This window comes from Peromyscus eremicus, chromosome 1 (assembly GCF_949786415.1).
Source record: "Peromyscus eremicus chromosome 1, PerEre_H2_v1, whole genome shotgun sequence".
Lineage (NCBI taxonomy): Eukaryota > Metazoa > Chordata > Mammalia > Rodentia > Cricetidae > Peromyscus > Peromyscus eremicus.
The window spans coordinates 14,598,624-14,670,076 of NC_081416.1; the positions used below are offsets into that span (position 1 = coordinate 14,598,624).

The 71,453-nt window shown below is 46.1% G+C and overlaps 1 protein-coding gene and 1 long non-coding RNA gene across 3 annotated transcripts; both read left to right on the forward strand.

The window, feature by feature from the left end:
- Positions 1-5,652: 5,652 nt before the first annotated feature.
- Positions 5,653-43,005, forward strand: Stn1 (STN1 subunit of CST complex). The gene is made up of 10 exons (XM_059256734.1): positions 5,653-5,919; positions 6,367-6,555; positions 14,368-14,463; positions 19,054-19,122; positions 27,366-27,533; positions 28,349-28,472; positions 30,426-30,597; positions 34,536-34,658; positions 37,873-37,945; positions 42,740-43,005. The coding sequence occupies exons 2-10, from the start codon at positions 6,423-6,425 to the stop codon at positions 42,895-42,897; spliced, it is 1,116 nt and encodes a 371-aa protein (XP_059112717.1). The 5' UTR covers positions 5,653-5,919; positions 6,367-6,422; the 3' UTR covers positions 42,898-43,005.
- A 9,186-nt stretch (positions 43,006-52,191) lies between these two features.
- On the forward strand, positions 52,192-55,260 carry LOC131895639 (uncharacterized). 2 transcript variants are annotated; one of them, XR_009375235.1, is made up of 4 exons: positions 52,192-52,386; positions 53,686-53,970; positions 54,553-54,797; positions 55,129-55,260. It is a non-coding gene; the product is annotated as an uncharacterized LOC131895639 (long non-coding RNA). The 2 variants fall into 2 exon arrangements; XR_009375234.1 differs by lacking the exons at positions 54,553-54,797; positions 55,129-55,260 and having other exon boundaries at positions 53,686-54,221.
- Positions 55,261-71,453: the final 16,193 nt, after the last annotated feature.

Consider the following 71,453-nt stretch of genomic DNA (forward strand, 5'->3'; position numbering starts at 1 on the left):
AAGGGCAGTTTGTGCCCTGATCACAAAACGCAGGTCTCCACCCTGTGCTGCCAAGATACACTTCATTCTGACACACTGTGATCATGTGTTTGTCTCACTAGAGCTTCTATTCCTGCCATATGCCAAGCATATAGTGTCAGAGTCCATGGGAGATCAGCTCCTACCTGCTCCTACCTTTGGAAGGGTTCTTGTGAGGAATGAGGAAATATTAAATAGAAACATAGGCAGAGATGACAAGAAAGACACAGGCTCGCTTCGGGAGGGCCCTGGGTCAATACCCAGCTACCTTAAGATTTATTCCAAAAGGCTTTTTATACAATGCCAAGGGGCGAGGCAAAAGACCTCCCCTTTTCAAGATCGAAGCACAATATACAGCCAAGTGTAGACCCTTCAAAACACCTGGTAACCATGCCTGTGGCCAAATCATTTTGTTATGCAGCCCTGCTGGGTAAAGCAAGCTCAGATTCTCTGATCTTGAGTAAGGCCTTACTAGGGAGCCTCTGTGGGCCCCTACAATATAACAGGTTTTTTTTTTTTTCTATATCCCCTGCACATATAGAAGTTATTTTTGTAACTCATAAGTGATTGGCAGCTCAGGCAGAAGGGGAGGGGCAAAAGACAGCTTGATACAGTCTAGAAAGTGTATATACCAAATGCCTTCAGTGTGTTTTCCCAGTTGAATTCACTGAAGTGCTAGTTTGGTGCTCAGACTTTACCCACACTGCTCCTTTCTCAGATGTTCTCAGTGTGCATTGAGTTTGAGTTCACTTACTGGATTTAACCCCAAATTTATTTAGCCAGACTTCCCAATATCTTGAGAAAAGTCTCCTCAGACCAGCATGCGGAGATGCTACCTGCAGGGTGGTATAACCATGGAGCTCCGCGGGGGATGAATCTAGAGAGGGAAGTCATGGCCAGGCTGGGAAAGACTGGCGTGAAGTGCAAAGAATGCCAAACTTCTGCCCTCCGCATAAAGCCACTGAGAGACTTTAGACAAGGAACTCAGCTTGTCTACTCTGCATTTTATAAAGAGAATCTGTGTTGTAGCCTAGATGATGGGATGGAGGCAGGAAAGGCTGGAGGTCCAGGAGCTAGTTAGGTGGTGACGTCAGCAATCCATGCAATCACTGTGAAAGCCTGGATTAAGGCTATGACAAGAACAGGAGAGAGCTAAGTTAGGGAACATATTTTAAAAGCAGAATTGATAGGTTTGTGACTAATTGTATCTGAGTGATAGAGAGTGAGGTGCCCTTGAAGTCTTCCTGGTTTCTTACTTAGCAAATTGGCAGATTAAGTTGGCATTCACCTTGGTAGGGAGAAGAAAGACAGAGTGGAGGTAGGGAGCAGTCACAGGGCAAGGCTGAGGTTGAGGTAACCCAGGAAAGTCCCCTCATAATTGAAATGTGGGGCTCAGGAAGAGCTCTTGGCTAGATGTAAAGAGCTGAGTCACTGGAATATTGGCTCGGTTGAGTCCTAGGTTTGAATGGGGCTTCTTAGTGTGCACGAGGTGAGATAGGCTGGATGCCGTAAGAGATCGACAGTAGACAAGAGTAATGCAAAAAGACAAGGAAACACAAGAGAAACTGGAAAGGATGCAGTGAGGAAGCCAAATGGTAAGGAGAGAACTCAATATCCAATGCTGGAAAAAACCACGACAATAATGGGGAATGATAAGGAGAGCAGCCTTTGCATTTGAGAGTTTGAATATAATTGCTAACCATAGGAGAGCAGATTCAGTGGAGTGGAGGGCTGGGCTGGGCTGGTTTGAAGCTTAAAGTGAGTCAGATTGTTGAGGGTTGGATTGGACAGCCACCATCAGGAAGTGTACGTAGGGAGTGCCCAGGACTCCTTCAAGGAGCTTAGCTCTGAATGGAGGCTGTGAGCCACAGGGCAGAAATTAAAGGGGTGGAGGTCTCCAGAGAAGCCATTTTCTCAAAGTGGATATAAGCCAGAAAGGGGGGAGCATAGAGAGAGGGAGAGAGGAAGGTAAGGGAGAAGAGAGGGAGAGAAGAAGGGAGTGGGGGAAAGAGAGAGGGAGCACTCAGAGCAGGTGACACAGAGGTGACCACTGAAGTAGGTGCCCAACATCTTATTTGTGCTCCTTCGCCATCAATTGGTGGATGTCCCCGAGATACAAATCTCAAGATTGACTCAGTGCATCAGGTAAAGAACACTTTCTACATATTTCTGTAGTATGCCCACTGTGGCAGGTAGTCCTAATTTTGTTTTGTTTTACATTTATTTATTTAGGAGAGGGTGGGCCATGTTGTCAGGCAAGCACCCTTACCTGCTGAGCTCTCAATGATCCTGGTATTTTAAATTGTTACATCATCCCTCTGATCAAAAGCAACATCATTCCATTGTTTATAGGGAGTAAAATAGAAGTTTATCCAAGCTTTCAGAGCCTAGCTCAAATCTTGGTCTCCCTGCCCTCTCCAGCCAGCCAGGCTGTTGGGTCGATTCCCTACAAACCTGTGTTTCTGTGCATGACCTACCAGCTCATTTGGACCCACTCTCTACCTCCCTCCTATGGAGCAGCTGCCCCACTCCCCCACTCTTTCCTGCTCCTAGAACAAGGAAGTCCTTTGCAGCCCTGCCCCCAGACATCCATGCTTGTCCTGGGAATGTTCTTTTCTTGGTACTTGGTGCCACTGACTCCTTATCTGGCAGGTCTCAGCCCAGATCTCGGTCATCTCATCTGATGAAAATAGATTGTATACATGAGGTGCAAACACAACACTTCTTACATCCTCTTAAGCAGTGATAATTGAACTTATTCATTTTCCTTTGCCCATTGTCCTTTCTCTGTCCTCTCACAAAGCAGTAGCTCCTTGAGGGTTCTTCTCATCCCCTACCCCTTTTCTCCTTCCTTCCCTGTGTCTAGCACAGCGCTTAGACAGAAGCCTTGGAAATACGTTTCATAAATTAAGGAATGAACAGCTCCTCCAGTTTTAAAAACCCGGTTTGAAGGCCACCTCCACAGTGAACACAAATAATAGCTCCTATGTCTTGTGCTTCCTTTCTTCTAGCTGTTACTATACTGCATTATCTCATTTAATGGGCCCCCTCCACTTACCTCCCGGGACTCAGAGTAGTTATAACCCAGGCCCCACACTCCAAAGCCACAGTCAGCCTCTTGCGCTTTTTTCGCTGTTGTTTGGGGTATTTGTGTTTTGTTTTCCCGTGCTGTGGATTGAACGCAGGACCTTGCAGATTCCATTCTATAGCAGCTAGAGGGATGCTCCACCCCTGAGCTATGCCCCAGCCCTCGCTTTGTTATTTATTTCTTGCATCATTTTTTTGCTACAGTGCCAAGCTTAGTATTCCTCCACACACCCCGCACCAAAACCCACAGAGAGAGCTCAAAGGATGCTGAGAAACTGAAGATGCCCTCAGGGTAAGGCGTCTTTATTATGGCAAAGATCAACATAGTATGAAGTTAGTGAAAACATTATATTCAGTAACCGCTGACGAGAAGAAAAAGTGGGTTCATTCAGCCTGGGTGTTTTGTTTTGTTTAGAGAAAATGAGGGAGTAGGTCTGAGGAAAGACCCTGGCTTCAGCAGTCAGAGAAGTGAAATTTTAACTAAGTGTGAAGGGAATGTAGCCCATGTGAAACTAATCTAACTTCGTTAACTGCTGCCTGTGGTATTCAGGCTCCTACCCTCCCACAGAGGCTGGGGGATGGCTCCCTGTGGTGGAGTGTCAGCTAGAACAAACAATTCTTCAGCAGTCTGGATTTTTCTCAGGCATTTTAAGAGAAACTGGGTACTAGAATGTGGCTTTGAGCTGTGGTAAGCCACACAAGTGTTTGTTTAGACCCTGACGGGCCAAGGTTGAGGCCTAGTTGAGAAGCGAGCTCAGTGGAGCCTGATTAGGGTTTGATCAAGAAGAACATCTTGATGGATTACAAACTTCAAAGAGAAAACTATTGGCAAGTAGAGGAAACCCTGTTCTACTCATAAAGCTGAGAATCACAATGGAAGCAGGCTAATTTGAGCTTTGAGGTTTTTGAGACATACTGTTCAAGCTCACTGTTTTCCAGAATTTGCTAGAATCTTAACTTGCAGAAGAGAATGATATGATCTTTCAAAAAAAAAAAGTCTATAAAACTCAAGTTATTTCGTACCAAGATGTCAAAAGAAAGGGTTCCTAGCAATGACTTTTAAAATGTCTGAGTGTTGTGGGGTGCTGTGCTGGGGCCCTGCGAGGTTGATGATTTCAGGAGCATCCAGGCAAGCCTGGAGAGCCTGGGATCTCCAGAGATAGGAGCATGAGATCTTTATGAAGCTCCCCTAAAATCCCTCAATGTGGTTCGGAAGTCCTACTGTGCATCTTGCCTTCAGCTTCATTACCACTCACTCCCACAGTTTGGGGCTCAGATCAAGAGGCCTGCTCCCCTCCAAGGAGTGCTCCCATCACTGTAAAAGGTGACATCAGGGAATCTGCTTCTATTTATACCAGTGGGTGTGGCTCTCCCCGAGTCCCCACCCAACAGCTCTTACCCGGCACTCTATCCCTAAGAGTCATTCCTGAAAACACCTCAGGTCCTGAGTACATCTAAGAGTCCTTTTCTCCTTGGGTTCCACCCTAGAGCAGATGTGTGCAGTCTGGAGAATGTCACCCAACCTGTCTGTCTCTGCCTGACAGGTAAACTGGAAGCATCAGTCCTACCCGCTGGGTCTCCTTGGGGAGAGCCTCTTTATCAGAGAGGGTTTTGACTTAAGTAGATCTTAAACTCCACAGACCCAGCTGTTTAGTGCCACAGACTCTGGGAGATACTGTGTTTTTCTGCTCCTTCTGTGGCTAGGCAGGTAATTGGATGCCCTGGTTCTAATGACACGCAGTTTCCATTCTAGCCCTTGAAGTTCCTTCTCTGATAGTTTAGCAATGATCTCTTTGGCCACCTGCCTCTTTTGCCGCTGGAGTGAGTAGCTTGCCCTCCCCATCCTGTCAGAGTCCCCATGAGTTTGGAAGAACTCTATTTCCTGCGTTGTGGTAACACAGCTTCTTTATTTAGAGCAGAACCACTGTGGACAGGGTTCCATCAAGATGGTCATGGTTTGCAAAAACGCCAGACTCTCAAGAGTTCTTAAATGTACAACATCTCGGGACTGTACCTTAAGGAAGGGAAAAGGAGACAAACCGAGTTCTGGTCTTATAGGAATGGATTCTGTTAGAGACAAGACCTCACACTCACTCTGGTCTCCAGTTTAAATCATAACATCTGCAAGCGAGACCGCAGCATCCCTACGGTGTGTCAGTGAATCATTTACCAGCTGTGAAGAAACAAGTAAAATACTCCACTGCTTAATTTTGTTGTTTGTTGGTTTAATAAGTCAGGACAACCCCCTGCTCTAATAAAAAAAAAAAAAATTAAAGTTTGATCCCGTCCCAATTTCTTGGAACTGTCTGAAGGAATCGGAGTGACAAATGTGACGTGGAAGGCGGGATCTGAGCTGCAGGAATTCCGGGGCTGGTTCCGAATCTCCGGAGATTAGCCTTGTGACAGGCGCCTCGGCTGCGGGAGAGCTTATGCTGGGCTCCGACTAGAAACACTGCGTGGGCGGAGCCTTTGCGCGGTGGTGGGCGTGGTCTGTGCAGAGGACATTGGGGCGTGGCCTCGGCGGGAGGGGCTAGTGGGAGGGGCTAGTGGTAGCTAGGCGCCGGTGGCGGGAAGGAAATACGCAGGCTGGAGTATGCTCCCTCCTACTCGCTACCGGAACTGTGGCAGCAATCTTAACTGCTCCTGCTCCGGGAAGGGCTGCAAACTGCTCAGATTTTGTTTCTTTTTCCTTTCCTCCGCTCTTCCCGGAAGGTGAAAGGTCGAATCGTGGATAGACTCACCTCCAGGGCCCAAAACCCACGGCCACAGGGGCGCCATTGTTCTCCGGACTCATTTGTTAAAGCTCTTTTTGGGGTACGCCTGTGTGGATGGTTATCCCCAAAATGAAGAGTGAGTGCTTAGGCTCTGGGTTGTAGTTCAGGGGTAGAGGGCACTTGCCTAGCGTGCGCGAAGCCCTGCATTCAGTCCCCAGCGCTGCATAAACCAGGCGTGTCTATACATGCCTGTAATCCCAGTACTGGAGGAGGAGGCTGGAAGAGCAATAGTTCAAGATCACCCTCAACTACATAGCTAGATTAAGGCCAGCCTGGACTACCCGAGACACTGTCTGGAAAGAACCTGGTTTTAAACTGGTTCTGAGTTGGTATTTCGTGGGAAGGAGCCTCACACAAGGCCTCTTTTTCCACCTGCAACGCACAGAGCTGGACGGGATCCTGAAGCCCTGTTTTACCCTCCTAAGACTTCTGGATGACCCTCACCCACATTAAACGCCCTGAAAACTTGTTTTTATGTCTCTTATAGAGCCTTGGCTCTGAAGCGAGCTTCTCAGAGTTAGCGGGTGCCGCAACACAGCCTTGATGCAGTGTGAATCCAGTCCAAGGGAAGAGGAGATCCCGTCTCTCTTTTGGGGTTTGGATCCTGTATTTCTAGCCTTTGCAAAACTCTACATCAGGGATATCCTGGAGATGAAGGAGTCCCACCAAATATCAGGTATGTGGCCCGCCACTGAGTGCCCTGTGCTGCCCCCTACCCGCAAAGATACAGAAAGCTGGGGCCTTAAGGCATCAGGAAGAGCCTTGCTGCATCAGGAAACTGTCCGAAAGCTTTTAAAGTTATCAAGCCTCAGCCCTGGAAGGAGTTCATTTCTGTGCAAATTAAAGAATAATCTAAATATTTTAAGTTAAATAAAGTTTGAGGGCTCAACCTTTGCACTGAGCCCCATTCCCTTCAAACCAGATGTAATCCCAACAGTTGGTAGTTGGAAGATCAGGGGTTCAAATCCAACCCGGGTTACATAAGACCTTTTCTCAATTAAAAAATATGCTAAGGGGGCTGGAGAGATGGCTCAGAGGTTAAGAGCACTGGCTGCTCTTCCAGAGGTCCTGAGTTCAATTCCCAGCAACCACATGGTGGCTCACAACCATCTGTAATGAGATCTGATGCCCTCTTCTGGTGTGCAGGCATGCAGGCAGAACACTGTGTACAAATGAATAAAAAAATTAAAAAAAAAATGCTAAGGAATTTCATATTTTAAAATACTTAGATTCTTTTCTTTGGGCCTGCTCTTGAGTGGAAAGATCACTGGACTAAGCCGGCTTAGGCCTTGCTGTAGTACTTACCTTTCTGGGGATGTGACCTACTTCCTGCAAAGCTTGGGTGTCCGCTTCATAAAATGTGGGGGTTGGTTTTGATTTGAGTTAATCAGAGTCAAAATAATGGAAACTCCTGGGAGGAAGGACATCATCTGGCTTGTCCGTGCGCAGCAACAGCATCTGCCTGCAGCAGGTGCCCTGGAGAAACACCGGGAGGAGTGAAGCATTGTGTATGTAACTTTGTGCCTGTGTGTAGTATAAGTACATGTTCACGGGAGTCACCTTGTGCACCTCCAGGTGTCTGCCTAGAGTTTTTACTTTCTAAATTGTATTTTTAACGAATTTTGTTTTAATTTTATGTGTATTGGTGTTTTGTCTGTGAACCATGTGTGTGCAGTGCCCTCAGAGGGCAGAAGAGGGATTCCCTGGAACTGGAGTTAGAGATGGTTATGAGTCACCATATGGGTTCCGGGAATTGAACCTGAGTCCTCTGGAAGAGCAGCCAGTGCTCTTAACCACTAAGCCATCTCTCCAACCCCCACCTTTTGGGGCAGATGTTTGAGACAGGGTCTCTTCTGTGTAGCCCTGGCTGTCCTAGAACTGGCTCTATAAACCAGGCTGGCCTTGAACTCAGAGATCTCGGGAGTGCTGGGATTAAAGGCGCGCGGCACCACTGTGCAGCCACCTTTATTTTACTTTATTTTATTTTATTTGGTTTTTCGAGACAGGGTTTCTCTGTGTAGCTTTGCGCCTTTCCTGGAACTCCCTTTGTAGCCCAGGCTGGCCTCGAACTCACAGAGATCCGCCTGGCTCTGCCTCCCGAGTGCTGGGATTAAAGGCATGCGCCACCACCGCCCAGCTCACCTTTATTTTTTTAAGGCAAGGACTTTTGCTGAACCTGGAACATATCAATTCAGGTAGGCTGGCTGGCCAATAAACTTGAAAGATCTTTTTTCATCTCTGCTTGGTTCCCTACAGAGTTACGGGTATATGCAGACAAGCCAGGTTTTGATGTGGGTGTGGGTGATCAGAATTTAAGCCATTACACGTGTGCAGCAGGCATTTTACTAACCAAACCATCTCCCTAGCCACAGTTCTTAAAATTAGAGTACTGGTTACTAGAGATATAATTATCATACCTAAAAGTTTAACAAATCTGTAGATTTTGAGTGGCTGTGGGTAGTCCTTCAGGAGTTTAATACTGTGCTAGGTGAGAAGTTTGGTTAAAGTCCTTGCTGTTTTGTGAAGCTTTCCAATCAAGGACCTTCTGAATGACAAGATTTGAGTCAAAAAAGAAAGTCAAGATCTCAAATAACCATGGTTTGAACGAGATGAGGTTTTATGCAGTTTGTTTTATGTATGAATATATTTGGATGACCTTCTTCTACAAGCCTTTTGTACAGAATTGTTTCCACCACACCTTTACTTCCTACTTATTGTTGAACTTGGTCTGCGGATTTTTCCCCTACTTGGAAGGCAGCCAGCCTCCTCCAGAGTTTTCCAGAATTATCTGGTGTTCTTTATAGCTCATCTCCTTGGGAAGAAATTAATTCACTCCAAATGCCAGCCTTGCTTAAAAGATGTGTGAGTGAGCAACCACATAGCAGGGGCGGCCCAGGAGTTTAACTCTTGCTGTGGGCAAAGGATATGACGGTGTGTTAAAAGAAATCCAGTGAAAACCAGCCTGATGACCATTATCCTCTCTTGTGAGATTCTTTCAGATGTTCATTTGTAAGAGGAAATCTCATGGATGAAACCGACATCATAATTTTAGAATGGTTTTCCTTCGAGTATGCTATTGTGGCATAATCTTTTTGTACACCGTGAAGATATGTCACTCTGATTGGTTTAATTAAAAACTGAACAGTCAATAGTTAGGCAGGATTTCCTGGCACAGAAGATGCTGGGAAGAAGGGTGGAGTCGGGAGGAGACGCAGAGGAAGCATGACATGTAGGAGATGAGGTAACAAGCCATGAGCCATGTGGCAGCATGTAAATGAATAGAAATGGGTTAATTTAAGTTATAAGAACTAGTTAGAAACAAGCCTAAGCTATTGGCCAAGCTTTCATAATTAACAATAAGTCTCCATGTCGTGATTTGGGAGCTGGCTGGCGGGACAGAGAAAGACTAGCTACACCATACTGTTGGTTTCCAAGAGAGTAAGAAACACCACACTAGGTTTTTGGTTTGAGCTTAGCTTAGTTTACCATAAAGAGAATACTTGTGAGGCAGGTGTGACACACAGCTGTAATCCAGCACTCAGGAGGTGGAGGCATGAAGATCAAGTGTTGTTCGTTGTTAAATACGATGGCTGCCCCTTTAAGCAATTGCTGTCCTAATCAGCAGTTGCACCTCTGCAGCTTCCAGCAGCAGTTTGGCTACAAGGGCCAACGCTGGCAGGAATTCTGTTCCCTCAGGCACCGGCTCTCTTAAGGCTACTAAGGGAAACTTTATCTAGATCTCTATCCCGAGTAGAACTCAGGATTCAAAGGTTGAGGTGAAATTCTGCTTGCTTCGAGAGGCTGAATAGCAAGTAGCTCACCTCCTCTCCTTGCTCACGTCTCCCCAACTAACCAAGCAACCTTCTGCTCCCTCCGCCACCACTTAAGAACCCTAGCTACACGTGGTTCCACCCTACCACTTCCTGTCAGCTAGCTGCTGACTCAGCCTCCTGACCACAGGTGAATTTTATCAAGGAAATGTAACACATCTTTGCATTGTTAACAAAAGCAGTAGTAAAAAAATGTAACACACCTTAAAATAATATTCCACAACAATCAAGAGTTCAGGGCTGTCCATTCTCAATTACATTCAAGGCTAGCCTGGTCTACCTGAGACACTGGCTCTGAAAACTGGACAAGAGGGTGTGATGATGTCTGCCTCTAATCCTAGCATTTGAGAGGCTGCAGAAGCAGGCAGATCAATGTGGGTTCAAGGCCAAAAAATAAAAATAAGTAAACCAAATCTAAAACAAACAAGATGCCTGTGACTCCATAAAATTTAGAAATATTTAAATGGCAAAGAATATCTGAAACAAAATAACAAAGGTTAACAACAGCAACAACAAAAAATGGGAAACAAAAGTGTTCTGTAGTAGTGAATTTGCTTGCCCTTTGCCCTTGGTTCTGGCCAATAGCCTCAGTCTTGGGAATTTCCTGAGTACAGGAGTATCTCTGTTACTGGAGGTGGGGGCCATACCTTTGTTTATGCCAATGAAGCATGGTATTCTGGGCTGCTAGTTTCAGAATAGACCTCTCTGTACCCAAGAGACCAACCTTATGAATTGACCTGTCAGCCTGATCCCCTGAGGTTGAGGTCATTCATTCATATGACCAGTGAGTCAGTCATGCCCACACTGTGAAAACCTATGAAAACCCTGATGTTCAGGCTTGCATGAGCTGCCCTGGTTAGGTAAGTGTACTGTGTCAGAGGGGGATGTGTCGCGGAGTCTTTGAACTCTCCACACCTTCCTCTGTGCTTTATTTGTCTGGCTCTGATGTGTGCCCTTTGCTATCAAGCTGTAATCAAGTATGACACCTTCCTGAGTTTTAGCTAATTATCAAAGATGAAGGAGTCACAGAAACAGCTTTACAACAGACAGGACAGAGGACCCCAGCAAAGCTTGAGGCTAGGAGAGAGTGCCCTACGCTGTTGAAACTAACTGGGTACTATTTGGTTTGCCTTGTAAAATACCATCTCCAGAAATCTGAACTTTGGGTTTGGCTGGTAGAAAAGTGAAGGTTGAGGTATTTAGGTGGGCGGTTTATTTGTTTGCTCATTTGTTTTATGCATTAAAAACTGCTTGTGTGTGGAGGATACCCTCCCTGTAAGACAGGATTTCACCACTATGTAGCCCTGTCTGGCCTGATACTCACCACGTTAACCGGCCTGTCTTTGAACGTTTTTGATTTTGTGTCTTAAGACGGGATCTCTTATAAAAGTACTTTTTTGGGGGGGAGGGGCGGGGGGGGTGTAGATTGAGACAGTGTTTCTCTGTGTAGCCCTAGCTGTCCTGGACTCTATAGAGCAAGTCAGCCTCAGAACTTAGAGATCCATCTGCCTCTGCCTCCCAAATGCTGAGATCAAAGGTGTGTGCCACCACCAACTGGGTTATAAAAGTACTTTTTAAAGACAGAAAACAGGTAATATCTTCCTGGGGTTGTGGATGGTCATGGACAGTGGCTTAAAATCTGAATCAAATTTGCCAATGACCTTGGCACTCTAAGCCTTCACGGCTTGGCTTTCTCTTCTTGGGAGTCTGAACGTACAGGAGCTCCTAGATGTAGTTAGTACAAACACCCCGGATCACCTAGGCCTCTGTGGGCTACATGGAAAAGGCTGGACAAGAGCTTGGGGTAAGCCGGTGCTTCTCTGTTTGATCATTTGCTTTTCTTAGCTTGTTGAACTTTGTTGTTGTTTTTCTTCTCAGTGGACAGCGCAGTCACCCAGTGCCCTTGCGCTGCAGACGAGAGCTCACAGCGGTAGAAGGAAGTGGTTCTCTCTTCCTTTCTCATGTCGTAAGCCATCTTGTAGAAGCCTGGCTTCTTAGTCTGTGGTTCGTGTCTTAATATGCTTTTGAGAAGTTTCTTCTGTGTTTTTAAGCAGTGTATTTCTTCCTCAGCCGGTTTCCTCAGAGTCGTCCCCCTCCCCCCCCCCAATTCAAACCATCTGTTGTTTGTTTCTGTAGTCCTCTTTTGTTCTGTAATGCTTCAAGAGTTCTTCTGCTGAGTCCTCGGACTAGAAGGATTTTTGTGCACCTCAAGTGAGTGCTCTTGAAAGCAAACCATTGTTAGTCCCCAAGGTAGACATTTATGAGGTCCGTGTTTATCCTTTTTCAAGGAGGTATAGTATATTCTCAAATGAAAACCTATTCAGGTTTTTATTGTTGCCAGATATAGTTTGTCACATGAGGATTGGTGACCTGGGGACACTGCCTTGTGCATTAGTCTAGTGTTCTTACTGCCTTTGGGAACATCGACTTCTGTCCAGCTCCTCTCCCCAGCTTAAAGGTCATAATATTTCAGCTGTTGACTGTAGATCCGTGTCATGCCCAGTCAGCCCACATGTTTGTGAATGGAAGCAGCTCTCATTCAGGGGTGACACTGTAAAACTGGGCTCCTTCCTTCACGGGGCCTTGCCATCAGCTTCTGTCCTCCTAGGTTGCGCTAAGGAGAGTCTCCCATCCATCAGCTCAACATGGGCCCCACAACAGAGGGAAGGACCAGCTCTGGCCTGAGTTTGCAAGCTTCTTTCTCCAAGCCACACCCACTCTCCTTGTGTCCCCCTGGCAGATAGGCTCAGGAGCAGCTTGCCCAGTCAGCCCATCCCATTACCCTGTCTTCAAGGGAATCCAGAGAACCGCTCATCAGCAGTGGTCAGTGTGAAAGGTCAAGCCATAGTTTCCTAACAGATTGAAATCCAGAGGTTCTGACCAGCTTTGATGGGAGCAAAGAGTGACCATTGTGAACCCCTCATGGAGCTAAAGGGTAGGGCCCCCCCACCCCCAAAGCTGGAGTGTGGCCAGGCCCTGCACTACAGGGGGAAAAAAGCCCAAGATCAGCCAAAATCCTACCAATCCCTGAGCTTGCCCCAAGATCAGGCCACAGAATAACTCCAATCCCAGGCTATCCTGGAAAGCTCCACCCCCCGACCCTAGCCCCCCCAAAAACCCTATATAAAGCCTGCCTTCTGCTCACTTCTGCTGAGTTCTCTGCTGCTTCTCTTAGGAGCAGAGGCAGCCACCCTCCTGGGTTCTTCCCTGCCAATAAATCTCTTGTGTGAGGTTTGTTATACTCTGTGACTTTGTGGTATTACTTGGCTCCCGACTGCCAGGAAACCTTCCTCCTCTTAGCCGTAACACTCACACAAATGCCTGAAGTAACCAGGGCTTCTTTGTTTACAATCCTTATATTTATTTACAAAGGAAAAGGCTATCTGAAAACATGTATGTGGAGCTAGAGTGATGGCTTTGTGTTTGAGTGCTTGCTGCTCTTGCAGAGAATCCAGAATTGGTCCCCAGCACCCAGTCGGGTAACTGCCCACTGCCTCTAACTTCCGCTCCAAGGAATGGGACACCCTCTTCTGTGGGTACCCTCACCACATCCACATGCGTAAATAATATAATAATAGTAGTAGTAGTAGTATAAATTCTTTAAAAATAATGTATTACCTTCAAAAATAGAATAAAAAAAAAAGAACATATATGTCATTTGCATCTGAAAGTAAAGAATGCAGGAGGTGCTATGGGAGATTGAAGGCAAAGAGACTACACACGTTACAGGTACATGCGGAGGTCCACACAAGGAGCTCTGAAGCAGCCAGGAAGCCCTGGGAATGAAAGCAGCAATTAGGAGCTTGTGACTTCTAAAGCCCCCAGGTCTGTGTTTCTAGGTCTGGAAAAAAAAAAAATGCTGGTGTCCGTGGCAGCTTTTCCTCTCGGGTTTCTTTATCGGCAGAAGCCTCTGTATAGCCTGGGTTCTGCAAACACAGTTTTAAGAGGTGCTTGAGCTGTGGTCAGCTGGCCCCAGTGGGCAGTGTTTGTATCTTCTCCTCACTGGTTCAGAGAAATGATGACTGGTTTCTTAGAAAAGTTCTGGTTAAAAAAAACAAAAACAGAAACAAAAACAAAACATGCAGATGGAGAGAGGGATCAGAGGTTAAGAGCACTTGCTCTTGCGGAGGATTCTGGTTTGATTCCCAGCACCCACGTGATGGCTTACAACCATCCAAACCCCAGTTCCAGGGGATCCAACAGGCATGCATGTGGTGTACATACATGCATGCAGGCGAAACATTCATACATGTAAAGTAAAATAAATAAATCTAAAAAAAAATGTTAAAAGACACAGCTTCCTTTATAGTCACTCAAATTCAGTGCTGTGTCATTGGGTGGCAGCTGTTGTCCGGCCCTGTGGGCTTTGATCACAGAAGCACAGTTCCTATTCACAGTGGAAAGTGAATTAACCAACCCTGGTGGGTGACCCTGCTTTTCTCTGCTGTGCTAGTTCAGGCTCTCAAGAGCCCAGTTTTCTGCTTCTGCTCCTTGGAAAGACCACTTAACTTCTTGGAGCCTGCCACATGCCTAGGACTGACTCTTATGACTGGAATTTGGGCACACAGCATGCTACTGACTTGTGACACCCAATGCCTAAAAGACATTTAATGCAAGAAAATGTAGTTGTGTTACATGAACTGCTTCTCGGTTTTTAGGTATATATCTTTACAACGGGCATCCGATAAGACGAGTGGATATCATGGGAACTGTCATTAGCATGAGAGAAAAGGATGCTTTCTACAGCTATGGAGGTAAGAGCAATCACCTCAGAAACTGAGTTTACATAGACAGCCCCCACTCCGCTGAAAGGTGAAGTTTTAGCGGCCCTCACGTTAGCGAGCAGCTAGGGCCTCACCAAACCGAGCGCTCTGTTAGGAGTCCTGTGTCTGGATGAAGTAAATGAGGCCACAGGTAAAAATGATACTGGTGGTGCTGTGAGGTGCCCGCTGCTGGGGAGGGAGGAGGTGGAAGAACTGAAATGCTGCGGTGTCAGGTCTCCAGTGGTCAGAGAAGACACCCAACACCCGTGACACAGCTGTGCAGGGCCAAGGACAGGATGTGCCTATCCAGACCCCTTTGAAAAGAGGCCCAGTAAATGTAAAAACTGACCTGTTTAGGAGAGTGTAAAAATCATTTTTAAAGATTTATATCCAGAACAGTCAGGGAAGAGGAAAAAAAAAAAAACCCTTTTTGTTACTCAAGATGTAAATATCTGTTATCAGACTTGCCTGTTCTCGTCATGAACTAATACAGAGCCTTTGTCTTTTGGACACCAACGAATTGCTAGAGTGTGCTTTAGTATAGTAGGTCTTGCTTTGGTGGGGGGTGGGGGGACGTTAATTAGGTATCTTTTTCTAAAAGATTTTATTTTTAATTACGTATATGTGTGTGCGCGCGTGGTTGTGTGCTTGTGAGTCAAGGTGCCTCAGGAGGCAAGCAGAGGGTGTCAGATTCCCCGGAGTTGGAGCTATAAGCAGCTGTGAGCCACCAGGTATGGGTGCTAGGAACTGGAACCCAACTCTGTTCCCCTGGAGAGCAGTAAGGGCTCCTAACTCCTGAGCCATCTCTTTAACCCCAATGCAAGCGTCTTAATTTGTTACATTCTCACATTAGCTGAACAACCGAGGTTCTCAGACCTAAGAGGCCGTGATAGATGTTTGGAGGGAGCGGGATTTGAGGTGTAGACCTTTGCTTTGATTGACGTCATCACCTTTTGTGGCGTTTCCTGCAGACTGTTCTCTTGATGTACATGGGGAATAAGTAGTAGGAGTTGAATTTTGTGTCCAAGAACGTTTGATTGACACTGTCACTGTCATCTTATCTCTCCAACATGTGCCTGTTTTCCTGAAGGCGAGTGTCCCTGTGCTTAGAAAAGAGCATGTTTGAGATGACATCTCCCCCTTGGCAAGCTCCCCCTACCCCACGTGTGTGTGTGTGTGTGTGTGTGTGTGTGTGTGTGTGTGTGTGTGTGTGTTTTAAATGTTGCCAGGCATCCCTCTCCTGCCTCTCTGCTTTATTTTACCAAAGATGTTGGTCCTGTTTTTCTCAAGGACGGCTCAGCAAGCGGGTGCTAAGCTCCTATGGTATACCCAGCTGTGGGCAAATGCATTGTCTTTAGTACAATACAGTGCTGCTCTCCAAGTCCCAGAGATGACATAATCATGTCTTTCAGCTACAAAGCACTTTTTACACTCATCATTTCATATTATTCTCCTCGTTTTGTTTAGAAATAGGAAAGACAAGTATTTCCATTTTGTGGCTGAGAAAGCTATGACTCACTTGACTTTCTGAGGTTCTGTTGGGAGAGGCTTATGAGCCCATTTGATGGGTAACTGGCCCCGGTGTGCACCGTTGTCTGCATAGAGATCACATGGCTTTTCTCTCCTGCATCCCCTTCTCTGTGGGCTCCCCTGACCCCAGTCATCCGGAGTTGATGTTTTCAGATCAAATATAAAAGACTGTTGGGGATTTCGGTTCTGGCCTGAGAATTGGGTCTGATTTAGGCTTGTGACATAAAGGGACTTCACTTAGCTCACTTCCCCACCATGGAAACATTTAAGGAGATATGTTTGGCTCTTCCCTAAGAAGCCTTTCCCTCCAAGTTGGTGTCGTGAGAGCATGACATGTCTGTGGGCTGCAGGAAAACAGCAATGTGGAAGTAATTAAGAGCAGAAAGGCTTTCGCACTCAGTTCTTGTCTGGCCAGCTGAAGCAGAGAGTCGCTTTTCTCCCTGCTGTCTGCAGGCCCAGCACGGCTTTCCTCTTGCCCCTCTGACTCACGGCAGGCCTGTCCTGTGATGTTTCTGGCCACACTGACTCATCCTGGTATCGCACTGAGGAAGGATGTGGTGTGGCTTTGCAATGATTCTCCTCTCCTAGGGCACTCAGCAGCAGGCCTCAGGAACCATGCCACATGAGAAGTGACAGGGCCAGAGAAGTCGGTTCGGTGGCAGTGCCCGCAGTACACAGAGTCCTGGCAGCAACTGGAGCTCTGAGGTGGCTCTTCAGAGGCTCAGGTTAGACCGGGATAACCTCACATCCCCTAGGACAAATGTTCACTCATTTGCTGTTAGTCTTGTTTCCAATATAAACAAACACTTTCAGCCAGCTGCAGTGGCTCCTGCTGGTAATCCTGGCACTCATGCAGCTGAGGCAAAGGATTACTGCAAGCTGGAGGCCAGCCAGGGCTGCATAGTGAGTCCAAGCCAGCTACAGAGTAAGCCCATGTCTCTTTCTGTTTTTAAAATTTAACTGACAGTTAATGTTCACATTGAATGTAGGTGTCTTCCCTCACACTTCAAAAGATTCTGCTACTAGCATTTAATGTCTTAAAATCATTTCTATTGAAATATACTATTTAGTTTTTATATATGTAAGATTTATAAGGTATAGGGATTTGTATTTTACTGTAAGGCATGCATATCTTTTAACAGTGAGGACCTAGGTCTTCATTATAACCCATTAATCTCATATACTATGTTGTTACAATTTATTTAACCAGCTACACACTTACAAATGTTGTTTATATTTATGTTCCTCTTTTCAATGTTATAAGCACTACTTTAGTGAGCAATGTTATTCAAGATGTAGATATCTGTGCACTTGTTATGTCTTTCTCTGCCGAATAATTTACTAGCAGTAATTGCCAAGTCAAAGGGAGTGTGCATGTAAAATCTGATGCATGCTTCCAATCTTGCTGTTTAGAAATGAGCTGCTGATTTATACCCTCACTCCTAGCCAATGAGGGTATCAATATTTCATTATTTGTTTTCGTATTGAGGATTGAACCCAGGGCCTCATGCATGCTAGGCAAGTGCTATACAACTGAGCCATATCCTCACCCTGGTTATCAGTGTTTTTAACTGTCAATCTAGCAGTTGAGGAATTACTTAAACTTGATTTTCCATGGCAGTTAGTGGATTTAGCAGACTGGCATTTATTTACGTGCCACTTATACATTTTCCATGCATTGCACATCCCTTTTCTTTGGTGCTGCTTCTCTGTGGTTTTGGTGTTTTTGTCACTAGTTCGTAGTAACTCTTTATATATTAAAGCAGTAACATGTATTGGAAAAGTTGCTGTCTGCTATTGGTTTTAGGTCAGCAAATGTATCAAGCTTTGTTTAATGAGTTACAGTTTTCAGATTCTGCTTTAGAAAGTCTTTTTCCTCCAATTCTAAATCCAGAGCTAAAAGATGCTCACCATATTCCTGTCTCACATCATTCACCTATTTTATGTTAAAAAATGAACTTATTTCACTACAAAGGACAGTTTAATCTTCTGTCTACAGAGATTTAAGCCAACAATAAACATTTCCCCTTATATTCTGTATTGCATGGGTCTTTACAACAGTCTGCTTGTTTTGCTTTGTTTTAATCATGAGGTCCACTACTCTGTGCTTAGCAACGTATGTTTGGAGTTTGTCAGAACTCAGGCAGAGACGATCCTGTCTTCCCTCAGCAAAGATCTCCAAGTTCCTCTCCAGTCACAAGTCCTAGTCTCATGAGAATTGTTTGATTTTTTTTTTCCCTTTTGGCACTATAAATAAAATAAGCCAGACCAGTTCTATTTTTTGTGGCCAGGGTATAGTTCTTTTCTGTTGTAAAACTAAAGCTGGGTTCTGTGACGAGCTGTGATTGACCTGCAGAGGGGAGGACTGCGCAGAAGCCTTTCCACAGAGAAGCCCCTGAGCCAGGTTGTGCGGACCACTTTGCTTGGGCAATGAGCGAGCTAGTGAAAGTGGAGGTGGCGGAAGGCTGAGCCCAGACTGCCAGTGCCTCTGACCACAGAGCACCGGTCCTTTCTTGTTAGAGAGAGAGAGAAGAGAGGCAGGTTATGGATGTGGGCACTCACTGAGGTTCTTTCGCACCTAACTTCCTGAGGATGCACTGTTACCAGACCAGATAAGACTCATCACTACCATTGAGGTAGGGTGAGGGAAATGTTGAAAGTGTCCATTGGCCTCATGTGTTACATGCTTACAGGTAAGCAGTTCATACTGGTGTGTAGTGAAAGGTTGCTTCTGAAGACAGAGGGAGAGTTGTTTTTGTTTTGTTTTGTTTTTTCTTTTTATTAACTAAATGTTTTCATTTATTTTACATCCCAACAGCACTTTCCCCTCCCTCCTCTCATTCCTCACCCCTCCCCAACCCTCCCCCTCCACTCTCCGGCCCCTCCCCCACTTCCCACTCCTGCCTCCCCTCAGCCCCCCCATCCACTCAGAGGGAGAGTTTTTGAAGGGAGTTGCCCCACTAGGCTGTTGAAACTGCCCTCTTTCGGTCTGACTGAGTGTTGGTCAGCATGCCCAAGTCTCCCACCTACCCACTGATGCTTCTCTTTCAGTGGATGATGCCACTGGGGTTATCAACTGCACCTGCTGGAAAAAGGGGAGCAATACTGCGTCTTCGCCAGGTAATTCTATTTGCCACATTCCTTTAATTTCCTGATAAACAAAGGATTTTGCTCAAGGTGGCTCATCAAACAACTGTCAGAGTGTTTTCACACTAAGCTGATGCTGGGTTGCTTTGGTGGCCCTGACACACTGTCCTCAGAGCTTTGGCTGGTGGTTGCTTTGGTGGCCCTGACACACTGCACCCAAAGCTCTGCTGCTCTAGAACCTGATGTCATAGTAGGGAAGGGCTTCTCTCCTGCCTTTTTGCTCATAACTTTCTCCTAAGCATAGAGAATGAGAAAGGATTCCTGGAAATTTCTACAGGAATTTTACCTCGATGATTATTTTGCAAGTCAAGATATTGTAGCCTAATGGACCATCAGGTCAGAATCCTTGACCAAAGATTTTGAAGATTGTTCCTCCCACAAGGTTTCCACTAATGTTTCTGCTGCCATGATGCAGATTTTCTAAAAACTATCATGTTCAAACAAGCAAGAATCTAAAGCTTGTGAGGGTAGGATTCCTTTGGAAGTTAGCCATTAAGTAACATAAATCTTAAAATTGTACTTTGAACACACTGACTAACTGAAGCATTTGGAATTACATGAATATATTTCAATGGTGCTTTGTGTGTGTGTGTGTGTGTGTGTGTGTGTGTGTGTGTGTGTGTGTGCATGCGCGTGCATGCGCGCATGCGTGCTTGTGATTATTTTGGTCTGTGTGTATTTGTGTTGCTAGGGATAAAATCTAGGGCCTTAAACATGCTGGGCAAGTGTTCTACCTTGGATTTACAGCCCCCAGCCCTCTTGGATAATTTTTTAAGGTTTGTTTAATTTATTTTATGTGTATGAGTGTTTTACCTGTATGTATATCTGTATAGCACACACATGCAGTGCCTACAGAGGTCAGAAGAGTTTGTTGGGTCCTCTGGAACTAAAGTTACAAAGGATTGTAAGCTACCATGTTGGTGCTTGGAACCCAACTAGGGTCCTCTGCAAGAGCAGAAAGTGCTCTTAACCACTGAGACATGTGTCCAGCCCCTTAAGTAACTCTTAAAGTTCTCTTGCAGAGAACTCATGTTCTATTCCCAGCACCCATGGTGACACTCAGCCACCACATAACTCCAGTTCCAGGGTATCCAAAGCCCTCATCTGATTTCCCCAGGCACCAGGTATGTGTGTGGTACATACAAATGCACTCAGGCAAAACATTAGTACACACAACCCATATTTTAAAAAAAAAAATTGTTTTCAAGACAAGGTTTCTCTATGTAGCCCTAGCTGTCCTGGAACTCCCTATGTAGACCATGCTGCCTTGAACCTGGAGATCCTCCTGCCTTTGCCTCTTAAGTGCTGAGATTAAAGGTGTGCACAACCACCGCCCGGCATAAAACTAATTTTTAAAAAATTAAATTCAGTTCATAGTAACTGAAAGGGTGTTATGCAATGTTAACGATCATTTTAGGCTCTGAGAAGTCACAGATTCTGGGACTCTCTTTTGTTCTGTTTGTAACATACAGGAAATCACGGCATCCATGTGGGCTTGTCAGGTTTCTCGCTCCAGTATCTAACCTCTGGTTCTGTTGGTGTGTGATGTATGTTGCAGGAATGTCTCGTGCTTATGAGATTTCCTCTTTGTTTTTGCCGTCATGTGTCAGACTCCCAGCTTGCCTCTGGCTGTACTGACCAATGGCATGCTCATTTGTTTAGTTTCCCAATGTACTTAGATTTAGAAATTAGCTAGTTTTGTGTAACTTGAGCATTCCTACTCCTAATTGAGAACATCTCTAAGGCCATGGCTCTGCTTTGCTTGGAGGCATTAGAGGTAGACTTAAGGCAAGAAATAAACCTGTACGACAACCAGATATTGGGATTCTTGTACAGTTGATTACTAATCTTAGTCTGTGGTTATGTAACGACTTTTCCAATTGCTGTGACAAAATACCTTACAAAAGGAACTTGGGTGTGGGGCATGGGTCCCCTATGTAGCCCAGGCTGGCCTAAACTCACTGTATAGACTGGCCTTGAACTCATAGAGATCTACTTGCCTCTGCCTTCTGATTGCTAGGATTAAATGCAAGTGCCACCATGCATAGTCAAAAGGAACTTAAGGGCTGTTGTGTTTCAGTTCACAATTTGGCAGGGATGGCATGGAGGCAGGTGAGTGATGTGCCTGGTCACACTACATCCACGGGAAGCAGAGGAAGATAGATGCTGCTGTCCACTCACTTTCTCCTCTTTGTTCATCTTCAGTTGGGGATCCCAGCCTGGGGGATGATAGAGCTCACATTCAGGATAGATTCCTTCTTTGGTTACACCTTTCTGGAGACATCCTTGTAGATACACCCAGAGTGTGTTTCTATGGGGATTCTAAAGCCAGTCCAGTCGACAATTGTTGTAGAATATTATTTCAAGGTGTGTTATTTTTGTTTATGCTCTGGAATATTTGTTTAATGATGCAAAGATGTGTTTTATTAAATAAAATTCAGGGACTGGAGAGATGGCTCAGTGGTTAAGAGCACTAGCTGCTCTTCCAGAGGTCCTGAGTTCAATTCCCAGCACCCATATGGCAGCTCACAACTGTCTAACTCCTGTTCCAGGGGATCTGACACCTTCACACCAATGCACATAAAATAAAAGTTAAATAGATTATTTTAAAAAAAATTCACCTGCAGTCAGGAGCCTGAGTCAGCAACTAGCCGACAGGGAGTGATAGGAAGGAGCCAGGTGAGAAAGGGTTTGTAAGGAGGGGCGAGGAGAAGCACGGGGGCTTTTTGGAGGATGAGAGCAAGGAGAGGAGGTGAGCTACTTGTTATTCAGCCTCTCTGAAGAGTAGAATTCCACCTCAACCTTTGAATCTTGAGTTCTTTAGCAGGAGAGAGGTTGAGTTAAGGTCCCTTCATAGCTTTGCGAGAGTTGGAGCCGGAGTGAACAGATTCCCTCCAGCTACAGCCCTTGCAGTCTAACCACTGCTGATAGCGGTGGAGTTGCAGTTGCTGATTCAGACAGCTGTGGCTTAAAAGGCAGCCACCATTTAAAATAAGACAACAATTGGCGCCCAGTGTGGGGTGCCAGAATGTTTTGGAGGTTTTTGCTCTTTTCTTGGGGGACCCACCACCCAGCTCTCAAATCACTCATGGAGGCTTATTCTTACTTTTGAATGCCCGGCCTTAGCTTGGCTTCCTCCTTGCCAGCTTTCCTTAACTTAAATTATCCCCACCTACCTTTTGCCTCTGGACTTTTCTTGTTCTCTTAAAGTCTTATTCTTACTCCATGGCTTTCTGGTTGTGTAGCCGGGTAGCTGGCCCCTGATCGCCTCCTCCTCCTCTGGCTGCTAGATCTTAGCTCTCTCCTCCCAGTTTTCTCCTATATATATTCTCTGCTCGCCAGCTCCACCTATCAAGGCTATTGGCTGTTCAGTTCTTTATTAAACCATGAGGTGTTTTACACAGGCACAGTAACACAGCTTCACAGAGTTAAACAAATGCAACATAAACAAAACCTTAAAATATTCTGCTACAAACAATGAAGATTAACCATTACAGTGCTGTTACACAGAATGCTCAGGCAGGTAATTTATTACAATTTGTTTCTCAGTCCTGGAGGTTGGAAATCCAAGATTAAGCATGGAAGGGTCTCATGCCTGGTAGAGGCCAGTCTCTGCCTCAAAGATGGCTCCTTGAATGTTGCCCCCTCTGGAATGTTCCCCCGCCATGGCAAAATAGCAAAAAGAAAGAAGTCCCTTGCAGAGCTCTCAGTACCATTGACTCGTCCACACTGTCCTTGTCCTCTAAATACCTCCGGTTCAGTCCCACCTCCTAATACTTTTGTATTGTTGTTATGGTCTGAATGAATGTCTCTCAAAGGTCCCTGTAAATGCTTAGTCCCCAGGGTTGGCAGAAATGGAAAATATTGTAGACATTACAAGAGATAGGAACTAATGCGAGGTCCTAGGTCATTAGGGACATGCCATCGAAGGGGATTATGGTACCCTACCTTAGTCTCTTCTTGCTTCCTGGCTCAGTATGTGACTTTCACTCTGACACACACTCTGCTATGACATGCTACTCTCATCACACACTGTAGAGATGGCCTGACCTTGGACTGGAACACCTAGAACTATGAGCCAAAAACCATCTCTTTATTCCATAAGTAGTCTAAATCAGTGTTTCATTACCGTGATGGAATGCTGCTAGTACAGTTTGGGATATAGTTTCCAACACATGAGACTTGAAGGGTAGAAAATCATTCAAACCACAGAAGCATTATAAGTCATTTGCAGATTTATAGCTTTACTCACAATCTTTAATCAGAAGGTGCAGTTTGTCTAGCCATACCTGAATTAAATGGAGGGTGAGCAATCTTTTTCTATTAAGGGACAGAGGGTAAATATTTTCTGTTTTGTAGACATGATCTGCCTCACCTCCTCGACACTGCCATTTTAGCACAAAGTGGCCATGGATGATACATGGGACAATCAGGCATGGCTCTGTCCCAATGAAACTCTAAACAGGCTATAGATTGATTTGGTCTGTGGTTTAGCTACTGTTTTTGTTTTCTAAATTAACTTTTTTTGGGGACAGGGTCTCACTATATAGCTCTGGCTGACCTCAAACTCACACTGGACCCTCTGGCTCCCCAGTGCTGGGATCAAAGGCGTGTGCCACCACATCCAGATTAATTCACTCTTTTTAAAGAAGTGGCATGATCAGGAACACTATGTAATTCCTGTACTTAGTAACAGTGATGTTTTAGATCAGCAGAATGGCTGTTCCTGAACACACCAAGAGGAAGATGTTTAAAGTTGGAGAGCTGTTGAACCACTGAGCAATTACAGGGTGTCTTCATTTAGAAGCAAGTATAAAGAGAATGGTAAACGTATCAGGAGGAAGCCTAGAAAGGTTCTCGTCATGTTACACATGAAGAGGTATTTTTAAATTGCTCCCAATTCACTCATTCTCTCCTTTTAATGTAATTGCCCCAAGTTTAAAAGCTTTCCATTGGAAGGTGGCCAAAAAAGACAATTTTTTAAAAACAAAATTTAATTTGAGTCAAAATTATGTTCCAGTCAGTTAAATAAAGAATATAATGTGAGCTTCTGTGAATGTTACATTGAATGTACCATTTGTACTTAGCTTATGAGCAAAGTTAAGAAATCTTGGTCCTCACTATTAGAATGTTATCTTCAGGATGGAATAGATTACTAAAATGAAGTTCTGTAGGCTCCAGCCATCTCATTACATTCATTAAATTACACGCTAGAGTCTTCTTTCATCAATTTGGCTCACTCTTTAAATGAAAACTGGGTCTCTCTTCTCAGATCTGCTGTTGGCCTGATAATGTCAGTGGTGCTGCCAGAGCTTTTTATTATCCCTGTGATGTCTGCATAGTGGCAGTGAAGTTTATAAATACCTTTAAATGTCAGATTGAGGAGAAGAGGGCCTGGAGATAGGAACATGGGGAGCAGCCTTTAAAGAGGCGATTCTTGGGTATCTTCAATGGAAACCCAGTGAGCTAAGCAGCCATAATGCTTGGCATCTAGTTTCCGAGGTGTCGGCTGCCGCATGCGCAGTTCTTGGTGCTCTCTGTGTTATGGGCCTTGGTCCAGCACGTGTGCTCTGGTGCTGCTTGCTACATGTTACAAAACCATGACTGTCGAAACTGTGGTTGGTCAGAAAGCAGAAAATTCGATCAAAAGACCAAAGAGAGATCACTCCTCTATGGAAGGGCAAACTAGAGCACAGGAAATAAATCAGCATTTAACAAATATCTTTTCAGGTAGAGAATAATATCTGGGAAGAGTTGGCCGTGATTCCTATCCTGCAGCTCACATAAAGGAACCTGAAGAAGACATGTTGTGTAGCTATCCCAGTGAATATGCGATGTTCTAGCAAGTCCCCAGCTGCTGGATCACTGAAAACAGTCAGGAGTGACAAGACAGTGGATTCAAAAATCAGGATTCTTTTTAATACTCTTATGCAACAGAATGGAATGAAATAAATGTTAAAATACAGCAGTGGGCAGTGTATGTGATGAGAATGATGCACACGGTTTGCTTCAAGTTTATGAAACCAGTGGAGCAGCTTCATCTGCAACAAGACATACACAGAGTCTGTCGTCTTGTATAAACACAGCTCAGTGTCTGGGACAAACCAGTAACCCCAACGTTTGGGAGGTAAAGGCAGGAGGATCAGGAGTTCAAACTCACCCTTGCTGCGTATCAAGTTCCAGACTAGACTAGGCTACATTAGATCCCAGTAAACAAAACATCAAATATCATACATGGTTTCTTTTGCTGTTTGTTTTAATTTACTTAGTGATTTTGTTTCTAGACAGGGTCTCTTGTAACCTACCTAGTCTTGAATTCACAGCATAGCTGAGACTGGCCTTGAACTCCTGATCCTCCACCTCCCTAGTGCTGGAGTCACACCAGACTCCACCACACCCAGTTCCTTTTGCCAAAGAAAACTTGACAGATTGGGCTTTGTTTCGTTTTTTTCCAGGTTGCTATGACAGGTTAGTGAGGGAGCTGTGAGCACACATGCTTTGCTAATGCCGTGTGTGAATGCAGAGTGAGGTTTTTCTGTCAAACATTGTAACAAGTGACAGGTTGTAAACTCAGTGAAAGTCCCCAAAGAAAAAAATTGTCTAGAGCACTCGGTCATTGATTGTCACAAATAGCACATGGTTGTCACTTCCTCTGTCCATGGTATGCAAAGTTGAGTCATGCATGACAGCCATGTGTATGCATGTGAGCATGCATGCATGTATGTGTGTGTGTGCGTGTGTGTGCAATAGACTGCCCTTACCTTTGTCTCCTTGATTCATTCAGTTGAGGGGAGAGGGACTTGAGAGTGGAGAAGCAGCATGCACAAGGAGGTGTCACAAGAGCTAAGGGCCCAGCTGACCTGCAAGTCAGGCTTCTGTGACTGCAGGTCTCCATGCTGAACCTGCCCTAGGCAGGGAATAAAAATCAGAATGGAAAGTCTTCAAAAGGGAAGAAGTATGCAGCTGTGTAACTGCCATATTAACATGACAGGATATTATATTGTATGGAAGACTGAGTTATTCTCAGCACACTGAAGCCTAAAGCAGGGGTAGAGGGTTCAGGGCTATCTGGGGTTACATAGCAAGACCACATTTCAAAAACCAAAGCAATAACAAAATGCTGAGTTGTGTAGCTTCGGATATATTGGAATTACAATAGGCAGACTAGAGCATTAGGTCTTTAATTAGCCATTCTGATTATGGAAAATGGCCATATCCTCTGAGGCAGGCAGCAGAGAGCATAGTATAACCACAGAGTCTCCACAGTCAGGCACTGCAGAACAGCCTGCAACCTTGTTAACCAACTGTTTTATTTTGGACAAGTTGTTTGACTTCTCTGTGACACAAGTTTCTCATCTCTGAAATGGAGCTAGCAGAAGGGGACAGTTGTGAGGCTTTGATGTGCTGGTACACTAGTAAGTCCATAGAAGAACACCTGTACACCACACGGTCAGGGTGTACTGGTACACTAGAAAGTCCGTAGAAGAACACCTGTACACCACACGGTCAGGGTGTACTGGTACACTAGAAAGTCCGTAGAATACCTGTACACCACACGGTCAGGGTGTACTGGTATATTATAAAGTCAGTAGACAAACACCTGTACACCCACATGGTCAGGGTGTGCTGGTATATTATAAAGTCGGTAGACGAACACCTGTACACCACATGGTCAGGGTTCTTCTTACTTAACTTGGTTCTTATTTGATATGATTTAGAAGTAAGTTAGTGGCAGAGATTATTTAGGGTTGAATGTACATTAGCTTCTCATTGCCGTGAGGTAAAGGTTAAAGATGGAAGGAGAGAGCCCACACAATGAGGGAGAACACCGGTAGATGGGACAAGGTCTCTGCACCAGTACTAGTACTGCAAAACAATATAAAGTCTACGAACAATAGGGCTGTGCAGGGCTATGGCCCCCAACTGCTCCTGAGCACGTGGTGCTCAGGGCTGCACAGAGCCCTCTGCACTGGTGGTGCGGGGTGGAAGACAGAGTGCAGCCCCCCTGGAACCTGCCCACTTGGCCTCACTCCAGAGTCCTCTCCCTGTGTTCTGCTCTCGGATACTTAGAGCTTATGCTTCTGGGTAGAGGATTTGAAAAGATATGAAGATGTCATGAGAGAGAGCACTTCATCAGGAGAACAATGTGCTGGTTACTGTGTCCCCAGCATGGAGGGACACTTGCTTACACCTCTCTTTTCTCCTGGCCCCGACAGACCCAGCTGCTCCAAGCACTGCAAGAGAGCTGAGCGTGACCTCACAGCTTAAGAAATTGCAGGAGACCATTGAGCAGAAAACCAAGATAGAAATTGGGGATGTTATCCGCGTCAGAGGCTACGTGCACGTGTTCAGAGAAGAGCGAGAAATCCGTGCCTCCATGTATTGTAAGCCCGGGGAGTTTCTGCCAGACGAGCTGCTCTTCTGGGTGTGTGCTCTGTAAATGCTTGTTTAGCTCCAAGTCAGACTTGCAGAAGTTCACATACGATTTCATTCTAATGGGGAACTTATGCCTAGCATGCTGTTTTTAGGAAAACAGCACTTTAAAATTGTATTTTGAAGAATGTTAATTAGAAGTAGATTGGGAAAGAATGAATTATTGACTCTATATAGTTGGTGAGTTTATTTGGACAGCACCACCGTTTCTGAAGTACTTTGAAATTCTAAATGTCAGTCCATTAGGGCAGAGTGTTCCAGTTCTTCAAAAGGATGGAAACGTCTTGAGCACCATTAAGCCCATTAACTTTAATGAAAATAGCTAATTAGAAATAGTCCCGGATCACCCTTTTGCACTGTGCTGGCTGGTCTTCAGTGGAAAATCTCAAAAGCAGCCAGGCATGGGGGACGCACATCTTCAATTCCAGCACCCAGGAGACAGAGGCAAGCAGATCCCCATGCATTTGAGGCCAGCCTGGTCTACATAATGAATTACAGGTTAGCCAGGGCTACATAGGGAGGCCCTGTCTTAAATAAATATATAGATTTCAAGGGCTGGCCCTGTAGGACATCAGCATAGCACAGAAATTGATGATAACAGCCCTGCCCCACCCCAGATGTGCCTGTCCCACATGAGGATTGCCTTCTCTCTCAAGGGATGGCTAGGAGCTGTTCTGTGACTCTGGACTACTGTCCTGTCAGTGATTTGGATGTGGAAAGAAGTGCTCTCAGTGTCTTCTGTGGCATCTTTTTCCTGGGGTGTTAGATAAGGTGGACGATCCAGTGTGGAACATTCAAATTGCAAGGATGCTTGAGCTGCCTGCGCTCTACAAGAGAGTATATGACCAGCCGTTCCGCAACCCAGCCCTGAAGGACGAAGAGGCGCCGAGGTAAGTTCCCCATCACTGCTTCAGAACACAAGGGCAGCACCGAGTCGAGCCGTAGGAGCCAGATGCTGGGTGACAGGACAAATCCACAAATACTCGCCTGAGTACTGTGGGGCTCCAGTCCTCTCTGCCTCAGTTTCCTCTCCTGCAAAGTGAAGGTGACTGTAGCATAGACGTTCTAGGGTTGTGAAGGAAACACAAGTATAATTAGAGTTTCTAAAGGAGGGGAGCACAGATGAGTACTTGCATGGTGGCTGAAACTTTTTCAAATTAGAGGAAATACTCTAACTCACAGATCCAGGAAACATAGCAAACCCTGAGGTGAGAACCATGGATAAAACTGCACCAAGGCCTTTCACAGTCAAAATACTGCGCCACGGGTTACCACGACCCTGATCCTGCAGCTCCCACCATAAAACAACAACAAAAACAACTGGGTTGTTCTCAACCAGGACAGATTTTATTCCTATATAGTGGAATAAACAAACAGAGCTGAGGAGGAATATGAATATACAGGCATTGGCTAAAATATGAAACGAGATAAAGAAGATCACTTACCAGTGCCTTCCTGGTGGCTTCTAGCTGGGAGGGCAGAATGAGGAGGTGCCTTAGTCAGGGTTACTATTGCTGTGTTCCAACACCATGACCAAAGTAACTTGGGGAGGAAAGGGTTTATTTGGCTTACACTTCCACATCACTGTTCATCATTGGAGGAAGTCAGGACAGGAACTCAAACAGGGCAGGAACCTGAAGGCAGGAGCTGATACAGAGGCCATGGAGGAGAGCTGCTTACAGGCTTGCTTCTCATGGCTTAGTCAGTCTCCTTCCTTGTAGAACGCAGAACCACCAGCCCAGGAGTGGCCACACCCACAAGGACTGAGCCCTCCCCCATCAATCACTAAGAACATGCTCTACAGGCTTGTCTGCAGCCCAGTCTTACAGAGGCCTTTTCTCTGCTGAGGTGTTCCCTCTTCTCAAGTGACTACAGCTTGTGTCGAGCTGACAGAAAACAAGCCAGCACAGGAAGGATACTTTTCATTGGGTTGGGGGCAGAGAAGCTAGAATGGGTAAAGGTGCATGTTACCCAGGTGTGAGGACCTGAACTCAGATCGCAGCCCTATATTAAAATCTGGGCAGGCTGGTGCACAAACCTGTAACCCCAGCAGTGTAGGGGTGGAGACAGGAGGGTCACAGGGACTTGCTGTTCATTTCTTTACCTCTAAATTCAATGAGAGATCTGGTCTCATGGGAATAAGGGAGAGAGCAATAAAGCAGGGCACCTGGTGTTTTCTTCTGGCCTCTGCGTGCACACAGTGCACACACACACACACACACACACACACACACACACACACACACATCCATCACAGGCACACACATAGCCATCACATGCACTTTTTTTTGCCATGCTAGAGAATGAACCAGGACCAAACTCATGCTAGGCAAGTGCTCTACTGCTGAGCTATAGCCCTTTAACTTTTTCAACATGTAAATACATTACGTATACAATCAGTCATATTTTCAAACAGTACGAACAGTAGATGTTTATAACACAGAAAGTGGAAATTGTCTCCAAGCACTACTGTCCAAAGGTTAGCAGTGTTCCTGGGTTGCCATGGTTCCCTTTAGATGCCTTTATTCTGTGCATACACAGCATGAATATCACTTAGCTATTTAGTGGGATTTCTTCTCCCCCTCACAGTAATAGTCACCCCTCCATGCTGTTCTTGACCTGTTTTTATAATCTATCATGAATGGCTGTCAATATGTGCAGCTCCACCATAGCCACACGATGGCCCTTTTGTAAAGAAACAAACAAACAAAACCCCCAAACAACAACAGCAAAAAACAAGCACCAGTGTAGCACGGTGTCTCCTAGCTAGCTCTTGGTTTTATGCACCAAGAGGAGCAGAGGTGATGGTTTCTGCAAGGCGTTTGAAAACGTTGCCCCTGCAGCAATATGGACACTTTGGATCTCGCCGGCCTCACGTCTTTGTTGAGTGAGAAAATCAAAGAATTCCTCCAGGATAAGAAAGTGCAGACCTTCTACCAGCAGGAACTGGAAATGGTGGAGTCTTTGCAGTCCCTGGCCAGGCAGCCTGTGCTTCACAGCGCCTGCTCGGACCAGGTAAGTGTGGCGTGCTCTTGGGGGACTCAGCCTGCACCTGAAGGGTCAGGGCATGAGTGACTGGCGGGAAGACTCGAGGGGTGGAATCCAAAAGCAGAGGTCCCGGTTCTAGCATGTGCCATTTCTATTCTGGAAAGGTCACTGACCACTAGGAATTTGAAATGCGGCTGGGTCTGCCCTTGTCCGCCCTTTCCTTAATCACATTGCACTTAATGTCTGAGGAGAAAATAGCATGCTAAGGTCACGGCACCTCGCTGTCAGTACGCGCTGAGATGGGCATTTAATCTCGGAGCAGGTAAAGGAGAGTAAGGAGGTAAGAGGAGAGAATTATCCTCCCTCCAAGATGATGATTGGCCAGCAAGGTGATGCCTGAACCAGGGCTTTAACGACTTGGTCTTTTCCTTGAAAAGGTTACTCTGCCGTGTTGTAGGAATTCAGATAAAGGCCAAGCTGCATTCAGTCACGTTCATAACTAAAAAGTTCAAGAACTTTCCAGTTGCTCTTGGTGACGCCTCTGCCCAGTCTTGCGTTCCTCATGTCCCCAGGCTGGTTTGTTATTGTTCGGTGTTTCTGTCATATGCAATCAGGACTCACTAGAAATTGTGGGTTTAGGCTTTCCTTGCCTTTCTGTTCTTGGGTTTTTGCTGTTGTGTGTGACTCATGTATTTCCTTTGAACTGTGTAATCTCAGCTCACAGATCATCTCCTGGCCTCCTCATCCTCTCTGACTGCTGCTTGCCCGTCACTGTCTTCAGAGATCTGTATCTGAATGTCACTTGCGCTTCGGTGTTCTGACCCCATTGTGTGCAGTGCCATGGGCACACTCCCTCCGTCAGTTATATCCATGTCTGATGTCACTGCCACTTGTCCCTTGCTGTCCTCACCCTGTTACATCCTGGTCTGTGATGTCACTGCCACTTGTCCCTTGCTGTCCTCACCCTGTTACATCCTGGTCTGTGATGTCACTAGCATATCTATTCATCTACCAGAATGTAAGGCCTGTGAGAGCAAAGGCCGTCTGTCTTATTCTTTGCTCTCTACACAACCTCCAACAGGACTGGAGAAAGCAGACTCTAGTTAATGAATGACGGTTTTGTAAAATCCAGATGGTCCCAGAAAGTGACAAGTGTGTTTCCCTCCCATCCTCTCCCCCACCCTGTTCCTGGTCTCTGGGTCAAGCACCATCCTAGTCTCCTGAGCATGTACCTGGCTATATGCTGAGCCTATATTGGCAGTGGTGGTTACAGCCCTTCTTTTTGTCCACATGGGAACACACTGTGGTCTTCTTCGGGAGACCTAGGTCTTCAGTGAGCAGTGCGTCTTTCCATTTATCTTTCCGTTCTTCCCTGGTAGAGTCTGCCCCCATCTAAACGCTCTCAGTACCTGTACCCAAGGATGAGTTTACACATACTCAGTCTCCATTCTGCAGCTGTCCTGACATTTTCCAGTCCTCTCCAGTCACCAGCCAGGCTGCTCTGAGTGTCCTATCTCATTCTGCATGCTGCTGGGGGAACAAGTACCATCTCACCACCCCAGCTCCTGCCTGACCCTTGCTTCTTGGATTTGTTCACACGCCTAATTACCTCTTCTGGCAACAGGCTGTGTGCCCAGTGACCCAGGATTTCACAGAGATATGAGGGATAGGGTTTCAGAAAACACTCAGGTGGAGAAGGTCATGGCTGAGAGATTTGTTCTTTGCCAAGGTTGCCTCTGAACAGCCTTGTCTCTCCAGCTGTTCACTTACCATTGGCCCTATTTCCATTTTATCATTTAGAAGATCCTCAGAGCCAAAGACCCCCTAGGACTTCTGATGGCTCTCAGTGTGTGGCCAGTAACTCCCTCCTTCCCTGTCTTCTCTCCCCTTTTCCTTTTAAAACATCTTTTCAGTTACATGATGTGTGTGTATGTGTGCACGCACACTAACTCACGCACACACTTGTGCACATGCCACAATGAGTGTATAGAGGCCTGAGGACAACCTGCAAGACTCCATTCCATCCTTCTGCCATTCAGGGCCCAAGGATCAAGCTCATGTTGTTAGACTTGGCAGCAAATACCTTCATGTTGTTATTTGTTTTTTGCTCTTTTTCAGGGGTGGGAGCTGCCACCCAACTCCCAAATAAATCACACACAGAGGCTTATTATTATTACTTATGAATGCCCAGCCTTAGCTTGGCTTAGTTTCTAGCCAGCTTTACTTAAATCATCCCATCTACCTTTTGCCTCTGGACTTTTCCTTTTCTATTCCTGTATACCTTTCTCTGTTTCTTACTTCGTGGCCTGCTGTGTAGCTGGGTGGCTGGCCCCTGGAGTCCTCCTCCTTCTCTGGCTCCTCACTAGCTCCCTTCACTCTACTTTTCTCCTTCTATTTATTCTCTGCCTGCCAGCCCCTCCTATCCTTTCTCCTGCCTTTCAGGCCATTAAAGGCCATTCAGCTCTTTATTAGACCATCAGGTGTGTTAGACAGGCAAAGTAACACAGCTTCACAGAATTAAACAAATGCAACATAAACAAAAGTAACACACCTTAAAACAATATTCTACTACACCTTCACTTGGAGGCAAGCACCTTTCCCCGCTCAGCATCTCACAGGCCCTCCTTTTCTTTTGAGACATGATCTTGTTCGGTAGTCCAGGCTGTCCTGGAACTTGCTATATAACTTAGGCTAACCTCAAATTCATGTTCCTTCTGCATCAGCCTCTTATGTTTTAGGACTTTATGTATGTGCTACCATGCCCGCTACGAGGAAACATTAGTAAGTAGTGAAGCCCACCTTCATGTGGAGCCACGATGGCTACAATGAACTAGGAAGACTTAAGGACTCACCCAGTCAGAATGGGCAATGGGGGAGTTGTGGAGTGGTATCTTTTAGAAGAAGCTTAGAGCAGAAAATTGTGCCTGCCCAGTGCTGTGTATTTAAAAAGAAAGGAATCCGGTGCTGCATTTGTTTTTCTTTGAAAACGATTTCTTCCATCAATTATGAATCAGTCGGTTGAATTGCACTGCTTGGGAGGTCAGTGTCACTCAATTGAATTCCATTTAATAGCACCCTGGGAGACTGCAGATGCTCACAACGATACAGAAACCCGAGAGCCTTGGGCAGTCTCCGTTATCACTCACGAAAGCTCAATTCCCTTTCTCTTTCTTTCTTCGGATTTTTTTTTTTAAACATCACCCTTCTTAGCAAATCCAGAAACCTGATAAGCAGATCTTGCAAAACCATTGTTTCTCTGACAGCTGGATGAATGCTGAGTTTGTTTGGGAGTGCAGACTATATATATTTCAGGAAGCCACCCGGTTCCTGCAGGGCCTAAGCCCCAAGTTACTGCTTCTCTCTGTGAGCAATTTTGGTTTCCTGAATTGCACATGTCTGTCATTGTTCCTTTGAAAATGACAAGCAAAACACAGATCTCAGTCCAGGAAGCTGCTGGCTTTCCAGAAGAGACCCCTGGAGGCCCTGCTCCAAGGACCGAGGTCTTTAAACCACCAGCCTGGGAAGCACGTCCTGAAGTCACGTGAGGCAAGTGTCTCTGGAAAGATGTTTCCGTGTTGTTTGTAGTTGCTGAGAGCTGACTGAGTCTGCTTTATCCTCCCTGTCACAGCTGAGCCGCCTTTGCTCCCCTAGGCTTGCATGCCCTCCTCCCGCTGTCCCAGCCTTTCAGAGGAGGCAGCTGATGCGCATGTGAGATTGTCCAGCAGTGTGAAGGCAAAGCTGTGAACAGACACATCAAAACTGAGGCACAGAACAGTTAGCAAGTGTGACCCTCCAGAGAGACTTCCGGCAGGGCCTAAATACCGGCCTGCTCAGCGGACACAGGCCTAGAGTGCGCTTACTCAGCACACGCAAAGCCTGTTGGGTGAATTCATAAACCAGTCAGTCTGGGGAGTTAGTCGTAGGTGATGGAAGATGAAACTTACTTCTGTTTCCTCCCTGTGCAGGTGGAATCCAAGAGCAGCACCACTTCCAACACAGTTCACAGTGTGTTTAAGAATGCTATACAGCTGCTGCGGGAAAAGGGACTCCTGTTCCAGAAAGATGGTGGCTGTGATAAGTTGTACTACGTAAGAGATCTGAAGCTTAAGTTCCTCCTTGTAGCTTCCATTACATACACATTTCTACTTAGGAACGCCTACCTACTTGTTTCTAAAATAATCATCAGGAGGCGTGGAAGTCAGAAGTGCATGTTAGCTTTTACCTCTTCGAAATCTAACTCTTACCACTGGTTTTGTGAAACAGTCTTGATCTGTAGCCCAGGTTGGCCTTGAACTCATAGCCTTCTGCCTCCATCTCCAGTGCTGGGATTGTAGGCATGTGCCACTACACCCGACCCACGCAGACTCTTGAAACCTAGTATCCCTCTAAATATTTATTTGTACACTGACAGATGAATAATTTAGAAATAGGTTCCTATGGCTTTTTTGTTTTATTTTTTGAAAAAGCAATCATCTTCTAACTCAGAAATCCTTCTCCTCAGCACCACTGGGCAGACAAGAGTCAGGGCTCTCCCGCACACTGTAGAGTACCCACCAGCATCCCTGCCCTTACCCACTGAGCACCAAGCATCTCCCATGTTAGGACAACCAAAACCGGCCTTAGGCATTACGAGATGTCCCACTGCTGCAGTAACACTCGGCAGCTCTTTTGGAACCGTGGTCCACCCCATCACCCTGGCACGCCAGTACCTGTGAATCTGCCCCGCTCTCCCGATACCCTTGGTTCTGTGCTATGAGTATTCACCAGGACCTTCTAGCCGTTCTTTTGTGACCAACACTAGGGTGTTGTGTGACTTTTGTTATCACAAATAGTGTTGCCTGGCCTAGCTACGGCTGTCTTTGTGAATTCATGTCAGAATTCCCAAGACTGACTCAGGAAGGAGAGCGTTTTCGGGTGGCACCTCCAGTCAGCCTCCCTGAAGGCCTTGCCCCCCCACAGAGAACGGGCATGGCTGCTCGTTTGCCTCGTTCTTTTCAAGTTAAAAGTTTGCCTCTTGCTGCCTACCTTTGATATCGGAGGCACTAAGCTAGGTCTCCTGGAACCACCCATGTCCACTGCAGTGGTGGCTGAAGGGGACCGTGAACCTCCTGGGGGCAGGCTGGAGGGCCTCACTGCTGTCAGACTCACTAGGGGTTTCCTCAGCAGGGCATTTCCTCTTCCTTTGTTTCAGTGGGAGGGTTTTCCACGGTGTTGAGTAACTTGTGGGGGAGGCAGTCTGGTCTAACAGGAGTGCTGTCCACCCAAGGATGGGAGGACAGAGTAGGACATGGCGGCCGTTGTCAAGCCAAGCAGGGAAGCTCAGCTGGAGTCCTCTTGGACACTTGTGCCTCCTTGCTCTCTGGGGTGGCCTCTCTGAGGGTCTGTAGAGAGCAGCCCTCCCTATGAAGCAGCAGGAGCCAGGGCAGCTGCCCAGGCGAGGTGTGGCAGGGCTGGGCACTTCCTCCTGTGAATCACCATGAGCTGGAAGGGTAGTCAGACAAGAATAGATCCCATGTCCCCTTCTGTGACTGACCCTCCCCTTCCACTCACGCCTGATTTGTGGGTTTCCTTTTCTCCTGAGGCCCTGCTGGACATAGTTATCACAGCAGTACCCACACTTCTGTCTGCTCGCACATTTTCTTTTCACACTAACCTCCTAAGTTAAAAGTCACCCAGTGGCCTGCTCTGTAAGTCAGGTCTCACAGGCGTCCGTGGGCTTCTCTACCGCCCAGGTCTTGAGCTGTCCCAGCTGGACTCTTCCTCCCCCCTTTTATATGCTCTGTTTCCTTCCTTCCTCGCCACTCCCCTCCTTCCTTCTTCCCTCCCTCCCCCGCCTTTCCTTTGTCTTCCCTCCTCCTCTCTTCCTCTTTCCTTCCTTCCCTTTTGCCCTCCCCCCCCCCATCTCTTCTGTTACTGTATTTCCTGCTGGACCTGAGTGTGAAACCTGCTGCTCATTCAGAAAGAACCGTGGTTGTGTCTGCCTACAAGGACAGAGGGCGTTTTCGATAAACCAGATGCTCTGTCTTGCTAGCTTTCTCATGCCCACTTCTTTCATTCTTCCTTGTGTTTAGAAGAAGAGAAACTAAAGAAATACAAGACAGGCGTGGGGGCAGAGAGGGAGGAGTGCTGGGATGATGGGGATGGAGAGGGAGGAGTGCTGGGATGATGGGGATGGAGAGGAAGGAGTGCTGGGATGATGGGGATGGAGAGGGAGGAGTGCTGGGATGATAGGGATGGAGAGGGAGGAGTGCTGGGATGATGGAGACAGGAGTGCTGGGATGATGGGGACGGAGAGGAAGGAGTGCTGGGCTGATGGGGATAGAGAGGGAGGAGTGCTGGGATGATGGGGACGGAGAGGGAGGAGTGCTGGGATGATGGGGACGGAGAGGGAGGAGTGCTGGGATGATGGGGATGGAGAGGGAGGAGTGCTGGGATGATGGGGATGGAGAGGGAGGAGTGCTGGGATGATGGAGATGGAGAGGAAGGAGTGCTGGGATGATAGGGATGGAGAGGGAGGAGTGCTGGGATGATGGGGACAGAGAGGGAGGAGTGCTGGGATGATGAGGATGGAGAGGGAGGAGTGCTGGGATGATGGGGACAGAGGAGTGCCGGGATGATGGGGATGGAGAGGGAGGAGTGCTGGGATGATGGGGATGGAGAGGGAGGAGTGCTGGGATGATGAGGACAGAGGAGTGCTGGGATGATGGGGATGGAGAGGGAGGAGTGCTGGGATGATGAGGACAGAGGAGTGCCAGGATGATGGGGATGGAGAGGGAGGAGTGCTGGGATGATGGGGATGGAGAGGGAGGAGTGCTGGGATGATGAGGACAGAGGAGTGCCGGGATGATGGGGATGGAGAGGGAGGAGTGCTGGGATGATGGGGATGGAGAGGGAGGAGTGCTGGGATGATGAGGACAGAGGAGTGCTGGGATGATGGGGATGGAGAGGGAGGAGTGCTGGGATGAAGGCCAGAGGCTTTGAGCACTTGTGCTCCTTCAAAAGCACCACAGCAATAAGGGAAATGTTGTGAGTGGGTTACAAGTGTGTGCGAAGAAAACTGCCCCTTCAAGGCACAGAATTCTAGTTCTTCTCTGCCTTCTGGCCCCGATGAACCAGCTCCTGAGGGACAGAGCTGAGTTGCCCAAGCCCAACATCAGGACCACAACCGGGGGGGGGGGGGGGGGGGGGCAGGCGGGGGCAGTAATTTTCATGGAATCTGCAGAACTGTTCCCCATGTTCATTTGAATTCTGATTGACACACTGCTGTGTTCCCAAACCATGTTTTCTTGCTGGACTCTCCAGGTGACCAACAAGGACAAAGACCTGCACCAAAAGATCTACCAGATTGTTAAGGAAGAGTGCCAGAAACCAAATCGTAAGTGGCATGAGTACAGATGGTGATGAGCTGGTGCATCCAGCATCCAGGGTTCCCTCCCCAGAACTAGACGGAATCAGGATGTTCAGGAAGAAGACAGCCAGGGCTTCTGTCCTCTCTGAGCCTCAGTTTCCTCTCCTTTAACACACACTTTCTCCTCGAATAGTCACTTGGGCTTTGGTTGGATGGAGAAGTCAACACCTTTAAACACTCGTGGGGTTTCTGATCCTGTAGGGAACAAGCTGGAGGCTGACAGCTAAGCTCCCCCTGGATTTCTGACACACTGAAGCGAGCCGCCATGCTCAGCTTTGAGATGGGCTCCTGGGCCCCATGTCTTCAGTTGCATTGTTTGTTACCCATGCCTTTGAACATTAACTTGACATTTCCCCTCATTTCAAACATCAAGGCCTTTTAGAGTGGGGCAGACTGGTTCTAGACATTATGGCTTATGAATAATGAAATTCAGTCGACTTGGAAACTGGAAACTGGTTATAAATGAAATGGCTTGGAAAGTAGTCTGGTTTTGTGGGGTTAGGTCAGCCTCTAGTGGCCAGACATGGGTACAGATTTCACACTCATTACAAATATCAGCCTCTAGTGGCCAGACACCGACACTGTAGCTAGTGTGACAACATGGCTAAGAATTTCATGCTCATTACAAAGAAAACATGGGTCTTACCTTTGAGTCTGTATGGACTTGTCAGTCTTCAAGGTGACTTTTCAGAGCCTACCTTGTAAATATGCCAGTAACAAATCCTTATGTCAGCATGATCCTGAAACGGGAAGGGTTGTTAGCCCCAGGCCCCCATCCTATTTCCTTTCTCTCTGGAGAAGACATCACTCCCTTCAGACCCGGACAGACAGGCTGAGTCACAGGTAGAGTGGGGCCACGTCACCCACCCTGTTGTTTAGGACCCAGTGAGATCAGAACCCAATGTGTGTAATAACCAGTCTTTTAATAAAACAACCAGAGCTGGAGAGATGTCTCAGCATGTAAGAGCACTAGCTGCTCTTCCGAAGGTCCCAGGTTCAATTCCCAGCACCCACATGGCAGCTCACAACTGTCTGTAACTCCAGTTCCAGGGGATCTGACACCCTCACACAGACATATATGCAGGCAAAATACCAATGCACTTAAAATGTAAGTAAATATTTAAAACAACAACAACAAAAAAAAAAACTCAAAGCAATCTCTTATTTTAGTAAATGAATGTTGTTTGGTTTATTCAGAATAATAATAAAAGCACCCAAAGCAGGCATGGTAGTGTGGACCAGTAACCCCAGTACTGAGAAGGCTGAGGCAGAAAGGTGAGTGCTCAAGGGCAGCCAGGAATAACAGAGTGAGATATACACTCTTTCTCTCCCTCCCCGTCTCCCTCTTCCTCCCTCCCCGTTCTGGGGTGTATGTGCACGTGTGTGTGTGCATGGAATCCAAAGAAGACTCTCGGTGTCCTGCTCTATCTCTTTCTCCCTAAATCTGGAGGTGGGCTGGCAACCAACACACTCCAGCTATCTCCTGTCCCCACTCCCGCTCCACACACACACACACACACACACACACACACACACACACACACACGCGCGCGCACACACACACACGCGCGCGCACGCACACACACGCACACACACACATATACACACACACACAGTGCTGGGATTACAATCTCCGTCCCCACCCCCTTTAGTTGAGAGAGGAAGCATGTCCACTGTCTAAGGAGTAGTGCTTTGTACAGTTCCCAGCCAGAAGGGGTGAGGAGGTGCTGTGGTCCCAAGAATCATCCCTCTACTCTGAATCCCAGGTCCCTCAGCTTAGGTTGAAATTGAGACGAAAAGCTTATAGCTTGGTACCTGTAAAGTAAATGAAAGGGATTCACACTTCCTTTCTTGGGCAGACCTACAGCCTGGTGATAATGCCAGTCACTGGGCTGTTAATCTCCAATTCCCTGATTTCTGAGTGGAAAAACAAGCTTTACATCTTTCTCATTGGATAGACAATCCTGCACGCTTAACATTCCTGGTTTTCCTGGAGATCTGTGGGCTCAAGGACCTTCATGCTGTGCTCCCAACACATGAGGGCCTCTAAGAGGCCAATCACCTAGCTCAAATAACATCCCAGTGATTGGCATTATCTGTTGGGGCAGGCTACCTCAAGTTCCTACAACCAAGACTGCAGTGCCTAGTAGTCTAAATGACCCTTATAGTCAGGGGCTCTCCTCACAACCAGGAGTGGAGACACCTAAGAGTCCAAATGACCCTTACACTATCTGTATAGCCAGGAACATAATTCTAGGTTACAAAGTCCTGGTGCAAGACCTCACAGAAACTTAGTGTTGGCTGTGACTACTTGTCTTCCTGTTGTCATGACTGGTGGCACTAAAGAGGATTGTCCCTAAATAATAATGTATGCAGATCCTAAAAAGTCAGACAGTGTGAAACTGCACAGAGAAGTCAGATACCATACCCTCTCCACACCAGGCCAGCATCCACCCAGGGATCTCCGTGCCCTTGCACCCAGCCAGCATCCACCCAGGGATCTCCGTGCCCTTGCACCCAGCCAGCATCCACCCAGGGATCTCCGTGCCCTTGCACCCAGCCAGCATCTGTACAGGGATGTTCCAGGCACTGGCAAACACAGAGTCCGTCTTTTTTTAGAAACTCAAGGTTAGCCTGTAATCTGTATTGTCTTGCATTTTCCACCCAGCATTGACTTCTAGAGCTCATTGGCGATTCTACTGTACATAGAAAAGGGCCTCAAACTTGTAAACAGCTGCATGGTTTCCACGGTTGTCCAGAGAGGTTGGCTGGCCATTTGTTTAGTCATTCCTGCTGGGCCTTCAGTTCATCTCTTACCTTTTATATAAAATAAGCATTGGGCTGGAGCCCCTTGTTCATTTATGGCGTCTGAACAAAGGCTGAGAGCACAGCAGGGAAAGTGTCTACACTAAGCCTGTTTTAGGTCCCCTTGAGAGGGGTTTGTCTGAAAGTGGGCAGCATGTGGCATCAGAAAGAGCCTAGCTACGGAACAGGTGACCGTGGTGTCTACCTGAAGGATCATTATGAGAATAAGGTCACAAGTTGTTGAGTCCTAATTTAGGCTGCAAAGAGCTGAGAAAAGTGAGGTTCTCTTTGCCCGTGGGACAGTGACTGATAGCCCTTACCTCTAGCCTAGGGTCCTGAAGGGTCATCTTCGCTCTCTACCCCTTAGCTGAATATTGAAACGGGGACTAGCAATTTCAGGCGGAATCTTTGTGTGGATTTTTCTCTATTATAGGTGGCTTAGAGGTTAAAAACCCTGGATTTCAGCTTTAAGCATGGTATAACAGTGGTAAATTATCCTAAAAAGAGTTCTACGTTGAAAATGTCTTTTTACTCAGAAAATGTTCTCACGAGTAGAAAAACTAAGCACAAAACATGCACATAAGCTTCTTATCATTAGATTCAAACCAAGGACACCCATGTATCCAGACAGTGGAACTGCTGGGGCTTCTAAAATGACAGCATTTGGGGAGTAATGAGTGGGCACAGCCACTAGAGGTCGCAATCTAATTTTTGTTAGCTCAGGACCTTAGCCCATGGGAGGATCACAAAAAGATTGTCCCTGTCCCACAACCAACAAACAGTAAGAGAACTGGTTTTGTGGGGTGCTCTGACTTGCTCAAAGCTGCAAAGCACATGAGGGTCAAACTATGCTTCACTGAGTGCCATCCTGGGACCTCAAGCCCTTTTGTTACCACATGAATGCCCATCAGCTGGTTCATGCCAGAGCTGGAGCTCCAAGGGGAGGACTTGCTCGCTCGCTCTCTCTCTCTCTCTCTCTCTCTCTCTCTCTCTCTCTCTCTCTCTCTCTCTCTCTCTCTCTTTCTCTCTCTTTTTAAGATTTATTTATTATATATACAATGTTCTGTCTGCATGTATGCCTGCACACCAGAAGAGGGCACCAGATCTCATTATAGATGGTTGTGAGCCACCATGTGGGTGCTGGGAATTGAACTCAGGACCTCTGGACGAGCAGCCAGTGCCCTTAACCTCTGAGCCATCTCTCCAGCTTTTCTTTTAGAGATGAGGTTCCACTTTAACTCAGGATAATGTTTATGTCACAAGATGTCTGCACTAAGTAAAGTGACAAAACATAATGTAGTACATTCTCATTTTTTTTTTTGTTGTTCTAGTCTATTTTAGTCTGCTTGGTAGAAAAAAAAAAGAATGCTAACCTATGAAAATAGAATTAATGATCCCTGAGGGCCCCAACTCTCAGGAGGAAACCCAAGGAAGGGGGTTGTCAGCCCTCAGCTTTCATCATTGGGTACCCAATGGCCTTAGTTTGGGGTCAAAAGGCAAAGGTCACTAAACTACAATTGTTACAGATATGACCCAGTGGGAGCCAGGAGAGGAAACATGGACAGGCTAAACGTAGGAATCCCTTGGCTGTGGGACCCCATCAAGTCAGGACCTCTAAGAAAGACCAGCTCTGCTGTGAGTCTCCAGAGGACGCTTCCTGTGAAGCCAGGGGTGCGGTGCCATGTACCAGAGGAAAGGGTTTGTCAGGACATACAGTTACTGGTTGGAGTCCTTGAATATGGAGGATCAGAGCATTGAGAAGTAGGCTCTGTCAGTATGGAGGCATGCATGTAGAGCCTGGACCTGGTTCTGGCTGTGTGATCCACGTAGACCAGTACACCTCAGACCTTGATTCAAGAAGAATCATCCTGGATCTTGCCATGATGCCAGTGCTGGCTCAGGAGGCCTGGAAAGGGATGGAGGAGGGCCTGACATCACGGTTGTGTTTGCCCATAGATGTGGAGAAGGGATGCCACTTGATGCATATCCTGAGCTGCGTGCGCCTGCACCTCCGCTGGGACCTGAACAAGGCTGTGCTGCAGCAGGTGCTGGAGTTCCTGGAGGACCAGAGTGACATCGTGAGCACTGGAGCTCACTACTATACTGCCTTCTGAGCAGAACTGCGGACCAAAGCTAGGCGGCTTTACCCCGGGTTCTACTCACAGGCATTGTACAAAGACTTACGTGTATATATTTAACCTCATAATAAATTCTATTATAGTCACTGGGAAAATAGGATTTGGCTTCCTTCTACTTGCTATGTCCCTGGGATAAATGGCTTTGATATCAGCCATGACATACACAAACTGTCCTTGTCACCTCCTGGCTGGACTTAGTGTCACTCAGAACAGAATGGGAGTAAACAGCATTGCTGGCTTAATCACTGTGTCTGAACTTAGGGACCCTATCTTGATAGAGGGACATCCTAGGGTAGAGGCTCCTGCACATCTGGAATTGGAGAGGCAATGGCCAGACAACATTGCTTGAAAACTTTTTCAGACTCCATGCTACCAGATACATTCCCACTGGCTCCCCTGTGTGTTAAAAGCTGACATAGGGACATAGTCTCCTGGAGTGATTGACATTTGCCTCTGGTTCCTGAGGCTCCAGCACTAGCAGTGAGGCCGAAGACCTGGGATGCTGAGGTTTTCAGATCTACCTTGGACAAAAAAAGGATCCGAGACTTGGCTGGCATTTTGATTCTTTCCCTTATGACTTGAAAGTTGTCTCAGAACATTTTCCTGCACTCCAGGAGGTGCACAGCTGAATGTGTGGTCCCTTGGTGCCCCTGAAGATGGCAGAGGCTGCCAGCGGGCTGTCTAGCTGGTGCTATTATTTCCCAGGTTGCTGCTGAGTGTGCAGAACTTGCCATCCAGACGAAGACTTGGTATGTGCCCAGACAGGTGGCGGAGTCGTACTTTTGCTCAGAATGACAAGGTAGAGAAAACATCTGAGTTATGTAGTAGGCTTGTTCTAACAGCAAATGGTAGATCCAGCCAGCAGAAATAAAGTATGGAGAGAGATTTGGAGTTAATTACAGTCATTTTGCAGAGGGTACATCTGCCCGAGTCTGCTGTGCTGGCTTTTGACGTCACAGAGTCGGGATGGCTCAGCTGGAAATCCCTCGGGCCCAGGAGCTGCTCTACCCTCTGTGGATGAGTGGTTCTACATTCACAAGCCAGAGTTCAAACTGGAGATCCCTTCCTGTCCCGTCCTCCTCCGACCTCTGGTGACTCCTTACTCACAGGGATGACACAGCCAGCTGTCTTCCCTGTGCTTGGAAGGGTCTCGGCTAAATAGGATCTGCATGGAGTTCTTCCTGCAGGTCAGCAGCTGGTCCATGTTGAATACATCCTGATTCATGGCGCTTCTCAGGAGGGAGCCTAGAATTAGAAGTAAAATGAGCATGTGCTGGATCAAGCAACCCCATTAGAATGCCTCTCCAGGGAAAAACCATGCAAGTATGAAAGAAAGCATAAACACACAAGATGCCCATTACTGCCTAATCTACAACAATTTATATTTGGAGAAGTTAAATATGAACACATGATGAAATACTACATAGCCACTAAAATGATGGCGCAGATGGCTACTGTTGCCATGGGCAGTATTCCCAGATGTGGCAGGAGGAAAATCAAGTTACAGGGCTGTGTGGTATAAAGCCATTGATAGAAAGCTCCCTGTGTGTCTTCACATAACCAGTAAATGTGTTTAGTGCAGGTCTACACAGACACAGCTCAGTTCCTCCTCCTGGAACAGTGATTCTCATCCTGTGGGTCTCACACCTCTGGCAAACCTCTGTCTCCAAAAATATTTACATTACGATTCCTAACAAACAGCAAAATTGCAGTTATGTTCCTAACAAACAGCAAAATTGCAGTTATGAAGTAGCAATGAAATAATTTCATGGTTGGGGTCACCACAGTATGAGGAGCTGCATTAGAGGGTCACAGCCTTAGGAAGGTTGAGAACCACTGCTCTAGAAGCCCTTGCTGCATTTACCTTCCAGACACCAAATCCTGGGCTGCACCTCACTTTCTCTTAGTCATCTGTCTCCCCAAGTGCCCAAGACAGAGTCTCAGCCGCAGACCTCATTTCTAGCTGTCGTCTTCTCCAGGGATCCTAACCTCATGGGCCATGCCATTGGCATACTGCCAGACTTCCCAGTTGGCATGAGGTTGGGACTGTCTGCCATCCTCACACCCCTATATGTAACCTCATACTGGCATCTGTTTAGGTGTCTTGGGGACATCACCAACTTGTGTTCAGGGCCAGTCTCGGGATCACCCAGCCTGCCTTGCTCCTCAGAGCCCCCTGATGTAGAAGCCAGCGCCATTCCCAGATGCTCAGGCCAAGTCCATCAACATCTTTCATAGCCCACACCCGAGCTGTACAGCCACAAATTTGACTCCTTCAAAATGTTTCTAGAACATACTTCTCCCTCTCCCACCTTCCTGGAGTATTGCTGTCACCTCCTCACTGCCCTCTGTCACCTGCTTCATCACATTCTCAGCATGGCATCCACAGGACCCTATGCTGCTCACTCCCCATGGCTTTGGGTCATCTTTAGGCAGGAGCCGGAGGCATCCCAGTGGACACCAAGGCTCTGCTACGCCACACCTCACTGCACTGTGCTCGGCCTTTTTTACTCTTGCTGGGCACCATGCACCAGGTGTATCGTTGCCTGGTGACAGGCCCCTGCTCTTGTCCTTCAGGTCTTTGTCTGACTCACCTTCTTAGTGAGGCCTGCCCCAGCCCTCTTGGCTGATTGTAACCAGTTTCTGCTCCCCGGCTTTGTTCTGCCCACAGTGCTGGTTACTGCCTAACACACTCCAGATGTCTGCCTGCTTTCCCTGTTTATCATCTGTCTCCCCAGGAGAATGCTCTAGGAGACTAGAATTCTCTCGTTTCCTGTGTGCCCAGTACCCAGAGCAGTGCCCGGCGCATCTTTCAAAAATCCCACTTCTGTTTGTGGCTGGCTGTTTTCCAGCTCCTCATGGCAACCTCTCCTGAGGGTTTTCCCCAGTGTTTGGACATTTCTTCAGGCTGGGAGCACTCGGAATTAACACCCCCCAGAGACAAACGCGGCCAGGGCACCTGGGGCATAGGGACTCAGTTTCCTCGTCCTTCTGAGGAGATGTGGCAGTGGCATGTGCTGTCAGAGTCTCTTTACACGATCCAGTGTCATCCACCCCTCCTAGCCGCCAACTTGATATCTACCAGCATTCCTTCCTTGTCTCCGCTCCTCATCCCTGGTCTCTGCGTCCCCCACGTAAAAGGTTTTGCTTTCTTGAAGTCTTTGCCTCAGGGTCAGTTTCTAGACAACACCACCTGAATATCATGCTCCCTGATTCATTTGAGAACTGTTGTGTAGATAACTACATACGTCAAACATTACTAGAAATGCTCCCCAAAGCTAACATCTGTTCCCTCTGAAAAGTGAGATGTCAAATGCTTTCAAATTAATGTCTTTACAAATATTAGCTCTTAATTTATTATTAAAAAATAATAAAGTGGGCCAATGAGATGGTTCAGCAGGTAAAGGGACATGGCTAGTGACCTGAGCTCAGTCCCCAGAGCTTTGTAAAAGTGGAAGGACAGTTGTCCTTTGTCCTCTGTGTGTGCAATATGGAATGCACATCTCTGAGCGCACACACACACTAATAATACATTTAACATAAGAAGCTGGACAAGCCGGGCGGTGGTGGTGCACGCCTTTAATCCCAGCACTCAGGAGGCAGAGCCAGGTGGATCTCTCTGAGTTCGAGGCCAGCCTGGGCTACCAAGTGATTTCCAGGAAAGGCGCAAAGCTACACAGAGAAACCCTGTCTCGAAAAACCAAAAAAAAAAAAAAAAAAAAAAAAAAAAGAAGCTGGACAAATGGCTCAGTGTTTAAGAGCATATATTGCTTTCACAGAGTTCCATTTCTAGCAACTACGTAAGGTAGTTCACAACTACCTGCCACACCAGTTCCAGGGGACCCAACACCCCTATCCTCCTCTGCACCATGTGCACATGCCCACACAGACAGACAGACACATACACACACACAATTAAAATAATGTTATTTCTCATCCCCACCCACCAGAAACGTAAGTAAAGAAGACTGAGTCCTTTCCCCCACAGCAGTGTGAGGACACTGCAGAGCTGAGGCAAGGTCTTGGAAAGCCCTCGGGGGGCGGGGGGGCTTAATGCAGTTGAACTACAGCTTATGTACATACAAAGACCAACCAGAGGGTCCCCAGAGAAGGAGGGGCACGGGGTAAAGTCCTCCAGCTCTGGTGCATGCTTGTTTGGAGAAGTGTGGGCATACACGTAGCCCGTGGAGGCAGGAAGACAAGTGGTGCTACTGTCTGGTCGTGGGTTTGTTTGAAGAGCCATGATTATCCCCATCTGGTAAACTACCAGTGCTCCTCAGTCCTCTAAGACACTTCTTTGTAATTATTTTCCTCTCTGATGGTGTGCCAGGACACTGGCCAAAAAAGCCAAGTGGGATAAAGTCCATTCAACTGTGAGGGACTCAAGACTCAGTGCCAATGATTGGAACCAAGCGAACTTCTAATTTTCCATTGGCAAAGCTTCTCTACTTTCTTATTAATGTGGTTTTTCTTCCCCAAGTGGCTTCTACAAGGCTACCCAAAAACATCTCTTTGTTCCCTTCCTAAGTTTATGGGAAGCCTATGGGAAACTCCAGCAGCAGGCACTGGGAAAAGGGTGTGCATGGCCATCCTGAAGGGGTGGTGTCCCAGGACAAAGAGCTTTGTGGCTGAGTCTTGGATGCCTGCTGTTCCCCTGGCAGAGGGCTAAATGTGAGCCTATACTCGATCAGTGGGGTTTTGTGTAGTGCTGAATTTTAATTCAGCTTATTTCTATTGAAATTTGACAACCTGTCTACTGCCTGCTAACCTCGACTGTATTTATTAAGACAAAACAGGTAAATCCTGGAATAACACCAGGTTTTATACTCAGGAGAATTCCAAATCAAACCCCAAAGTTCTGTTATGTCAAAGTAAAATGCTATGTTTCCATTTGGGATCAGAAAGAGGAAACTTGAAGACCACATGATGGCTTTGGTTTGTGTCCCCCCCACATCTATTTATTGTATATGTATATACCTGGGCACACATGTATCAGAGGACAACTTATGTGAGCTGGTTCTCTCCTTCTACCTTGTGGGTTCCAGGGATTGAATTCAAGTCATCAGGCTTGATGTAGAGTGCCTTTACCTACTGAGCCATCTCATAGGCAGGCAAAGTAATACAGCTTTACATAGTTAAACAAATGCAACATAAAAGAATGCAACACGTCTTTGCATCATTAAACAAATATTCCTCAGCATAAACAAATGTAACACATCTTAAACTAATATTCCATAACATTTCTCCCTTTTGTCTAAATAACAAAGGTTTTAACTTTAACATAGTAAAACTATATACAATGAAAACAGTTATCAAGTAAGAATTACATTTACAATATTCAGTCCATTTGTATTTAGCAAATTCAGAGAAAATACTTTATTATCTTAGTGATTCCAAAGTTTTATACCTAATTTGCTTTCCATCATAACTAAGGAAAACTATAACTCTAACTATTTAGTCTTTAACTCCATCGAAGACCCCAGAAGGAGTCTAACAACAGAGACATGTGGCTGCCTAGATAGTCACCCAAAGTTCCTCTGCAATGTTGGGGCATCCATCTTTGGCCTACAGGCCTAGAACATCTGGCAAACTTTCCAGTGAAGCACAAAATTTGAAGGACTGTCCCACCTTGTCTTGGCAAAGTCCAACAGTCTTTTTCCTTTGTGTCCTGAGTGTGCAGTCTATACAGCATACTGTCAGCAGTCCAGGCAAGAGAAGTTTCTTGCCAGAATGGCTAGCCTTGCCACATTGAAAGCAAACTCCATATGGAGTTTCTTCGATGACCATCATCCTTTTATGAAGTAAATGGGTGCTGCCGGAAGCAAATGTGTCTCATTGTCATGAAAAAACTCAGGTTGTTAAACATCTTAAATGACCTTCTGTATGTCTTTGAAGTGTTTGAAAATCATCTATCTGCGTAAAATATATCTATTTAACCTTGAAAACATACCTAATGTGATGACAAGTTTGATTATTATAAATTAACTACTAACCTCATTTCTTACTTATACATTACATTTTTAAATGAGCTGCATAAGCACAATACCCCAAACAAGAGTGGAAACATATATACAGTATAACAAAAATAACTTTAAATTTGTATCAATATACCAAAATCCATGCCAATGCAAAATATCTGAGATTAATAGTTATCTTTTTATCCTATATTCCCCTAAATGATAACAAACATCCATGACCCACCAAATAACTAAAAACCATCCACACACCCCCTCTTGGGAATGTGGGCATTGTTTTCTCCAGACTGCTTCCTGTTGTCTGTGGACAAAGGCAACTTTAGGGGTCCCTGAGAAAATGTATATAATGGCCAAGTCCTGGGAAGACCAGCTGTAACCTTGGTTGATATATATCACCTGTCAAGATTCAAGAGGTCTTCCCCAATCAAACCTGATCCATATTAATCCTGAAGGAATCCACAGCCTCTCATTTCCTGTGGAAACAAGAGCAAAACTTCTTTCCTAATGTAACATACTTTTTGACTTATTTTTTAAAGTTAAGATAGCCCTAAAGTATCTAGGTTGGTTCAATTTTGCAGTCCAGTTCACGATCCCATGTCTGTTAGCAATTGTTGTTTGCTTATTAGCAATCAAAAACTCAGAATCAACACAATACTATATAAGATTCAGACTCCCTGTATATTTTCCCATTAGGTGCCTTTCTTTTTATATTACTTTTACTCTCTATTTAAAGACTTTATTATTTTTAAATTATTTATTTCTATGACTGTCTACACCCTTTTCTTAAGCCTATGCACATTTTAAAACACAGTGGAACCTGTTTAGAAGGGTTTTTTTTCTGTCTGGACCTTTTTTCTATGTATCTCTAACCCTTTTTGACTGCATGAGCCCTTGAACTGCTAAGCTGCAGGGATAGGACCTCTGCTGCAGCTTTGGAGGCTGCGTCCACCCACTTCTGGGGTCCGTGAAAGCCAAGCTAAAGCTTGTAGCCTGGTCGGAGGTAGGTGACAAAGAACTGCATTCAGCCCCAGGTCTGGAGTGCCAGTGCCATGCACTGTAGCAGGCATTTTACTTAGTTTTTTATTTCTACTTAGCGTGAAAAAGACTATTTTAAATGTTCTGCTGTACAGCAGAACTTCTAAAAGGAGCCATGTCCGTTTTTTGTTTGTTTTGTTTTGTTTGTTTATTTTTAAGCTTTCTCGGGACCTATGGAAATTCAAGCTTCAGGTTGGAATGCCAAAATGTAGTGGTTTTTTTTTTTTTTTCATTCTTTGGGGCCCACCACCCAGCTCCCAAATAAATACACAGTCTTATTCTTACTCTTGGCTTGTTTCTAGCCAGCTTTTCTAACTTAAATTATTCTGTTTCTCTTTAACTACATTTTGTCTCTGGACTTTTTACCTTTCTTTATTCTATATATCTTTCTTTCCTTCTTACTCTGTGGCTGGCTGTGTGGCTGGGTGGCTGGCCACTGGAGTCCTCTCCTTCTCCTTGCTCCTCCCTCTTCACTTCTTTTTGAGCCTAGATTCCTCCTGTTTATTCTCTCTGCCTGCCAGCCCTGCCTGTTTCTCTCTCCTGCCTAGCTATTGGCCATTCAGCTCTTTATCACACCAATTAAGTGTTTTAGACAGGCAAAGTAACACAGCTTTATAGAGTTAAATAAATGCAACATAAAAGAATGCAACACATTTTTGCATCATTAAACAAATATTCCACAGGATAAACAAATATTCCGCAGCATAAACAAATGTAACACATCTTAAACTAATATTCCACAACATACATACATGTAAGTAATAAAATTTCTTGATGCTAAAAGAGCTGAAGATGCCGGATGTTGGTGCTGATCACACCTTTAATCCCAGCACTCGGAAGGCAGAGAGGCAGGTGGATCTCTGTGAGTTTGGGGCCAGCCTGGTATACAGAGTGAGTTCCAGGACAGCCAGGGGAAAACAAAAACAAAACAAAGAAACAAACAAAAGAGCTGAAGATATATCCATGCAAAAATTAGTACATGTATGTCTATAGAAAATATCTTAGTTAGGGTTTTTATTGCTGTAATAAAACACCATGACCAAAAACAAATTTGGGGAGGAAAGGGTTTTTTTGGCTCACTCTTCCATTATGAAGGCAGACAGGGCAGGGGTGCTGCTTACTGGCTGGCTTCTCATGGCTTGCTCAGCCTGCTTTCTTATAGAGCCCAGGACCACCAGCTCAGGGATGGCCCACCCACAATGGGTGGGCCCTTGCACATCGATCACTAAGAAAATGTCCTATAGACATGCTTATGGCTGATCTGATGGAGACAATTTCTTGATTGAGGTTCCGTTCTCTTATCTGACTCTAGCTTGTGTCAAGTTTACGTAAAAACTAGCAGCACAGTGTATTTCTAATAACCCAAAGGGGAAACAACCTGATGTCCATCAACTTGTGAACAGAGCAGTGTAGCTAGAGTTTTCCTTCCTGGCCCACAGTCAGGACAAATCTCTCTCACCTGCCAGTCGCACAGCTGCTCAGACCCGACCAAGTAAACACAGAGACTTATATTGGTTACAAACTGTATGGCTGTGGCAGGCTTCTTGCTAACTGTTCTTACAGCTTAAATTAATCCATTTCCATAAATCTATACCTTGCCACATGGCTCGTGGCTTACCGGGATCTTCACATGTGGCTTGTCATGGTGGCGGCTGGCAGTGTCTCTCTGACTCAGCCTTCCACTTCCCAGCTTTATTCTCCTCCTTGTCCCGCCTACACTTCCTGCCTAGCCAATGGCCAATCAGTGTTTTATTTATTGACTAATTAGCAACACATTTGCCATACAGAACATCCCACAGCAGAGCAGTCTTCCTTGAAGACTTCAGGCTAACTGCAAAAGAAGCTAGGCAGAAAAGACAAGACTGCATAGGGCAGTGGTTCTCAACCTGTGGGTCTCGACCCCTTTGGGGTCACATGTATAATATTCTGCATATCAGACATTTACATTACAATTCATAGCAATAGCAAAATTACAATAATGAAGTAACAATGAAATAATTTTATGGTTAGGGGTCACCACAACATGAAAAACTGTATTAAAGGGTCACAGCGTTAGGAAGGTTGAGAACCACTGACATAGAGGATAAATCCTTTTATATGGAAAAGCCATAAAAAAAAAAGCAGGTCTTAGTGATACAAAGTAGACAAATGGTTGCCAGGCGTAAGGAAAGGAGGTTGTGTGTTACAGAGTTCCTTTGGGGATGTTGGAAGTTTCTGGAATCATGTAGTTGTGATGTTTGTATAATTCTGAATATGCTCAGAACCACCTAACTGTGGTCTAGGTTAGGTCTCCCCATGTCCTCATGGCTAGGTTTCCTGGGCAGGCATCCTGAGAGAGCATGAGTCAGCTGGAAGCTTCATGGCCATTTTATATACAGCCCAGAATGCAGTCTCACTTTCCCACATTGTAATTGCTGAGGCTGTCACAGGTTCCACCCCCACTTCAAGAGAAGGGGTGAGTGTAAACACCATCTCCTGGTGGTGACAAGGTTCTAGGACACACAGGATTAGGACTGTTACTCTGACTATTTTGGAAAGGCGTCTGTAGCAAACATCTTTTTACTTATAAATGCAGACAACCTCATTCTGTAAAAAGATGGGGGAAAGTGGAAGGTGTTGAGACAGGATCTCGCTTTGTAGCCCAGACTTACCTATAGACCACAGTGGCCTTGCAGTTACAGCAGTCCTCCTGTCTCAGTCTCATAGATGCTGTGATAAAAGTATGAGGCACCACATTCAGCTAAAAGGTGGTTTTGTCTTGAAAAGTAACAGAGAAAAAATGTGCAACTTCCTAAGCGTTGCATATTTAAAATTTATACACATATTAGGGGCTGGGGAAACGGCTCAGCCAATGAAGCACTCGCCATGAAGTGTGGGGACTGGGGTTTGGGGTCCCTAGAACCTGTGGAGAAGCCAGGCAGACATGGGGCTATAATCCCAGCACCTGCGGCAGATTCTACAGGGCGAACCAATTAGCCAGATTAGCGAGAACTGGTGAGCCCTTGTCTCAGTAAGTGAAGGGAAGAGTAATTTAGGAAGACACTGATGTCAATTTTGTGCCTCCGTGTGTACCACGCTTACATCACAAATGAGTCGGTACATAATGGAAAACAGTCATGTTGATATTTTGTGTATCCTTCCACAATTAAAAAGAATTTTATTTGGGACGTGGTGGGAAGAGGAGGTTGGTGGGAGGGTCTCACTTATGTACCCTAGTCTGGCCTTGAAGTCACAAGCCTCCTGCCTCATCCCCAAATAGTGGGACGACAGTGTAACTGTGTCTGGCTATATGTCAGCATTTTATATGCACCTTGCATTTTAATCTTGTAAAGATTGATTCAATATTATTTTATGTGTATGAGTGTTTTACCTGCATGTATGTATGTCTGTGCACCGTGTGTGCTAGAGGTTAGAAGACAGTATTGGATCCTCTGCAACTGGAGTTACCAGGCGGGTGGGGGGAGTGGAACCAGGGTCCTCTGCAAGAAGAAGTGCTCCTAACTGCTGAGTCATTTCTTCAGTACCCCCTTACACACACACACATCCCTTGCTTTTTTATTTACTATTAGCCTTGGGGGTCTTCTCTCTTTTATGTGGGAATTAGCCATGTTCTCCTAAATGGTGACGTAGTTTCCATTGTATGGCTGTTCCAAAATGCATTTACTCACTCTCCTGTTGAGCACCATTTCATTGGTTTCTGGTTTGTAACCGTCGAAACCAAGTCTTCAGGGAACATCTTCATATGTTTTTCCAGGAGAAAGTGCATGAGCATCTGAAATTGGAACTGGTCCCAGTCTGGTGGCAGGTGCTGGTCATCCCAGAACACAGGAGGCTGAGGCTGACTGTGAGTTCAAGGCCACTCTAAGCCCTGTAGAGAGAGTAAAAACATACACTAAAAATAACTAAGTGAACAGACATTGATAAATTACCAGCTGAAAAGACTGATCCACCATTAACTGCCACCAGTGACGGATGAGTCGGCCGCTCAAAGCTCACGGACACTGATGACCCTGCGGTTTTCATCCCTGTCCTCTGACAGGTACGAGTACTTGCTGGGTTTCTGTTTGCATTTGTTTCTTGAATATGAGCAGAATTGAGCATCTAGATGCTCATCATGGATACCTTAGACAAGATTCTGTTCTGGACAGCGGCCATTTCTTCCAACAGGAGCTGAGAATGGTCAGTCCCCATTTTCGCAACAGCAACAGCTTCAGAACTAGCCCAGAGCCTGGTTAGCAAGGGTGGGGTTGATGCACAACTGTAATAAACATCCAGCTTTCAAAGTTTCAACTTGCTACTTCAAGTATTTGGTCATGTGCCCACCCCAGCATTAATACATTGAAATAGTGTGGGGTGTGTGTGTGTGTGTGTGTGTGTGTTTATTCACATGTGCGAATACCAGTATACTGCATGCCGTAGCATTCATGTGGAGTCATAAGACAACCTTAGGCGTCAAACCTTACCCTTCACCTCATCGGAGACAGATCCCTGTCACTGTTGTATACCCAGGTTAGCTGGCCTTCAAGTTCCCAGGGAGTCTTCTGTCTTCCCCATCTCCCCACAGGTGCACTGGGATTGCAGAAGTGCATGATCATGCCCATCTTATGTGAATTAAATGCAGGTTCTCACACTTCTGTGGCGAGTACTGAGCCATTTCCCTAGCCTGACTGATCCTTCTTTAAAGATGGGCTCTCACTATGTAACCCAAGCTGGCGATGAATTCCCAATCCTCCTGCATCAGCCTCCCAAGTGAGAGATGACAGCTGTACACCACCGTGTCTGGCCTCAGTGGTCTCTTTAACACCAGTCACGGCATTTCCACCCCAGACCTCTCACAGACAAGACACCCTTCAGACACTGTCACCGGTGAGATGCGTGTGGAAAACCAAGGATGTCGGCGGGAAATCTCTAGTGAAGCGGGGAGGTAGCTTTAGTTATAATAAAAGCAGGCTTAACGGAGCTGCCCGCTGCATCGTGTAGCCCAGTCATCCCATCAGTCTGGGGTTTTCTTTTTCTTGATTTGCCTGGATTGGCGCAGCTAATTGGAGCATTGGGCAACGCCCATTTCAATGGTCTCTGTTTAAAACTGTACCCTTGGGGCTGAGGGTCTTTGTTTCCCATTCTGAGGAGAAGCCATGAGGGAAGGGAAGGGGAGAACAGAGCACCCTTCCATTGTGTTTTTAGCTCCGCTTTCCAGAATAATGGCAGTGTTGCATGAGCCCTGACAACTGCCATCTGAGATTTGTGGACAATGAACTTACCGTCAGATGCGTGGCACGTACCTATGTTGAGTTGTTAGCAATGCTGTTGTCCCCCATGCTCCTTTGTAAGTAGCAAGCAAGCTTTACCTCGGGCAAATTCTGTGTGGAGCTGCACTGGGGAGTTGCTTGTGTAGACAGCCAGGGGGATGTTTACTGGAAGCCTGGACCCTGGGGAGGGTAGAGTAGACCCCAGGTAATGCAGGCTGGAAAGTCCTTTCTGATAGTCCTGTGGCAGAGGTCGGGATGGCAGAGGTCGGGATGGCAGAGGTCGGGGTGGCAGAGGTCGGGATGGCAGAGGTCGGGATGGCAGAGGCCGGGGTGGCAGAGGTCGGGGTGGCAGAGGCCGGGGTGGCAGAGGTCGGGGTGGCAGAGGCCGGGGTGGCAGAGGTCGGGGTGGCAGAGGCCGGGGTGGCTGGCTTCTGTGCGAGGCCCTGTGGTGTCTCTGAGAAGGATGGGGCCTCAGCCTGAGTCATAGCTTCCGCTAAGATTCCAGGTCTAAGTTTGCATTTGAGGGACCCACAAGCCCCCTGTCCTGAAGGTTGGAACCCCGGGCTATCAGCATCGGCTTTGGTCCCAGGAGGAGGGTAGCCCTGTCCTATTCTCCAGCCAGGGAATTCTGGATTCCCATGGATCTGCAGGGAAGGGTGAACTTGCCTCACTCACCCTCCCACTACCAATGCAGTTTTCCTGCCAGCCTAAAGGATAAAGACTCACCCAAGATGACTTGAAATTAAAGAAAAGGAAAAAGACAAGTCTCACTCGCTTGCGTTTTGAAAGTAAGATTCATAGTGCACCAGTTAGAAGAACTTCCAGGTGAATCTCAGAATTTGGTCATTCCTACCCACTTGTGTTTCAGAGTGCTGTTTTGAGTGAGAAGGAAAGCGATGATGTCACGGCGTGGTTCTGGAGACACTGCTCGTTATTCTCCCAAGGACGAGAAACACCCGTCCTGCAGCACTGTGGAAACACCATTGGAAACCACTCTTCAGGGAAGGTGGGAGAGGGGCCATCAAGACGGCTCAGCAGGTGAGGGCAGTGGCCGCCAAATCTGATGACTTGGGTTCAATCTCCAGAACCTTCGTGGTGGAGGGAGAGACCTAATGCCTGCAAGTTGTCTTCTGACCTCAGCACAAGTGTTGTGGGGTGTGTGTGTGTGTGTGTGTGTGTGTGTGTGTGTGTGTGTGTATGCAGTTTCTCCACAGGGCCCACCTTGTCATGATCTGCCTTGTCCCACAGCCCTTGTATGTTCTGACCAGCAAGGAAAGTGACCCATGACTATGAGCCTGTTTGTGCCTGGCTATGCAGGAACAAGAGGATGCAGGTGAATGAGCAATACAGTCCAACTCAGAAGATTCCAAAAGCCTCTGAGCTGTGAGTCTTCTCTCAACATGAAGAAGCATGACGGCTTACACATTGCAGTGGCAGCTAGCCCGGCCCAGCCCAGCCCGGCCCAGCCCAGCCCAAAAGCTTCAGTAGTGTCAGCAAGCTTTGCCTGTGCCTGTGGTGTCTGCTTGCGTCTGGGCTTGCCTGCCCTTGGTGAAGGGCAAAAAATGGAAAATACTCTCCTGGAGATGACAGCTGGCTTGGGAATGCTAGTCTCAGCACTCCACTGGGGGTTGGGCCACCAGCATTGGCAGACTTGGAATTTTCCATCAAGTGGGTCATAAGGCACATGATTTATAACTTTAGGTGCAAAAGGGTTTCGTTTGACCTCAGGCTTTTAAAATTTTTATAGCAACATTTAAAAATTGGTTACCATCTGTATATAAAGAAAAAGTGTGTGTGTGTGTGTGTGTGTGTGTGTGTGTGTGTGTGTGTGTGTGTCCTGCAGCAGAGCCCAGAAACACTGCAGGAGCAAGCCCAGGGTCAGGTAGACCAGAGAGCCCATGCCTACTGCAGTGGTCCAGGGGAGCCGGCATCATGGCAGGGGGAGAGATCAGACATTAATACAGCGGAACCTGAGGTAGGTAGGTGAGGAGAAGTTAACTTCTAGGTCCTGCCAGGCAGACCAGCAAATGCCTCGGGGTTGTCAGACTAATGGGGTGGGGGCTCAGGAGAGCTCTGCAGGTCTGGATTGGTGACAGAAGAAAGTTCCGAAGACGACATGTGAAAACCAAGAGGCGTTTCTATGTAGAAAATGGACTCCGGGGACTGGAGAGATGCGCCACCATTAAAAGCACTTCCTGCCACCAACACAAGAAACACAACTGTTACCTCAAAGGGGCTAGTTTATTTTGAAGTCAAATATGAGTGACCATGGCCTGGGAATACAGATTCAGATTACCTCAAATTCTACGTTCCAATGTTGAAGGAATCTCAAGAAGTTTTTACGGTAACAGAACAAAGAAAGTCGTAAGTCAAGACACTTTCAAATACCTTAGTGGGTCCATTGGGCGGTCAGGTTATAGCAATATGGAGAGAACTCAGTCTGGGCCTTAGATGCTGGCTGTGAGCACTCCAACTCCTTAGTTGGTGGAACCAGGGTTTGCTAGTACATTCCAAAGGGTTCTTATCTATTAGTCACAGCAGCTTGAGTTTGACTTTGTCTGTTAGTCATGGGATATTAGGTCTGACACAGAGGTGGACAAAGAATGGCTGTTTAAGGGGCTAAGGATGGCTCAAAAATTTGTGATTATGTTACATCCCAAGCTCTTCACATTTCTGAAGTTCTAACCGGTCAGTTGGCCTTTGCAGACACAGCTTCTTTCCAGCAAGTCTCATTTACACTGCTCTTCCCCAGCACCTAAGTGTGATTCCCAGCACCTGTGTTGGGTGGCTCACAACCACCTGTAGCTTCTCCTAGGCACAGACCTTTAACCCCAGCACCTGGAGGCAGAGGCCGGCAGATTTTGGTGAGTTCCGGGCCAGTCTGGTCTGCTACATAAAGAGTTCCAAGACAGCGACGGCTATGAGACTTCTGTCTCAAAAACCAAGATGACAAAACCTACATAAAACTGCTTCTTAAACTGTGATCACAGTTTGTCTAAAAGTGCATGGGAAGGGACACATGAGGACACACACACACACACACACACACACACACACGCACACGCACACGCACGCAGGCACACACACACACACACACACACACTCAGTGACACTAGTAAAAAGTTTCTGAACAAACAGTAACCAAAAACTAACTTAAAATCAAACATAATGAAATGTTAGAAAATCGATTGTGGTGAATCTGAGGCATTTGTGGCAGCGTTTGACTGTGTTGCATCATGGGATTTCACTGCACCCTTGATTTTGAATATAATACGTCACATTGCTCATTAGCACAGACACTGAAGCGCCTCAGCTCAGCATAATGGCTTAATTATAGAAAACAAAGAAAAACAAAGGCTAGAGAGATGGCTCAGTGGTTAAGAGCACCGATTGCTCTTCCAAAGGTCCTGAGTTCAGTTCCCAGCAACCACATGGTGGCTCACACCCAGCTGTAATGAGATCTGGCGCCCTCTTCTGGCCTGCAGGGACACATGCAGGCAGAATACTGTATACACAATAAATAAGTCTTAAAAAAAAAAAAACAAAGACTTCATATTTTGCTATCATTCTTCAGCATGTAAGTATCAAATAGATAGATTTTTTAATTATATTGTGTCCAAATGCTTGATTTTTTTACACTTATTTATTTGTTTCTCTCTGCCTCTGTGTGTGTGTGTGTGTGTGTGTGTGTGTGTGTGTGTGTACACCAAAGTGTATATGTGGAGGTCAGAAGGCACTTGCAGGAGCTGACTCTCTCCTCTCACTATGTGAGTTCTGGGGTTCAAACTTGGGTTGTCAGGCTTGATGGCAAAGGTCTTTACTCATTGACCAATCTCAACAGTCCAAGAATGTTTGATTATAATAATTGCTGTTTGACTGGCTAACTTGTGTTTCATAAAAAAGCCATTAAATATTTCAGTTTGGGATTAGGACAGAATTCCCAACAATTCCTGAAACGGCTCTAAATATATCACATATCGCTCCCATCTTGTACTACGCGTTGGTGCAAAGCAGCCTTCTGAGCACTGGTGCCACCTTTTCGAGTTTGTGGGGGGGTGGGGGTGGGGTAGGGGGCCTGAGTAGATATCTGTGCACCACGTGCATTCAGGAGCCCGAGGAGGCAGAACAGGGCATCGGATCTCCTAGAACTGGAGTTATAATTGTGAGCCACTATGTGGGTGCTGGGAACCGAACCCATGTCCTTTGCAGGAGCAGCCAGTGTTCTTAAATGCTGAGCCATCACTCTAGCTCCAGCACTGATAATCATAAAACCAAAAAATATCTGTCAATTCTGAAAAATGTTGGAGATGCTCTAGGTCCTGCCATATCAAACATTCAACCAAGATTTCTTTTGATATGTAAAAATATTATTGGATTAGTATAGAAGTGACTTTTATCTTTAATAAATGGTAAAATTATATGAATATCAAAAGTTGCTTTAAAATATGTCTTCTTTCTTTTTTGAACTAGGGACTTACATAGCCCAGGCTAGTCTCAAACTCACAATATAGTTGAGGCTAGACTTGAACTCCTGATCTTCCTGCCTCTACTTCCCAAGTACTAGAATTACAGTTTGGTGCCACCACATCTGACTTAAAATCAATTTCTTTTTTATTTATTATAAGTAAATGTTTCTTTTGTGTATCTATAGGCCCAGGGATAGGATTTTCTCAGTGTTAGTTTAAAAAAACAAAGGCTGAGGTTGTAGCTCAGGTGGTACAGTGCTTGTCTAGCATGCACAAAGTCCAGGATTCAGTGCCTGACACTGCATGAATTTGGCAGCGTGGATCACACCTGTAATTATGACCCTCAAGAGGTGGGGGCAGTAGGATCACAAGTTCAAGGTCATCCTTGACTACATAAGTTTAAGGGCAGTCTAGGATGTATAGGACTTTGTCTCAAAAATATTTATTTTTTAAATTTTAAAGACAAAGAAAGACCAACTGTAAAGTAATTGAAATCCTGTGCCCTTAGGGAGTGTATTTTCTGGGATCTGTGTTCATCCTTTCTTTACAGCTTTGTAAGTCATGATTAAAATCCTTTGGGGTTTTGAAAGCACCAGGGGGCGCTGCTCCCAGATGGTTACCTGAAGCGTCTCATCCCACATGGCAATTCTGTCAACAAACTGGCTGCCTGGCAACACGGGGCCAAAGGGACAGGCAGGGGTCTAGACCCAGGGGCCAGAGGGAAGCAGGACAGGACAGGAACTGCCCAACTGCTGCCTGCCTCTTTCTTCCAAGGTTTGCCCAGCGCTTGCAGGTCTTTCCAAAGCCTGAAGTAGGCGGTTCCTTGCAGGTTGGAAGGTAATTTCAAATGTCTCAGCAGGTTTGATTTTGGTTGTTGTTTTGGTTGGTTTTTTGAGACATGATTTCTCTGTGTAACCCTGGCTGTTCTGGAACTCTGTAGACCAGGCTGGCCTCTAACTCAGATTCGCCTGCCTCTGCCTCCCAAGTGCTGGGATCAAAGGCGTGCGCCACCACCGCCTGGCTATGTCTCAACACTTTTAAAGCAACTTTGACGTTTGATCACCTTGGCTGCTTGAATCAGAGTTGCAAATACTTTCTTCTTGAGGCTTGCAGGTCAGGTATCAATGTGATCACATTCAGTGTTGCCTCAGACTTAATCCATCATTTAAGAAAGATATTCTATGTAAAATCAATTAGTAGGAACTACTTAGTAATAGCTAATGGTTATTGAACAGCTGTGCACCATTCCCACAGCAAACTCAAATCTTCACTTAAACCCAAACAGGTTAACACTATGATCACTCCTATTTGCCGGACCAGAAAACTAGAGACCAATCTGCCTAAGGGCTTGCAATCCGGGCTTCTGTTCAGCGAGTTTAACTACAAGAATTTACTACTTTCAGGGTCAGAAAGAGAAGCCATTCACCATCCTAAACCATAGATCCATCACAGCATCTTCAAACTAGGGACGACAATGAAACTTCCCTAGACTGCAGCTGAGTTGCACCGGGAAAGCCACATGGGATGCTGGGCTGAACCGGGAAGGTGACCTCAGGACACACCCCTGCCACAGAGGGAGCAGCTGTTTACTGAAGTCAGAGGACTGGGACATGGCAGTCATGTGCCTCCCTAACTGGCGTCACAGTCAGGAGGGAGCCAGGAGCTTGGCTCAGTGGCCTCCCAGGGCACAGTGTGTTGGGTTCATGTCTTCACCGGTATTTCTAATTTTAATATACAATGTTTAAGCTGGGTGTGGTGTCACACGCCTTTAATCCCAGCAGAGGAGGCAGAGGCAGGCAGATCTCTGTGAGTTCAAGACCAGCCTGGTCTACAGAGTGAGTTCAAGGACAGCCAAGGCTATTTATTACACAGAGAAACCTTGTCTTGAGAAAACAAACAAACAAAAATGAAAAAAAAATTGCAATGTTTAATTGTGACGTATTTTCAAACATACAGAAAGTAACAAAGGGACCGCCTCAATACCATGAAAGTGGATCAGCTGTTGACACCCCCACCCCACCCCTGCTCCAGCTTACCCTTTTGTTTCATTTGTTTTTATTTACTTATTTTAATTGTACATACTGGGGACATGCACACGTGCCACAGTGTGTGTAAGGACGTCAGAGAACAACTTGCAGGAGTCAGTTCTCCCCTGCAGCTTTTTTGAGGCAAGGTCTCTCTTGTGTGTGATGCTGCGCTTACTCCAGGCTAGCCAGCCTGTGAGCTTCTGGACAGTTCGGTCTCTGTCTCCTTTCTTGCTGTAGGAGTCATGAGATTACAGAGTTAGGCTACAACGACCAGTGTTTTTATGTAGGTTCCAGGCATAGATCAAACACAGGTTTGATCATCATTTGATCTTGAGCCTTTACTCACTCATCCATCCACCCAGCCCATTATGGCTTGGTTTTGTTTTTTGTTTTTTTTGTTTTTTTGTTTTTTTCTGAGACAGAGTTTCTCTGTGTAGCTTTGGAGCCTGTCCTGGAACTCACTCTGTAGATCAGGCTGGCCTCAAACTCACAGAGACCCACCTGCCTCTGCCTCCCGAGTGCTGGGATTAAAGGTGTGTGCCACCGCCGCCGCCGCCGCCACCTGGCATTTTACAACGTTTTAAAAATAAGCAGATAAACTGGGCAGTGGTGGTGCACGCCTTTAATCCCAGCACTGGGAGGCAGAGCCAGGAGGATCTCTGTGAGTTCGAGGCCAGCCTGGGCTATCAAGTGAGTTCCAGGAAAGGCGCAAAGCTACACAGAGAAACCCTGTCTCGAAAAAAAAAAATAATAATAATAAAATAAAAAAATAGCCAACATTTTGAAGGTTTTAATCATCTAAGGATTTAATGTAAAAATCCAAATTTCTGAGTTATCTTGAAATTTTAGGAAGTGTGGCCACATGAAGCTTCCATACCAGCACAGGGACATGGAAGCACTGCCCACTGCCCACAAGTCCCCTGGCCCTCCACCCCTGCCATCTCCCCGTGGCTCCCTCCCTTCAGCTGTGAAAGATGCTGCTGCACTTCAGTCCTTGAAAAGCACTACAGATATGAAAAGATGAATGAGAAGGCAGCATCTGAGAAAAAATGTTCTCTTTCCCGCCAGCCAGGTGACCTAGAGCTGCTGGCCAAGCTACGCTGTGAGCGGGAGCCACATTCTCCAGGCCTCTGACATTCAGCATGCCATGCTTCCACCAGCAGCAGCAGTATCCATGGCCTGTTAGACAAGCAGTCCTGGTCCCTCTCAGACCTACACTGTAGTGGCTGGGCCAGCCTCACTCCATCCATGGAGTCTCAGAGAATCTCCCAATTCCAGGAACGGAGAGTCCCGGGCTCAGGCTTTTCCTTTGAGAGCACTCCACTCGGTTATAAGTAGCTAGCCCCTCTCACGTGATTGATCCTTCCTCTGAATCTCCCCCGCCCCACCTTCTTCTTTCCCTTAGTCATTTATTAAAAGTCATTTATGTATTTATTGAGGGCCTCATGGACATGTCCCCATGTGCAAGTGGAGGTCAGAGGACAAGTTGTGGAAGTCAGTTCTCTCCTTCCACAGTGTGGGTCTTGGGCATCAAATCAGGATGTCAGGCTTGGCAGCAAGTGCCCCTATCCACTGAGCTACCTCCCTGGCCTGCTTTTTCTATTATTATTATTATTATTATTATTATTATTATTATTATTATTAAGATTTATTTATTTTTATGTGGTATTTTGCCTGCATGTATATCTGTGTGAGGGTGCCAGATTCCCTGGAACTGGAGTTACAGACAGTTGTAAGCTGCCATGTGGGTGCTGGGATTTGAACCCAGGTCCCCTAGAAGAGCAGCCAGTGCTCTTAACTGCGGAGCTGTCCCCCCAGCTTCTCTCTTGATTATTGTTTTAAAAGGCATGTCTTGCTGATACCCATGCTGTTCTATAGGTATGGACCACTATACCAAGCTTCCAGTCCCCTGTAAAGGATACAAACCTTATTGAATTAGACCGGCATGCTTATGACCCCATTTAACATGAATTGCTGCTTTAAAGACCCTGTTTTAGACCGGAGGTGTAGCTTAATAGTATGCTTGCCTAGCATGAAAGAAGCTGTGGGTTCAATTCCTGGGCATGGGGGGAAATGCCTATCATAGCACTCTGGAGATGAGGATAGGAAGACCAGGGATTCAAGGGTGTCTTCAGTTACATGATGAGTTTGAAGCTAGCCTGGGACACATAAGACACCCCACTCCCTGCAACAAAAAAAGAAAAGAAAGGAAGAAAGAAAAGGAAAATGTGTTGATATATTGTGTACCCTAATAAAATTGGCCTGAAGATCAGAGGGCAGAACAAGCCACTAGCTTAAACATAGAGGCCAGACAGTGGTGGCACACACCTTTAATCCTAGCACTAGGGAAACAGAGATCCATGTGGATCTCTGTGAGTTCAAAGCCACCCTGGACTACATGAGATTGACTCAGTCTAGGAGAAAAAAAACAGAGCCAGGCAGTGGTGGCACACACCTTTAATCCCAGTACTGGGAAGCACACATGCCTTTAATCCCAGGAAGTGATGGCCTGGAGGAGCAAGGTATATAAGGCCTGAGGAGACAGGAACTAGAACCTTTTCAGCTGAAGCATCCCTTTCAGCCAGAGGCTTTTTCGGCTGGAGCCTTTAGGATAAGGTCTCAGAGGATTTCAGTCAGAGGATTTGTGGAGTTGGCAAGGTGAGATGTGACAGTGGCTTGTTCCTTTGTCTCTCAGATCTTTCAGCATTTACCCCAATATCTGGCTCCAGGTTTTTATTATAAGACCTTTAGAAATTTGAGCAACAGACAATGACTATATTTCCCACCTAGTCACATTTGAGGTACTGGTGGCTAGATTTTAACTTCTGAATTTTGATGAAATACAGTTTGGCCAATAACACCTACTAAATTAGGGTTTAATTCTAACAAAATAACCAAAGCACTGTGTGTACATTAATGTTGGGAAAGTGAGGCCTGGGTGGACCTTTCCCTGTGGTAGGCTGTCTTCCTTTGGGTGGGGTTAGAGAGGAAAAAGAGGCAGTGATTATTCTATGTATGTTTTCTCCCCGCCCACCATGAATCTAGTAGAGTGGAATGGTATGGAACCGAGGTCAGTTGCCCTTGAAGGTGAGTCCCTGGCTCTTACTGAGGAGCAGGGACTCTCTGCACTTTGGGGAATGTGAGCAGGATGGAGAAACAAGCTGATCACAAGCATCTTATCCCTCTTCCAAAAGGAGGCTGGGGCTGGGGTGTGGCTGCTCTTAGCAACCAGGTCCTCTTACCTGCTCACCACCCACAGGTTGCCTCTAGACAGACTTTCTATTACAGGGACCAGGAAGACACCACACTGCATGCTCTCTGTGCACTCTCATTCAGCACCTCTGCCTTGGGCCTGATGCTATGGTAATGGTTGCCATAGAGATGCTCCTATGCATGGATGAAGCTAATCCCCAAACTATGCCATGCCCATCATGTGGCTTAGACTACAAGACTACATAGTTGCTTTTCTTTTCTTTTCTTTTCTTTTCCTTTCTTTTCTTTCTAAGACAGGATCTAAAACAGCCCAGCCCAAGTCAGCCTTGAACTTGCTACATAGTCATGGATAACTTTGAACTTCTGATTCTCCTGACTCTACCTCCTAAGTGCTTGCATTACAAGCATGCCTCACCATACCTGTTTCACGGGGTAGTGGGTATGGAACACAGGGCTCAGCCTTTAAAATCCCTGGCTACTCTTAGAGAGGACCCAGGTCCAGTTCCGAACACCCATATAGTGGCTCACAACCATTTGTATCTCCAGTTCCAGGGGATCCAACACTCTCTTCTGGGCTCCTCAGGCACAAGGAACACATGGTGCATATACGTATATGTATATGTATATGTATATGTATATGTATATGTATATGTATATGTAAGCACACAAACACACACACAAAAAAAATTAAGAAAGAAAGAAAGAAAGAAAGAAAGAAAGAAAGAAATCTTTCTTTTTATTCTGTGAATTCTGTTCTAACAGAGTACAGTGATTGGCAGGCTAACCCCTCCACAAGTAATAATTATGGACTTATGGCAGGACACATCGGTTTAATGCCAGAGAAGCTTACAGTAAAGGAAGGTGTCTTAGTTAGGGTTTCTATTGCTGTGGAGAGACACCATGACCACAGCAACTCTTATAAAGGAAAACATTTAATGGGTGGCTAGCTTACAGTTCAGAGGTTCAGTCCATTATCATCGTGGTATACATGGCGGCATGCAGGGAGACATGGTGCTGGATGGAGGTGAGAGTCCTACATCTTGATTGGCAGGCAACAGGAAGTGAACTGAGACACTGGGCATGCCTTGGGCATATATGAGACCTCAAAGCCCACCTCCACAGTTACACACTTCTCCCAGCAAGACCACACCTACTCCAACAAAGCTACACCTCCTAATAGTGCCACTCCTTTTGGGGGCCATTTTCTTTCAAATCACCACATTCCACTCCCTGGCCCCCCAAAGTCTTGTAGCCATATCATAATGCAAAAATGTATTTAGTCCAACTTCAAAACTCCCCATACTCTACCACAGTCTAAACAATGTTTGAAAGTCCCAAGTTCAAAGTCTCTTATGAGATTCATGCAGTCTCTTAACTGTAGTCCTCTGTAAAATCAAAATCAAAAAACAGATCACATACTTCCAACACATAATGTCACAGGATATACATTACTGTTTCAAAACATAGGGAAGGGACATAGTGAGGAAACACTGGACCAAAGCAAGACAGAAAACCAGCTGGGCAAACTCCAGACTCTGCATCTTCATGTCAGATGTCAAAATGCTCTCCACATCTCCAGCTCCTTTCAGCTTTGTTGAGTGCAGCACACTTCTTTCTCTGGCTGGTTCCACTCCCTGTTGGCAGCTCTCCTTGGCAGGTATCCCATGGCTCTGGCATCTCTAACATCTTGGGGTCTCCAAGGCAACTCAGGCTTCTCCTTCACAGCTTCACACAGTAGCCTCTCTGGGCCTCCATTCAGGGACACCCCTGACACGTGCCTGGCTTCAAAGGCTTTCCTTAGTTACTGAGGAATATTCCATAACCCCTTTCTTCTATCCTTAAAGCCAGAACCATGTGGCTGAAGCTGCCAAGTTCTGCTGCTTGCTGGGGCTGGAACATGGCCCCTTGTTCAATTACATCTTCATCAGCTTTCTGGTTTTGATGGTTTCCTTCACAGTTTAAGCCTGGCTGTACTGGAACTTGCTCTGTAGACCAGGTTGGCCTCAAACTCAGAGATCCACCAGCCTCTGCCTCCCAAGTGCTGAGATTAAAGGCATACACCACCACACTCAGCTCTAAGCTTTTCTCTAATTCCTTTTCACAAGCTGGAAACTTAGCTGGGTATGATCTTGCCCTGAGGTCACCACTCCCTTTATTCCATTTCTTAATCTATTTATCTCCTTGAACACGGGACTTAGCTCCATTCCACTTCCTGGTGCTCCTTTTCTACTTAAATTTTACATTTTAGAATTTACCCTGCTCAGCTTGCTCCTTTTCATTATATATCTTCATTAACACTAGTAACCACACAACAGAGTCTATACTAGACTGTTTTGAGATTTCCTCTGCCAATGGAATTAATCCAAAACTCTTCACTTTAGCCTCAGGCAGACTCTTTGGACAAGGGCAAAAGCAGCCACATTCTTCATTAAAATATCACAAGAACAATCTCTAGGCAACATACTAAAATTCTTCTCCTCTGGAATTTGAGCCAGCTCCCTACAGTTCAAATTTTTCTCAGCACCATTGTCTTCCATGCTCCTATTGGTATGGCCAATAGTGCTTAAAGCATTCCACTGTTCTCCTAACCCAAAGAACCGAAGTCCAAATTCCTCTAAACAAAAACATGGTCAGGCCTATCACAGCAATACTCCAGTCCCTGGTACCAACTTCTGCCTTAGGGTTCCTATTGCTGTGAAGAGACACTATGGCTACAGCAGCTCTTATAAAAGAAAACATTTGATTGGGTGGCTTACAGTTTCAGAGGTTTAGTCCATTATCATCATGGCGGGCCATGGTGGCAAACATGGTGCTGGAAAGGAGCGGAGAGTTCTACATTTTTCAGGCAACAGGAAGTGAACTGTCTCACTGGGTGTAGTTTGAGCATATATGAGACCTCAAAGCCCACCTCCACAGTGACACACCTACTCCAACAAAGCCACACCTCCTGATAGTGCGACTCCCTTTGGGGGCCATTTCCTTTCAAACCACCACAGAAAGGCAGAAGGTCCATACTTGTGTGCCTTTTCGCCTAAGGAACCCCTCCTGAAATTTGAATATGATGGAATTTTGGGGAGCTTGTTCAAACACAGATTTTGGGCAAACAAGATGGGTCAAGAGGTAAAGGTGCTTGCCACCAAGTCTGATGACCTGAGTTTCATGCCCAGGGCCCAAGTGACGGAAAAAGGCAACTGACTCCCCTGAACTGTCATCTGTGCTGTGCGCGAGTGCGCGCGCGCGCACGCACACACATACATACACACACACACACACACACACACACACACACACACACACACACACAGTAGGAAGCTTTCTTGGTGTCGTCGTCATCGTTGTATCATCCCCTGCCCTACCCCGGGTCCAGACAAATCTCTCTCACCTGTGGTCCCATAGTCGCTGGGACCCAAAAACACACAGAGGCTTATCTTATTTACAAACTGTATGGTCTATGGCAGGCCTCTTGGTAGCTAGCTCTTATATCTTAAATTAACCCATTTCCTTTAATCTATGTTTTGCTACGTGTTCCATGGTTTTACCGGTCTGCTGGTATGTTGCTGTTCCTTCGGTGGTGGCTTGAGTCTCTTCCTGCCTTTCTTCTTCCTGTCTCTCTGGATTTCCCACCTGCCTCTAAGCTGCCTTGCCATAGGCCAAAACAACTCTATTCGTTAGCCAATGGGAACAACATATATTCACAGCATACAGAAAGACATCCCCAGCACACACACTAATGGAAACAAAAACATAGACTCCGTGGTTCCACCTCATTCTTCTGTTTTAGACAGTCTGGGTCATGGTGTTGCTGGCCCACTGTCACACTTAGAGAGCCTTGGCCAGCTTGCACTGGGGAGGGGCTTGCAGGGACTAAATTGGAGCAGAAAGCATCTGGAACAAGAAACTAAGGGGAAATGTTAAGGAAGGAGAAAGTCCCCAGGCTGGAAACCCCCTAATATGTGTATAAATTCTCCTCAAATCCTTGACCAACCCCTGAACAATACATGTGTGAGACTCACAGAAATCTAACTGAAAACAAGACAAAATATCAGAATAAGCAGAAATTTCAGTGTTGTCTATTACAGGGAGAAGAGGTTAGAACTTGGGTTAACTGGGGTACAATCCCACTGGGTCTCTCAAAGACAGTTTAGAACACGCTGGCCTCAGAATTGTCCTACCAAGGGACAAGGAAATGTATCCACAAACTCCAGCTCATCACTTATGATCTTCTAGGTGCCATATATTCCAGAGAAAACTCTCCCAAACAAGGACTGGCTTTGTTTCTGGGGCGTGTGGGTGCTGGGAACTGAACCCAGGCCTTCTGCAAGACCAGTGCTCATAATGGCTGAGCCGTCTCTCCAGCCCCACACTGGAGTAAGGAAATTCCACAGTCCACAAAGTTGCAGGCCTCTGGGCTGAGCTGAGAGGAAATGGGCAATGCCTGGTACTCATCTGCTAAATCTCTTTATACAAACAGGATTCTGTTGCATATTGTTTTTGAAAGAATCAGTATTTACAACTGAACATATTTGAACCGTGTTAAACACAAACAATAGTCATGCCTGAATGTGTTATCATTCCAAATGGGGGCGCATTGGGCACCCCAGAGCTGACACACCCACCATTGCTCACTAGTCCTACAAGAGCTGGTCTGGATGTCATGCTCTTCATGGAGGCTTTAGCCTACTGCTGTCGCCCTGAGATGTGGCTGCCAGAAGAGCTCATGTATATTAATGTAATATTTTCTTCAAGTGAACTTACATAACTACCCTTCACTGTGAAAAACGGGGCATTTAAGAAGAAAAGTTAGCTGGACACAGAACACGCTGGTAATCTCAATACTTGAGAGGTGGAGACCAGAGAACCAGGAGTTCAAGGTCAACCATGGCAAGTTCAAGGACAACTGGTATATGAGACCCTATCTCAAAAATATGTACATAAAGAAAGAAAGAAAAAGAAATTTTGATGGTGTATAATGTATTTCATCAGTATCTTGCCTCAGATGAGTTCTACATACCAGCCACACTGTCAACAGCTGATGAAGCAGGGTGTCAGAAATGTTCCTGTGAAGACGGGAGACAAGGATAATATTTCACTGTTTTGGAGGAGTCATTTTTATGGTAATAAAAATTGCCCAAGTCCTTAATGTGTTTTGTGTGGAGGACTTCGCAAATGAGTTTTCTGGATCCTGCTGGGTTGCAAAGCTGTTCCGTCACTGAACACAGTGGAGCATGAAAACGGCAGTCTGCTTCCACCCGGGGAGGATGAACTGGGTGTTTCTGAAAACAACATATGCAAAGAAGCCTGGGTGAAGAAGACATCCTTTCAGTGCTGCTTTCGGGTAACACACGGCACAGGAGGCAGGGCACACCATTCAGGAGAAGCCCGGAGAGCCTGGGCCACAAAGAACACACCCATCACAGGGTACCAGGAGTGCCCAATGAGCACCTGCCCTCACACCCTGTGGTAACTCAGATGCCGACGTTCACCAGAAACTCAGGTTTCCAGAGGACAGGGGTCCTCTTTAGTGGGAACAGCACCTTTTTTCCCTTTGAGACAAAGCTCACTATGTAGTCCTGGCTGACCTGGAACTCTCTCTGTAGACCAGGCTGGCCTCAAACTCACAGAGACCCGCCTGCCTCTGCCTTTATTTGTTTACTGTCATTAGATATATTCGTTTTATTTTATGTGTGTTTTGCTGAGCCATCTTGCCTGCCCAAAATCTGTGTTTGAACAGTCAGAAAGCAGAGAGAGAACAAGGAAGCAGACAGGAGCAAAACAAAGTTATGTCTGCCTGGTTTGTTTCAACCCATCAGGCCCCAACTCTAAATTTCCCACCACTTCCCAGTAGTCCATTCAAATACAAATAAACCAGAGTTGGTGAGGTAGGGAGCCTATGATCCAATCCTTTCCCAAAAGCCCCACCCTTTCATACTGTTGCATCCAGGACCAAGCCTTCAACACTCGAGTCTTTGGGGGACATTTCAGATTTAGGCCATAATACCGTTCAACAAAACTAGAGAACAAATGACGCTTATTTTAGTAAATAAAACACTGCTAACATTTACCAAGGATTTTCCTGCACCATCCTGCACCATGCTGGCTGCTTTACATGATTATCTCATGGTCACCTGTCAATGACACCATAAAGTAAACATTGTTGTCTCCATTTTATAGATAGGGCAGGACACGCAGAATAATGACAAAGCACGCTTCAGATCAAGACGCTTGAGCTGCAGAGCCCACACCCCAACACGGCCCTCCTCTGCCCTTTGCATTCAGAAAGGTTGTCAGGAGGACTTCTCTGGGTGGGAGGGGTGGTGTTTCAAGACAGGGTTTCTCTGTGTAACAGCTCTGGCTGTCCTGGAACTCACTCTGCAGACCAGGCTGGCCTCAGACTCAGAGATCCACCTGCCTCTGCCTCCCAAGTACTGGGCTTAAAGACGTGGACTACTACTGCCTGGCAGGAAGGACATTTTTAAATACTTTGGAAAAAATGTATTTTCAACTAGTGATGTTCAATTAGTGTGCTGTGGATGATTGTTTAATAAATAAAACACTGATTGGCCAGTA

What these genes read in the sequence shown, in the direction of transcription:
- Stn1 (XM_059256734.1), top strand. Translation starts at nt 6,423, where the DNA reads ATGCAGTGTGAATCCAGTCCAAGGGAAGAGGAGATCCCGTCTCTCTTT. An exon ending in GGAGTCCCACCAAATATCAG is followed by an intron (nt 6,556 to 14,367) that starts GTATGTGGCCCG and finishes CTCGGTTTTTAG; the next exon opens with GTATATATCTTTACAACGGG. An exon ending in AAGGACGAAGAGGCGCCGAG is followed by an intron (nt 28,473 to 30,425) that starts GTAAGTTCCCCA and finishes TTGCCCCTGCAG; the next exon opens with CAATATGGACACTTTGGATC.